Source organism: Tyto alba, unplaced genomic scaffold (genome assembly GCF_018691265.1).
Source record: "Tyto alba isolate M040663 unplaced genomic scaffold, T.alba_DEE_v4.0 Super-Scaffold_42, whole genome shotgun sequence".
Taxonomy (NCBI): Eukaryota; Metazoa; Chordata; class Aves; order Strigiformes; family Tytonidae; genus Tyto; species Tyto alba.
This window is the reverse complement of record NW_024881318.1, coordinates 37,443,060-37,515,148: the sequence shown is the minus strand read 5'-3', so window position 1 is coordinate 37,515,148 and position 72,089 is coordinate 37,443,060.

The following is a 72,089-nucleotide window of genomic DNA, read 5'->3' as shown; positions in this document are numbered from 1 at the left end:
ATTATTTTAACAGATGTGTGTCATCTGGTATTGTCTCCTGTCCTGGGTTTGAGTGAGTGGTAGGGTTTTTTGGTAACAGGTCAGGGGGCTAAAGGGGTAGCCCCCAGTGAGAAGCTTCTCAAAGCTCCCCCAGCTCCAAGTCAGCCTCACCTCTACACCAAAACTGAGTCAAATAGCTGTGCATCTGCAGTAAAATTTTTAAGAAGGGACATGGTGAGGAGGAGCTGCGGCAGCTACGTGAATACCAAGGTCAGTGGAGGAACGGAGGAAGAAAGGAGGGGGGAGGTGTGCCGGAACAGAGACCCCCCTGTATCCTGTGGTGAAACAACAGGGAGCCCCCCCCCCCGACACCCATGAAGATCTACGGTGGAGCAGACACTGATTTATGGCCTGTGTTTTTCACATGAATGATCAAGGTGCTGTGCCTGAAGAAGGCCGGAGTCTTGCGGGAAAAGGTAGCCCCGTTGTTGTAGTTCAGCGCTGGGAGGATTGCAGCATGCGGGGGAGTCCCACGCCGGAGCAGCTCGGGAAGGGCTGCAGCTGTGGGAGGGACTCATGTCAGAGAAAGTTTGTGGAGGACTGTCTCCTGTGAGAGGGGGACCATGATGGAATAGGAGGAGAAGTTCTAGAAGCTGCCCCCACTGAAAATGGAAGAAGCAGCAGCACTGACTGCATCCCCCATTCCCTGCCCCTGCGCCACTGGGTGTAGGAGGTAGAGATATCGGGAGAAGAACTGAGCCCGGGAAGAAGGTAGGGGTGGGGGGGGAAGGTGTTCTCTAGATGTGGCAATGTTTCTCACTGTCCTACTCTGTTAATTGTTAGTGTCTGTAATAAATGTATGTTATACTTTTCTTCCCCTAACAATTCTGCCTTTTGCTCACGGCCATAAAGGGTGATTTTCCCCTCTTGGTCCTATCTTGAACCCGAATCCTGGCTCTCTACCTTCTTATTGCCAGAAGTAAAGGGGGAAAGAGTGGCTGCATGGTGTTTGACTGCTGACCAGGCTCAAACCACTACAAGTGTGAAGCTCTGAAACACCTACAATACATAAACAACATCATTGTGTTGGGGAATACAGCAGAAGTTTCAGAGAAGGGAGAAAAAATAGTTTAAATTCTTTTGAGAGCTGGCTTAGCCATAAACCAAGTTAAAGTCAAGGACCCTGCACAGGAGATTCAGTTTTTAGGAATAAAATGGCAAGATAGACGTCGTCAGATTCTAATGGATGTGATTAATAAAATAACAGCTATGTCCCTACCAACTAGCAGAAAGGAAGCACAAACTTTCTTAGGTGTGGTAGGTTTCTGGAGAATGCATATTCCAAATTACAGTCAGACTGTAAGCTCTCTTTATCAAATGACCTGGAAGAAAATTGATTTTTTATGGGGCTCTAAGCAACAACAACATATTTTGAAAAAATTAAACATGAAATAGTTCATGCCAAAGCCCTTGGGCCAGTTCAGGCAGTACATGATGTTAAAAATGTGCTCTACATTGCAGCCAGGGAGAATGGCCCTACCTGGAGTCTTTGGCATAGAGCACTAGGGGAGACGCAGGATTGGCCCCTGGGATTCTGGAGTCAAGGACATAGAAGATACAAAGTTTGTTATACTCCAACTGAAAAAGAGATATTTGCAGCATACAAAGGAGTTCAAACTGCTTCAGATGTGATTGGTACAGTAGCACAGCTCCTCTTGGCACCCCCACTGCTTCTGGATGTTCAAAGGAAGAGGCCTCTCAACACATCATGCAACTGATGCTACATGGAGTAAGTGGGTCGTGCTCATCACACAGCGGGCTCAAACAGGGAACCCCAACCATCCAGGAATACTGGAAGTTATCACAAATATGACAGAAAACAATGATTTTGGAATGTCACCAGAGGAAGAGGTGACCCGATCTGAACAGGCACCGCCATATAATCAACTGCCAGATAATGAGAAGCGATATGCCCTATTGACTGACAGGTCCTGTCTCATTGTAGGGAAACATCAGAAGTGGAAGGCTGCCATATGGAGCCACACATAAGGGGTCGCAGAAGCTGCTGAAGGAGAAGACAAATCCAGTCAATCTGCAGATTGACCTTAGATATCGCAGAGCGAGAAAAGTGGCCAATGCTCTACCTCTACACTGACTCATGGATAGTGGCAAATGCCCTGTGGGGCTGGTTGTGGCAGTGGAAACAGAGTGGCTGGCAGCATAGAGGCAAACCCATCTGGGCTGCTGACTTATGGCAAGATATTGCTGTTCGAGTAGAGAACTTGGTTGTGAATGTACATCACGTAGATGCTCATGTACCCAAAAATCGAGTGATGGAATAACATCAAAACAACCGCCAGGTGGACCAAGCTGCTAAAATTAAGGTGGCTCAAGTAGATCTGGACTGACAACATAAGAGTAAAAAATTTATGACTCACTGGGCCCATGACTCCTCAGGCCATCAAGGAAGAGACTCAACGTATAGACGGGCTTGAGGCTGAGGGGTGGATTTAACCATGAACACTACCCCACAGGTTATCCGTGAATGTGAGACATGCACTGCGATCAGGCAAGCCAAGTGGTTAAAACCTCTTTGGTATGGAGGGAAATGGTTAAAGTATAGATATGAGGAGGCCTGGCAGATTGATTTCATCATGCTCCCACAAACTCAGAATGGCTAATGTTACGTGCTTACAACAGTGGAAGCAACTACCGGATGGATGGAAACATATGCCTTGCCCCATACCACTGCCCAGAACACTATTCTGGGCCTTGAAAAACAAGTCCTGTGGCAGCATGGCCGCCCAGAAAGAATTGAATCAGATAATGGCACTAATTTTCAAAATAATCTCATAAGCACCTGGGCAAAAGAACATGGCATTGAGTAGGTATATCACATCCCCTATCATGCACCAGCCTCTGGGAAAATTGGGCGGCACAATGGGCTACTAAAGACCATGCTGAGAGCAATGGGAGGCAGAACTTTTAAACACTGGGACACACATTTAGCAAAGGTCTCCTGGTTAGTCAATACCAACCAGGCTGGCCCTGCCCCATCAAACCTTCTGTGTACTGTAGATGGAGATAGAGTTCCAGTAGTGCACCTTAAAAACATGCTGGAGAAGACCATCTGGGTTATTCCTACTTCAGGTAAAGTTAAGCCTATATGTGGAATCACCTTTGCCCAAGGACCTGGGTGAAGTTGGTGGGTAATGCAGAAGGACGGGGAAGTCCGATATGTGCCTCAAGGTGACTAAAAGTTAGGTGAAAATAACCAATAAACTGTATTAGACTAATCACCACACAACCTATCAATGCTTTGCTGTGGTTGACACATATTAAGCTAATGGTATCATATTCATGAAGGAAAACATGAACTTGGATAAAGTCAGGACTGATTTCAGCAACAGATGCCCAGTGACTGCTGTAGACTGTAAATAAAGGCAGCGACAGGTACATCAGCCACCAGCTCCACCTGTAACAGGGATTGCATGCCATCCCTCCATGTCCAAGGTCACCTGCACCCTACGGACTGAGCATCGCTCCTCCTGCCTTAAGGGACTATTATGACAGATGGAACCTGAAGCTATGGGCCAAATGGACTCACAATACATTCTCCAGTGATGGCCTATGGACTGAGGGAATGATATCTATGTGCACATATCTATGAACAGGGAAGAGGATAGTAATTAATTAAAATGTATCAGAAATATGGAACCTGAGCATAAGGTAAATGATATGGAATATGGGGTGGATGCTGTCCTGGTTCAGGCTGGAATAGATTTAATGTTTGTTTTTGGTAGTTAGAAGAATGCTGATAGAACACTGAGATTTCAAGGACTCTCCACCTCCCCGTGTCCTGCCTGTGCGCAGGCACACAAGAAACAGGGAGGGAACACAAATGGAGCACTGGGCCTGAGTTGACTGATATTCCATGTCGTGTGACATTATGCTCACCATATAAAGGAAGGTTGGGTGGGAATAGGTGCGCTCTCACTTCCAGGACTGTGGTCGCGGCATCTTTGTGTTCCAGGATCACTAGCCAGGAACAGGCTGGGTGTCGTTTGGCAATTGCATTGTACATTACCCATTTTTACTGTCACCATATTATTGTATTACTATTATTAAACTGTTTCTATCTCAGCCCGTGAGTGTCCCTTTGCCCCTCCAATTCCTTTCCCATACCCAGGTAGGAGTGGGTGGGCGAGCGGCTCAGTGGTGTTTGGCTGCTGACCAGGCTCAAACCACAACAATCTGTATGGCCCTTGAGTAGGCCATAGGTATAGATCTTTAGGTTTAATTATAATTTTTTCTAGGGGATGACACTGTTCTGATGAGGAAACCTCAGAGCCAAATAATTTGAATGTCCTGGCAAATCTTGAATAGTTTGTATGACTCCAGCCTAAGCTTCATATCTTTTGAGCTCTTCGTAACACAAGTAACAACAGCACAGACAGCTCTTCTCTTAATATAATCCTGCTATGCTGTTGCAGCAGAAAAACAGAACCAGACAGTTTGCCCTTCATCCAAAGTACATCAAAAAGTGTGTTTTCTACAGATACTGGAAATGTTTCTTTCTCCTTCAAGTTGCTAGTGAAAGTGCAATTTATATATATATGGTAATTAATCTTAGCAGTCAAACTGTATATTTCAGAGTAACAAATTTGTCTAAGAACAAAAATATTCTTGTTCTTTTCTCATAGCTTAGATCCTAGAATAATCATAACAGATATACCATGATTGTTAAAAAGAAAACAGAAGTACAGAGAGAAAATGAATCTCTGTAGCTGGAGTTCATTTACTTGGGGTTTTTTATGTTTTGTTTTGGTTTTTAATTTATTTTTTAAAAGGAAAAAATAATAGCTTGACCAGATCATATTTACTAAAATGTAGTTGGTATCAGGTTAATTAGATTTAATGTTAAAGTTTTCTTAAGATCACTTTTTTGTTGTGATCCATTTAATCATCAGAAAATTGTAACTGTACTAGTTGCATTACTCTAGAAAGGTAGCTTAGAGCTCTACCAGATGTAAATGGTGGCCACAGAGGGAACTGGTAGAGCAGTTGCTGTCAGAAGAACACAGGAACTTTCATCATTAACCTAAGTCCAAATGTTCTAAATTCCACTTCATCTTGTAGACATCTTTAAAAACAAAACCCTACACTGACAGCAGTTAGGCCACACTGTTAAGTGCACTTAGAAACTGAGTTTAATATAGACTATGACAATCTGTTTGCTCAGAGAACAAGCATTTACCTGCACAGCATCTGAGTTGACTTTCATTGAAACTGGTTTATACTGTTAAATCCTCCCTTTTCTGGATTTGTCAGTAGATGGAATGTCATGTAAACTGGAACATCTTTAAGACAGCTTTTTTATGTGGACTTTTATTTTAATTGCTCTCTCTCTCTCTTTTTTTTTTTTTTTTTTTTTTTTTAGTGTCAAGAGATTATTGATTTCAGGTATGTTTCTACAGTTTTTTTAGAAGTATCTTGTACTTAGAATAAATGCCTTTTATTTTAATTACTATTATGATTGTTAATCAATCATTAAATTGAGATGACTTTCTAGGAAATTTGATTAACACAGACTTTACTTTTCTGGGTTTCTCTTAATCTTAATCTATCTCTGCTGAGTACTTTTGTGGTACATATCATAACACAATCTACTCACAGGAAAAATATACAGAAGTCTGTGAAGAAAACTATGTTTTAATTCTCTCTGTTCTGAAGTTATGTATCCTCTATTGTTATCCAAGCCTTCTCTTCCACAGATAATTATATTTTGGAAAAGTATGTTCTTACTAAATCTAAAAGTCATTCAATCTTACATATACTCACTTTTTTTTTTTTTTGCAAAGTCATTCAAGCTATTGACAACGCCAGAGATCTTGGTGAAGCATTGCTTGCTTGCAGAGTTGTAGGAGAAAACACATTATTTGATATTGATAGGAGTTAGGTCTACAAAAAGCCTTCAAAATTTGCAAAGTGTTGCATTGCATTACTTTTTTCTATATTCTAAATTGTCCCCCTAAATGGGACTGGAGTTACTCAGCATACATAGGTTATGTTAGAAATTATAGAAGTTGTTTTAATGGAAGTGACATTTTCTTTGGAAAACAGCCAATGAAAAATTTAAAAATCTTAAAATTTCTTTTAAAATACAGTTCTAGTAACTAATTCCCTCTAGTGCTGAGGACTGATGATCCGTACTAAGATGTTATACATCCTAGCAATTCTAAAGTAAGTGTCTGCTACTGGCTGAGAAGAAACACGTGAGTTGATCAATTCCATTTCTAATTACAATTGGGAAAAGGGATTATGGAGACAAATATACTCAGATGTTTTGTTCCCATGAGTTTAACATTAAATTAATCACTGAACAAATCTTTCCTGTGCTCTTACAGTATTGATCAATTCTAATCCTTTTCTAAGTCTGTGAAACCTAGTCCCAACATCAGGGTCCTTAAGAACAGAAAATGAAAGCATTAACTTCTTGAAACAATTTGTTCTCATACCCTCGAGGTACAGATTCAGCATACTACTGGATATATATGAGTGTCATAGTTATGTAAATTGGTATTTCATATTTCTCATTAATTTTACTAGTTTACATTTTATTTAAAAAGGAACACTAGAGACATTATTTTAAATATGAAACTATGTCAATTGTCAGTTCTTCTGTCTCACATACTATATTCTATCTTATAGTTATTTTAACCTTAATATGCTCTTTTTGAGAAGAAAGGAAGTGGATCTTTTTGTTTAAGAGAACACCTTCAGCTGTCCCATAACATCAAATAACTTGACATAAAGCTGACAAAAAAGATAAGTTTATATCCATCCACAGTAAAATGTATATACATTAGAACAAAAGCTTATATTATTACAGGGTTGACTCATACCTTTACTACTGTTCTTATTTTTCATTCATTCACAACCTTCTTTCATTCAACTAATGGGATGTTACCTTCTGTTTTTTTTTTTTTTTTGGCTTGGTAAGAGATACATGAGTATTACTTCCCAGATATCATGTTGTTTATAGAAATTGCAGAATTTAAATCTTAAAAAAAAATATTAAAAAAAAAAAAAAAGAAATCATCATGCAAACAAATATTTTAAATCAACAAAGTATAAATTATAAAGTAAAACAAATAGCAACATCTATTGGTTGCTCAAGTGGTGGTGTTCTACACTTACTTATGTCCTTGCCATATAAAAATTACTTGCCTTCTGCCCAAAATTAAGCCTCTCTTTTTGAGAGATCTCTTAGACAGATTGGATCCTTGGTGGGGATGCCTGGTTGACTCCAGACTCTGTGACACAATCCCCTTCAAAGTGAGATTTATTTGTCATTGATTTGCCCTACTTCTGGAAGTAGTTTTGACTGGCCTCACTTCTGGGAGCAATTTGATGATCATTATAAAGTTGTTACTTTAAATAATATATATATTTATACACATAAAACTAATTGAGTATAAGCATGTTTGCTGCTTTAATAGTGTTTTTTTCTTAGTAACCTTTAATATTTAAATATCTGCTTGCTGTTTCTACTGAAATATATCTACTTGCTTTTCTGGTAGTATCTTTGTAGTAACTTGATATATACTGACTTTATTAATCATAAGTGTACTTGATCTTTAACAATATTTTCTAATAATCTGTAATAAAGAAATTTAGGAAGTAAAATCTCTGTGTCCTTGTGCATTATGGAATCATACAAGCCCACCATTGTGTTATTTACATACTCACAGGCTCAGTGACCTTTAGGTCATGACATCTTCAGTGCTTTAAAATTATTGAATAGGGATCAATAATTTTTTTCCAAATCAGTGGATTAAGTTAAAATGTATATCTTGTTATTTCTCCAATAAAATTTATTGGAGAAATTTTATTGGCAAAAATTTATTTTCAACAGTATATGCATAGACTCTGAATTTACAAGTTTTTAGACACAATCTCTACCTCTCTATTATTTTTGTTAGATAGAAAGTTCCTAAAGCTTGAATTAAAATAAATCAATAAATAGTTCCAAGGGATAAGAAAAAAAGGTCAGAAGGAAAAAAGTTCACTTAAATATTTCAAATTTAAATATATATTAATTCAAGTTTCATAAAATATATCAAATTTAAATACATATTAGTTCAAGTTTCATAAAATATTTCATGTTGGAATTTGTGAAAAATAAATACATTAAGAATAATAGGTCAAAAAAAACCAGTCACAATGTCAGCCACTACAGTGACTATTCAGGTTGTATATAACACTTAGAAGCAAATTTTGAACAGATCTGAAGAAAATATTTTTGTTTACCTAAAAAAATTTTTGCAGGAATTGAAGGACTTTCAATCAGATGAGAACAACTTATAATCATCTATATTAGTTCTTCCCCATTGTTTGTCTGGACCAGGTCTTAAAGGATGTTTCTCCTCAATGTTTATACATGTGCTCTGGTTTATCCCTAGAGTATTTACATAATGGTGTGTAATTAGAGATAGGTATAGAATATAAACATGATAGAAGAAAAACATCTCAGCTATATTAGGGTGTCATGGGTTTGAGTGAGTCGTGGGGCTTTTTGGTAGCAGGGGAGGGGGCTATAGGGGTGGCCCCCTGTGAGAAGCTTCTTGAAGCTCCCCCAGCTCCAAGTCAGCTCCACCTCTGCACCAAAACTGAGCTAATCAGCTGCACCTCTGTGACAACGTATTTAAGAAGGTATGTGGTGAGAAGTCAGACTTGTGAGGAGGAGCTGTGACAGCTGCGTGAACACCAAGGTCAGTGGAGGAACGGAGGAAGAAAAGGGAGGGCAGGTGTGCTGGCAGAGACACCCTCCTCTATACTGTGGTGAGATGGCAGGGTGACCCCCCCCCATGCCATCCATGATGATCTACGGTGGAGCAGACAATGATTTATGGCCTGTGAGGGGTTTTGCATGGATGATCAAGGTGTTGAAGAAGACCAGGGTCTTGTGGGAAAAGGTGGTCCCCACTGTTGTAGTTCAGCATTGGGAGGATTGCAGCATGTGGGGGTGTCCCATGCTGGAGCAGCTCGGGAAGGGCTGCAGCCTGTGGGAGGGACTCCAGCTGCAGAAAGTTGGTGCCCCGCACAAGAGCAGTGTGGGGAACACTGTGGCCCGTGGGAGGGACTCAAGTCAGAGAGGGTTTGTGGAGGACTGTCTCCTGTGAGAGGGGGACCATGATGGAACAGGGGGAGAAGTTCTAGAAGCTGCCCCCACTGAAAATGGAAGAAGCGGCAGCACTGACTGCACTGCCCATTCCCTGCCCCTGCGCCACTGGGTATAGGAGGTAGAGATATTGGGAGCAGAACTGAGCCCGGGAAGAAGGTAGGGGTGGGGGGGGAAGATGTTCTCAAGATGTGACGGTGCTTCTCACTGTCCTACTCTGGTAAGTGTTGTTTTTGTCGGTGTCTGTAATGAATCTATGTTATTTTTTTTCTTCTCCTAACGAGTCTGCCTTTTGCCCGGGACCACAGTGGGTGATTTCCCGCTCCTGGCCCTAGCTCAAATCCCAAGCCTGGCTTATTTGTCCCTTCTCATCACTGGGAGGGAAGGGAGGAGTGAGCAGCTGTGTGGTGCTCAGTTGCCCTCTGAGCTCAAATCATGACACAGGGAAAAGAAATTGTATTTTTAATTTGTTTATTTAATCTTCAGTGCACACAGACCTATCAAAAAATTTAGACTACTGTGCTCATGAAAAAAAATATCCTGACAAATTTGAAAGAATAATTAATACTTCTTCCAAATATCCCTGTGGGAGAAGAGGCATTTATATAGAAGACAAGAAACTAATTTTATCTTCAGATGTACTTTAAAATCTTCTTATGTTTAGTGTGGATAAAACACTTTGTTGGATTGTACCATCATGGTCTTCATTAGGAGTAGAAATGTATAATCCTACTTTTACACAGAAAGTATCAATTTCAGAAAGAACCAAAGATTTATAACTTCTATACATCAAAGGTGTTTGGTGTTTGAATAGCTATCCAGTGTTTTTCTGTAAACTGCATACCACTATACTCCCCAATAACATGTCAAAAATACTCTCAATTTCTGTTGTAACGATACACACCATTGATTTTTCATCTGAATAGTACTTCCGTGCACAGAAGAAAAATAACATTTTTCATTCTGTTACTGAAGAAGTCTAAGCACTGATTTCCATTTGAAGGCTCCATTCTCATCTTTCCATAAAAGGCTGATATTCCCTTTCCTTCTGAATGACAGTTTACAGTATTTGCAATTATGAGGATAGCTTTATTACATTTCCTCTAGTTGACTGACTGTCTTTGGAAATTGTATGCATGCTGTTACAAATAGGAATATTTTTTTCTAAATCAAGCATTTCACATACTTACCCTGCTAGCAAGATCTACCTTCACTTTCAGAACTACTTTCATCATCAGTCTCAGTGGCTTAAACTTCTGTCCTATACCAGTCCTATAATTTCATCCATAAGTGGTAGAAATTACTGGTTGTGTTTGCTTTTCTTATTGACAGGATACTTGTCAAAGAAGAGATATTATTTTTGAAAGACAGGCTGAAAATACCTAGTTTGTTTATGCTCTCCCTGTTAGAAGCTTGTTTATTCCCTTCCTCAATCACTACTTTTGCTTGCAGGTAATAAATTTGGTTCCTTCCATGTTATGGCCATTCTGAAATCTACCACTATGCTATCTTTACCAAGAAAGAGGCACCTGTCCTGTATAAAGCAATAAGCCACATTTTCTTTCTGGAAAAGAAACAAATCACTTTGAAAAACATCTAAAATTACTAACTCTTATACCTGTGAGGGTCACTGAAATTCAAAAGTAATTGATACTCAGAAAGAACAAATTATATTATTCAATAGAAAAATATTCTATAGAGTCAGTAAAGGCAACCACCAATTATGAACTCAAGTACTTAAGTAGGACTTGGGATTATGTTCATAGGGTTTGTGACTAAACATTTATTCATCATATGTGATTAAAAAGGATGATACCTAGAAATAGCACATGCTAAACATTTTGTCTGAGTTTTTTGGTTGTTGATATTTTCAGCTAATGACTTCTGGAAGTTGTCAGAAAATACCTAAGAGATTTTGAATCCAAGCTACAGTGGTTAACACCAAAAATGTAGCATCAGTTACATTTTTTCAGAAGACACCATCAGGATTCTCCTTAGATGTTACCCTAATCTATAGATGTTCTATAGAATTTGCTGAAATAGCAAGGAAATTGATTTTCTCTGTCCTGCAGCTTGAAATTCTGAGTGTCATAAACCTGATGCTATGGTCTTTATTGCTGAGATGAGATACATGAATTCTTTCATATTTAAAGTCCAAGTTAGCAAACTGATAGCAGGGTCTCTGGCACACAAATCTGACACTTAATGTCAGGAAGTTTTCATTAGTGCATTTATGCTCCCTTATATCCAGGTATGATATTCAAAGACCTTTGAGGAATAATGTTTAATACCTGTTGTAAACAAAAATGACTCACTTTTGACTGGAGAGAAGGGAAGAGAGAAAGAAGACTGGAGTCTGTGGTATGAATGGACAAACTTCTGTTCTCCCCTCATTTGCCATTCTTTATTGCTTTACTCTCCCCATCCATCCACCCATGCCAGCACACAGACAATGCATTAGTTATGTCCCTTTGTTTGTTGTGATTAAGCATGTAGATCAGATAAGTCTTAAGAAATCTGTTTTATTTTTCTGAAATGTACTGTTTGGCTTTTGAACAATACTTGCATTTCTTCAGATTCACAAAATGTTTGTCACAAGAAATGTCTATTCCATTATATATTATATATTAAAACTATGTTTCTTTCAGCTTTAGAAAAAACAGCAAAAATAGGCAAAGTGAATTGCTATGAGACTATAAAATAAGAAAAATAATTGTACATACATTTAAAATGAGAACAACACAAATGAGTTTAATTACATGGTAACAGAGATTAGAAACAGCATTTCTTTGAAAAGTTGGGTCTTATGATGTCCATTTTTCAATTTCTGTGGTTTGTAGAATGCCAATGTGCAATCAAAGATAGTAGCAAAGAAGTATTGTGATATTCTGAACCACATAGACATTCTTGAAAACTCGTACTAGCTGAAAGGAAATATTTTATGTAAATCCTTAAGGAACAGCAGTGGAATTGAGCCCCACAAGACACTATTTATGGTCAAATGTGTTTTTTCTCTCTGTAGTTTTCCTGGGTTGAGTGAGTGGTGGGGTTATTTTTGGTGGCAGGGGAGGGGGATATAGGGGCAGCCCCCTGTGAGAAGCTTCTCAAAGCTCCCCCAGCTCCAAGCCAGCTCCACTTCTGTTTGGAAAATTGAGCCAATCAGCTGTGCCTCTGCGATAATGTATTTAAGAAGGGATGTGGTGAGGAGGAGTCGGACTTGTGAGGAGGAGTTGCTGCAGCTGCGTGAACACCAAGGTCAGTGGAGGAATGGAGGAAGAAAGGAGGGGGGAGGTGTGCCGGAGCAGAGACCCCCCTGTATCGTGTGGTGAGATGGCAGGGTGGCCCCCCCCCCTCCCCCACCACACATGAAGATCTACGGTGGAGCAGACATTGATTTATGGCCTGTGGCTTCTGCTCAGATGATCAAGGTTCTGTGCCTGAAGAAGGCTGGGGTCTCATGGGAAAAGGTAGCCCTGCTGCTGTAATTCAGCGCTGGGAGGATTGCAGCATGCGGGGGTGTCCCACGCCGGAGCAGCTTGGGAAGGGCTGCAGCTGTGGGAGGGAATCCAGTCGGAGGAAGTTAGTGACCCATGACAGAGCAGTGTGGGGAACGCTGCGGCCCATGGGAGGAAGTCATGTTGGAGAAAGTTTGTGGAGGACTGTCTCCTGTGAGAGGGGGAGCATGATGGAGCAGGAGGAACAAGTTTCGGACACTCCCCTCACCAAAGATGAAGGAAGTGGCAGCGCTGACTGCACCCCCCATTCCCTGCCCCTGTGCCACTGGGGGAGGAGGTAGAGATATCGGGAGCAGAACTGAGCCTGGAAAGAAGGGAAGGGTGGGGGGAAGGTGTTCTCAAGATGTGGCAATGCTTCTCACTGTGCTACTCTGTTAAGTGTTAGTGTCTGTAATAAATGTATGTTCTTTTTTTCTTCCCCTAACGAGTCTGCCTTTTGCTCCTGATCATAAAGGGGGAATTTTTCCCCATCCCAGTCCTATCTCGAACCCCAAACCTGGCTCTCTGTCCCTTCTCATTGCCGGAGGAGAAGGGAGAGAGAGGTGCTGCATTGTGGTTGGCTGCCAAACCACGACAGTAGTAAATATTACAGAGACAAAGCTGATAAAGCTTGGCACAAGTTCTTGGCAGACATTTCCTGATGCTTCAGAATCCATTTTCATTTTGGATCATATTTCATTTGAGCGTGTAGAGATACATTAATGTTCGGCTGCCTTTCCTTCTCCAGACTCTTTTTCAAATGACAGTGGCTACCATTTGATGACATGCTTTCTCAGGATTCACTCTGATTGGAAGAAGCTTAAGGAAAATATGATCAAGACTGGGGCATTTGAGAACTGCTTCATGGGAGCTATCCTTTACAAAGTCATCTTGTATAAGTTCCTGAAGAAAACATTGGTGTCACCCCACACACTCTCCTCCAATGTATTTTACTTACCTGTTTCTTGCTTTGTATGTCATGCAGCAGTGTTTACATTACCACCACTGCAAATACATTGCATTTATAAATATATGCAAAGTAATTACTCAAATATTACTATGGAATTAGTAAGTGCTTTATCATCTACAGGACACTCTTTTCCTTACTCCTGTGACAGTATTAATAGATATTGTAAAGAAACATATGAATGTATTTTACCACATAGCATATATTCTATACATAAAATAAAAGCTTGCATATGTAATTTATAACTTCACTTATATTAACAGACTCTGTGAGATTGAATCTATGGAACATATCAATTAGAAGATTTTTATAAACCAGCTCTTCTATTTCTTTCATTTTATATAAGGAATATTTATTGATAAAATAATGGATAATGGAAGAAATTCATTTCAGTGAAAATTGAAAGACATACTTGCATCTTCATGGTGCTGAAAATGACGTGATTGTTTTGTTGGTTTTGTTTTTATTTTCTGTACAGGGCTACTTTCTAATTCTTCTGAGCAAAACAAAATCTTAAAAATGGCCGCATGTACAGTGTTTCCTTAGATGAATGAAATACTTGCCTACTGACGTCATTAGTAGTTTTGCCTACATATTATTGAGCCCAGTCTCATATCATATTCCTTCCTTTCCTTGGTGAAGAAAGTTGATCCAGGTCCTTACTATCATCTTACTCAACCAAGAAGTCCATTAGTTCATTGTCAATCCTTCTACAGGTATAAAACCAACACAAGAAAAGAACAGCTTGTTCTGCTGGTTGTAGTTGAGGAATAACACCTCATGAAAAAGACACTCATTTCCTAACATGGTTATTACCTTAGATTCCTGCTGAGATATCCATAAAAATCTACACAGGTAGTGAAGGTATTTCTTTCTCGTAAACAAGCATAAATTGCCTAAGACCAGGGTATGATAAATGGAGACAGATGCTAAAAGAAAGGAATCTTAATGTCATGTATATTATTTGGAGACAGAAGCAACTGGATGGGTTGTGATAGTATGCTACTGGGGCTAATTAATTGGCAGAGAAGTGTTAGGAAGGAGAAGAAGGGAAGGGTATGATGTGTTATGAATTTGTGCCTGGGAGTGACATTTTTGGGCATGAAGAGGATGGAGAAATATTTGCATGTGACATATTTTCACAGAAGAACATAACATTATGTCCTGGGTTGAGTGAGTGGTGGAGTATTTTGGTGGCAGGGGAGGGGGCTATCGGGGCGGCCCCCTGTGAGAAGCTTCTCAAAGCTCCCCCAGCTCCACGTCAGCTCCACTTCTGTTTGGGAAATTGAGCCAATCGGCTGCGCCTCTGCGATAACGTATTTAAGAAGGGACGTGGTGACGGGCAGTCGGACTTGTGAGGAGGAGTTGCTGCAGCTGCATGAACACCAAGGTCAGTGGAGAAACGGAGGAAGAAAGGAGGGGGGAGGTGTGCCGGAGCAGAGACCCCCTGTATCCTGTGGTGAGATGGCAGGGCGGCCCCCCCCTGCCACCCATGAAGATCTATGGTGGAGCAGACATTGATTTACAGCCTGTTGTTCCTGCTCGGATGATCAAGGTTCTGTGCCCGAAGAAGGCCGGGGTCTCATGGGAAAAGGTAGCCCTGCTGCTGTAATTCAGTGCTGGGAGGATTGCAGCATGCGGGGGAGTCCCACGCCGGAGCAGCTCGGGAAGGGCTGCAGCTGTGGGAGAGAATCCAGTCGGAGGAAGTTAGTGACCCATGACGGAGCAGTGTGGGGAACGCTGCGGCCCATGGGAGGAATTCAAGTCAGAGAAAGTTTGTGGAGGACTGTCTCCTGTGAGAGGGGGACCACGATGGAGCAGGGGGTAACAAGTTTTGGACACTCCCCTCACCGAAGATGAAGGAAGTGGCAGCACTGACTGCACCCCCCATTCCCTGCCCCTGTGCCACTGGGGGAGGAGGTAGAGATATCGGGAGCAGAGCTGAGCCCGGGAAGAAGGGAGGGGTGGGGGGAAGGTGTTCTCAAGATGTGGCAATGCTTCTCACTGTCCTACTCTGTTATGTGTTGTTAGTGTCTGTAATAAATGTATGTTCTTTTTTTTCTTCCCCTAACGAGTCTGCCTTTTGCTCGTGATCATAAAAGGGGGATTTTTTCCTCATCCCAGTCCTATCTTGAACCCCAAGCCTGGCTCTCTGTCCCTTCTCATTGCCGGAGGGGAAGGGAGAGAGAGGTGCTGCATTGTGGTTGGCTGTCAATCAGGCCTAAACCACGACACATTAGCAATGCCATCATTAATATTCTAGATGATTTCATTTTGACAAGGATATGAAGGATTTTTTTATAGGTAATGCAAACATGAGAAAAAACAAACATCAATTATATCCATTAAACCTGACCTAGAATTACACATCTTCCTCCTGTATTGGCATACACTTGATTGCCACAAACAAGTCTTTAAATTGATCACATATATGTAACTGCTAAGTTTTTCCCCATATTTTCAACAAGTCTCTGTGGGGAAACTATGTCTGTGTTTTGCTTCATGCACTAGTTTACATATTCTGAGATATTACCCATTTTCCTCTCCCCTTCTTATTTAAAGCTCCCATCTCTAAATATGTGAAGATAATGTATTTGTAAGTGTTGTTACTATATACTCACATATCAGTTAAGATGGCACTCCTGTGCATCTAGGTTTTATGACAATTTATCAAAATCATTGAGACAGCTTATAGAATGGGATGCTCTCTAATAGAAGTGAAAGATAGGTGATTCTAATCAGGTATATACAAAACCTGAAATTAAGATATTATTCTCTCTATAGTCATTTCAGGAACACACTACTGTAAAAATATATATGCACTTGGTTTTTTTCTTGTGTTCTGTTTGCTTATAGGTAGCATCCAAGAAATCACTTGGCAAATAATCACCTCAATGTCTTTCTAATTTGTCACAGTGTTCCTGGATAACTGTTATAAAGACATCAGTTGCATTTTTTTTTTTCTTTAATGTGTGCACTCTGCAGACAGAGAGGTTATTTCTTTTTGCAATTATTGCATAGTCTGAGAGACAGACAGGAAAATCCCAGATGTCATGAACTACATTATCCTCAAAATATATGTGGAGAAGCTATGCTTTTCTGGGTCTTTTAGCTTGCTTTATTCTAGTTGAAGTCTATAAAACTGGTCAGCCACATAATACTTCACCAAAAATAGTTGCAGGTCTTCTCTTTATGGAATCTTTATAAAAAGGCTGTGTGAGAAGACATTTTTAGCACAGTCTCTACTCACAAGAGAAAGACAAGATAATATTTCTCCTTCCCTCAAAACCACCAATTTAAAAATCAGGAATGCAGACAGATATATTTCAAATCAAGATTGCATCAAGTGGCTGACACAAAGATTGCTGCAGTCACTGGAATGATTCCCACTGACTCCAGTGGTTTTCAGATTAGGGCCCAGATGCCTCCAATCCTATTTTGTTTAGCAAAACAGATTCACTCAAATAGCAAATTATTCATCTGGATTGTGTGTCCCCTGTGGAAGACTCAGGCCTTAACAGGAAAACTCAGAGTTTGAAGAGCACAGCAGTAAATCATGCTACCAGGAGTGAGACATTAGATGGTTATTAAACACTGGGTTTTTTTACACTGAACAGAAAGAAAGCACTTTCAGTGGCTTTCAAACTCAACTGTAACGCAACTTAACATGACACACCATACTTCTTGCAAACATTACTACAACATTTTACCACAAGAGTTTATCACAAATTCACACTTGTATGGTGTGATATGTTTGTGTTAACACATAAGAGTGTCTGAGGAAGCACCCAGGCTCCCGACTTGTAAAAGTTCAGCTTCATCTGCCTACTGGAGTTCATATAATGATTGCTGCATTGGTAGGTGAGGATTTGGATTTTACTTGGAAACACACTTTCAAAAGGGACAAAAGATTGCTAGAAATATATATCATCAGTCTGCCATTTGGCAGACTCGTTCTTTAACTCCTGCATCAATAAGTAAAAAGCAGCTTCCTGTTGCATTTCTAAAGTAGCCTGAAAAAAAAAAAAAGGTTGGGCAAAGATCCCTTCCCTTTTCTCCCCAGTAGATTTTAAAGCCAAGTCATTCATTGCATCCACCCATGTGTTACCAAAGAGTGTCTCACAACCTTGGGCTTGTGGTGAAACGCAAATGTTTTCTGGCTTTTAGCACAGCTGAATGTTCACTGAAGAATGCTTCTGTCAGGACTTCACCACTAATCACCTGATTATATAGCCAGGGAACAGAGAAACTCTGCCACAGGACTTCAGTGGAGGAAAACATGTTCTAAATTTCAAATCACAAGTTACTGAAGTCAGGGTCTCAGCAGCAATTCCTTAGCTCAGTACTGTTACCATTGGGTGTTTGATGTTTATTTAACAATTTGACAGATATTGATGAGGAATTAATAAGCCTGTTTACAGCACCCATGGGGATAGAAGGCTGCATTGCTGTGGTTAGCAGAGATAAACTTTTGATGCAAGAATTAGAGCAAGTGCTTAGACACATCCTCTTCCCAGCTGTGGCAGCACCAGGGTCTGACCTTGACTGCCTGAAAAGATCCTTATGCGAAGGACTTAACCTGGACCTACATGCTAAGAGGCAAATGGGGATATGTGGAAATTCAGTTTGCAGAAATGAGTAAACCTTGAATCTTTCTACCGCTTCTCACATCTACTTTTATTTAAAGCTAGGTAAATCCAGGGAACTGTATGATGAGGCTGGAAAACAGAAAGAATTCACACAATTAGTACTGTTAAGCAGTGGGAATTACTGAAGTACTGTTTCTTCTTTGCTATAGAAAATTTGATCCTTTCTACCTGCACATGAACCAAAATGGTTCAGCTGCAAAGAAAAAGACAGAAACGCAAAGATTTCAAGAAGCTGCTTTTTCTCACCAAAAATTTTCATCTGTTCGTTTTTTATGACACATCTGTTTATTTTTTGATTTCTGATTCTTTTAGGATGTGCAAGGTGAAGATTGAATAAGCTCGAAACTATAATAGAAAATGAAATCATATTAGGATCTTCATTGCTTGTTAAATCTTTAGCATCAAAAATTTCAAGATATTATATCTGATAGAAAAGTAAACTCTGGATATCAATGTTACTGAGGTGATAAAATATCTATCAGTTAGATTAAGGCAGAAATGGTTTGTCAGACGTTTTGGCCTCAAATTATGGACAATATTTTTTTTTTTAAGTTAACATAAAGAAAAAGCTAATTAGTCAATGAAATCAGGGTAAAACACCTATTTTGGAAATTTCCAACAGTTTTATTTCCTATTTCATGTATTTATCCCTGAAGACACATTTAATTATTTTTTTCATATAAATAGTTACTACTATTATAAAGTAAATCTTTCTCATTCTGCACATTTGAAACAATATTTTTAACAAATTTAAATACAAAGGGGTCTTTTTTTTTGTTTGTTTTGTTTGTTTTCATGTTTGTTTGTTTGTTTTTTCTAGAACAAATATTCTGTAAGCCACTTAAGCAATTCTAATAAAAATTTAAATGAACAAGAGTTTTAGGATATTCTCATTTAACACTTTAATTTTCTAACCTTTACTCATATTGATGGCTGCTGCAGAAAGAAAAAGGAGCTTAAGTTCTTGCCAATATATAGAGGCAACACTTTTAGTAGCTGTCCCATTTTCTTTCGCAATAGTTAAGTAAACTTTGGTCTTTAAGGTGTATCTATTGCACATGTCCAAATGCAGCACAAACTATATTTAATAAGAAGATATTGTCTTCCAATTTTATGAGCAGTGGCCAATGGCAGAGTGCAAAATTGCAAGCTATATTATTTGGGATTTGAAAATAGTGTTACAATTCCTAGTTCAGCTACCATCTTCAAATGAACGTCTTGATATCATACCAATGAAAGGACTAAATTTAAATGTGTATAATGTGGCATCTTTGGATGAGCGTACTGAATAATTTTATTGCAGTATGTCAGCATAATTACCGTACACTGAAGACAAAAATTAACCAGTGCATTGTGATAAAGATTGTTTAGAATGGAATTGACACTGTGTGTGCAACTAAGTAAGCTCATAAGAGTATTAAACATAGCTAAAGTGATAACATGCCATTAAATCTACCTCAAAATCCTCTGTGCAAGATTCTATTTTATTTAAATTTGTTATTCTATTTTAGGTTTCACATCTGAGACACCATCATCTTATCTTTATCAAGCCAGTTTGCTCTTTCTCACATTAACAATCAAGGATTCTTGATGGCTGAGTTTAGACATTATCTCAGGGGAGCGCAGCAATGCCTGTGAAAAACGTTATCTGGAAATAACAGAGTATTTAGTTTGCCTCTATCCCATTTGATCTCAGAATTTTGTTTTTAATGACTGTCATTGAACACCAGAGAACTAGCTTACACCGAGCTTTGTTTCATAAGTGCAACAAGAAAAAGTAATAATGAGGAAGTAGTTTACTAGAAATCAGGCTAGCAAACATCAAGCTACTTATTGTTTTAAAGTAAACACTGACTATATCCCTTTCTTCCAAGCTCCAAAATAAAATATAATGTGTTATTTGCCGGTTTTCCAAGAGAGCCATCCTAAGAACTCTGAAGCACGGAGACTGGCAATGGACAGTGTTTATTTAACAAGCCACAGGGAAGTAAGTACACAATGACCTAATAACATAACATGGTTGGACTCCAAGTAGATGAGATAAAACCATCAGCAGGGCAAGCTCATTCACCAGGCTAGTAGGAAGATTGTCACTGTTGTTTGCTATCTTTTCCTGCAACCACCTCAAGAGATAGCACTGATAGTGCAGAAATTAATAGAAAAGAAAAACGTTCCCTGTTTCCCCTGAAAATATATTTACAATACAGTAGTGGGAAAAAACTAGATAAAACAAAAAAGAATCAAAACAGTGATGGAGCATATACAGGAATAGTTAGTAAATGTATTTTGTAATTTTAAAAAATTGTAGCAGAGGGTGATATATTCAGGGAAAAGGAAAAAAGGAGTGAGGAAAGATATGGTAAAAGGCTTCTAAATTACCTGTGGAAGTAGCTAGAAAGAGAAGCATATCTGACAAATGAGTAAAATATTACTGGGAAAAAAGCAGAAGATGGAAAGAAAAATACCCATACTGCTTTGTTGGTAACCATTAAAATTTTAGCATCAGAAAACAGGTTGTTATGGAACATGGAAAGATATTAGGTGGTATTTGACTGAAAATAATAATTCCTTCTTACTGTCTTTGGATTCCTTTTTTCATTTATCTACACTGATCCACAAATGTCACATAGGGCTTATAAAATCAGCAATGTTTTGGTATATTGAAATCTCTGAAAAATTAAATAAGAAGTTTAAATGCTGACATCAGGCTATTCCATTCCACAGGCCCAGTTCAGCATTGGCTTTTATAGCTTGAGTAACTTTGAAACTGAACAAAGTCCCACAGTAGTCAATAAGAAAACACTGAATGCATAATTTGAACATTTACTTCACTGTTTTCCTGTTCAGAATCTGTATACAAATGCACAGAGGTAGAGTCACAAAAAGAACTCAGATGGTACAGTTCAGTAATTATGAATTGAGAATCAAACTAAAATAAAATATTCTGAAGAGGATTTTAGCCCCATCCTTTAGCCCTACGGTTGATAATACTGTACCCTAAATGATAGATTTAAATATTTCCTGACTGAGAAACAAAAAGCTATTTTTTAAAGTTTAAATACTAAGACATTCACCTAGACAAGAGATACCTATAATTCAGTCTCCTATCTAATTACTATTTAAGCATTTTAAGTTAAAGTACAAAGATGATCAAGGGACTGGGAAGCCTGCCATATGAGGAAGGGCTGAGAGAACTGTATTCCAGTATTTAAATGGTAGCTAAAAAGAAGATGGAGACTCCCTTTGTACAAGGAGTCACATGGAAAAGATGAGGGATAATGGGTAGAAGTTACTCCTGGGGAGATTCCAACTAGATACAAAAGGAAAAATTTTCACAATGAGAACAATCAGCCACTCGAATAGTCTTCCCAAGGCAGCAGTGGATTCCCCAACATCGGATACTTTTAAGATTTGGCCGGACAGGGTGCTGGGCCATCTTGTCTAGAACATGCTTTTGACAAGAAAGGTTGGACCAGATGATCCTTGAGGTCCCTTCCAACTTGATATTCTATGATTCTGTGATTAAAATATTAGGAAAACTTGTTCTTAAAGATCAGCTTCTTACCCACTAGTGATTATAGTACAATGTTAAGCTTCATTAACCCTTCACTTCTTACACTGAATGAGGGGTTGAATATAGATTCTTTAGACAAATCCTGTAGTCACTGGCCAACAGAATGGAAGAAGCTTCTGTGTTCTAATCAACAATCTTTTTTTTTAAATTATTGCCCTCTTCTTCTTTTTTTTTTTTTTTTTTTTTTAATAGGAACTTGAAGATTTTTTAAACTTCAAACTAGCAAAAATCAGTCCACTGTATCTCAGTATTATGTGTTTAATTCCCAAATATGCATAAAGGACAAGACACCATCCTGCATTGCTTTCCTGATGCTGTCTCTTGTTCAGCATGTTGACTTTCATTGTTCCTCATTACAGGAAAACTTCTGCATGGCATTAGTGCCCAATTTAGAGTCCATATATTAAATTCCTTAGGAAACTACCTATAAATTCGTTATGCTGACTAGTTGCTAACTAGTTTTATGACCATAAACCACAGAATAACTTGTTCAATTAAAAGGTTCGTTTAGGAATGTCCAAGATAAACTACATCATTTCCCCTCCATGACTCCCAAACCTGACTTAGATATACCACTCCGTTTTCCTGAAGGTTTTCAAATACTGTTATTTGTTAGATAGAAATTTTGTGTTGGAGCTTTAGCTTCCCCAAACAGTCACTGAAAATACATTTCAGATTTTAGAAATTATGTAAACTATCAAAGTTTATTTGATAATAAGCTTACAGATATTTAAGTATTGTTTTATTGTGATGATGTGACTAACAGCAGAAATCTTGACTGTGTTGCACAAACCAACAGGAAATGATCTGATATACAAGCTAAAATAAATGCAATTTATTCCTCTCACTGAAATTATGGGTGTTAATGAAATATACATCAATATTATTAAAAGAGGATTCTACCCTGTGCATTAGTTGGATTTTAATGATAATTTACGATGCAATTGCTAGATCAATGAAAAGAAATAGATATTGATGTCATAAAATGTTGATGCAGATAATACACCCATATGAATGAATGGGATGAAATAAAATATAAGCAGTCAAGATGTTGACAAATTAAAAACTTTATTGCACTCACTTTCAATCAAATTAAACTTTTTGACTCAGTCACATAGATCTTGTCAAAACAGAAATGCAGCAATTGCTTCAAAAAGTAAAAATCCATCCAGCACCCCACTGAAGGAAACTATCAATATTAAAGGCTCTGCAAAGGATATTCTCTTCTTCCTTAGGTTATGCATAGCAATATTGCTAGAAAAAAATGTGTTCAAATTTCAGCTGCATTATTTTTCTGTCAATTCTTTTCTTTTTTCCTTTTTTTTTTTTTTTTTTTTTAAATTTTAAATCCAGCCATGGTGAAAAGCATAATTCAAAAGCACCTCTATTTATCTTTTTTTTTTTTTTTTTTTCCAGTTCTTCAAGCAAACAGACAAACAAATCTATTTCCCCTTCTGTCTCCTGCAAAAGTTAATCACCAATCAGTCATCCAAAAATGACAGACATTAAATGGCATCAGTGGCTCTGTACTTATCAAGTATTTATTCTGTTAAGATTCTAATTAAGTCAAATTTCTCTTTTAAAATGGCTGCAATAAGGTGATACTCCCAGCTCACTTAATTCTACTTGAAAATGTCAGTCACATGAACTGTGGAGGTAATATATGTCAAAGGGTCGAAGTGGCTCAAGAAAGATAGAAATTGACAATTTGTGGAATCCAGATCCAGATGCAATCACTATAATAGCATATGGAAAATAGTCATTGTCACTGCTATCTTTGCTCAGACAAAATGGTTTATTATGAGCTTAAATTTACACTTCACAAAAAAATAATTTTGTTTTTATTTCAGATATCATTTTTGCTTTATTACATCTTTCTTTTTTCATTCAGACATTTCCTGATTGGCTTCTTGAATGAACACATTAACTATTCAAAATATCTTTGGAACTCTTTTTATGTGTGCAAACGTGAAAATACGATGATCACAGCAAGTTTGGATTTCGTGCTTGGATGACTAATATAGGCAGCAAACAAAATACAAAGTAATAATGAAACAACAATAACAGGCTACCATTTTTTTTCTTACTGGCTTGTGGTAGCTAATAAATAATGACAAATAAGGAATATGCACTATCTGTGTCCAGTCCCACAGTAGCACACATTCTTCCGCCCCTTTACTTTTTATATGAGCTTCTTGTGTCTCTGCCATTTCTTGCCCTCTTTCTTGTCATCTCCATGAATACCCCTGCATCTCTTCCTCTTCCTTAAGTTAATCCTTTATTTTCACAGTTTCCTGTCATTTTTTCTTCTGTATACTGACAACTGGATGGAAAATTGAGAATAGATGGAATTTAGGCTATTTATTATTTCAGCTGCCACAACAGCAATGTCTGTGGGAATAATTCTTGCAAGAAAGAGTAAATCTGACATGCTACAGTCATAATCCTGTAGCATGTTAGTTACTCTCCATTTACAAAGTGTGTAGGTGATCTGGATGACAGAATGAAGCAGCCTTAGGAGATTCAATCTTGAGAGAGTATGGTCTCTAAAAAGGAATGGGCTTCTATGCAGGCATATATTTATATGTTAAATTGGCTTAGTATCTCAAGGAATGGTCTAGATGTTTATTCATCATTTCTCAATGGCATTTCCTGTCCACCACATTAATTGGTGGATGACTCTTCAATCAGATTAAAGTTTTCAGTGAAAAGAGAGTAGATTTTATTAATGAAATGAGCATTAGAAGGTTTCAATGTCAGAAAAACTGTGTTCCTTCTAACTTCTTTATTGGATATGTATGCAACATCTTATTTAAACTGCTATGGAAAAAGAACAGTAGCAACTGCAACAGCAACTATTTTGAAAAATTTCCAACTAAATAGTTTAAGACTAAGAAATTAAATAAAGCCTTCTCAAATGAAATACTGGGTAATCCTAAATTATAACATACCTTGTGAACATACACAGTCCAAAGACATGAGGGTATAGTATGCAAAAATGTGCTCTGTGTAAAATGTGAATCTTCTGTTTTTCTCACTGTCATAAGCAGTGTCTGGTTTTGTTTCAGAGCAAATAAAGGCTCCTTTTTGAGACTCCCTATGGTGTACAGAAAATGATAACCAATAAAATGACTGGATAAAACAAGTACAGAGAGCATCTCTTTCAGTTTTATAAGATTTCTGGCTCTATGGGGCAGTTTTTCAAATCACCACTAAAGAAATGTTTTCATATACCCAGCTGCTTCTTATCATTACAGAGATGATAATGTTGTCAGCTTTTCTGACTGTTTGCAGCAAGCTGAATCCTCTGTCCTCTCACATTAATATGTTCTGCCTTGATAAACTTCTAAGACTTCTTCAGTTCTTTGCTGGCCCAGAAACCCAGCTGTATGCAAGCCCTGACACTCTCTCACTGTTGTTGTGAAACAGATATATAAAGTACTGCTCCTACATAAAACATTCCAGATTAAATCTGAAAAAGTTGTGGGTTTTGTTTGTTTTTGGTTTTATTTTTTTGTGTTTATGTTTTGTATTGTTCTGGTTTTGTGTTTTTGTTGTTGTTGTTGTTGTTTATTTTGTTCTGTTTTTGTTTTTCTCAAACCAAGCCTTTCTGTTATAAAACACTGAGACACTCACTCACACATGCACACACACACACACACACACACACTTGCATAGGAAAGAAGAAAGGACTTAGAAGTCATCAACACTAAAAAGTTTTTCTTTACTAACCTTAATGTTCCAATCCTTTCAGCTGAATACATAATTTACTTCACATTCCTCCCCTCTCTTTTCTCTCCATTCACTGCCAGTGACAGTGACTATAGGTTTGTTTTTATCTTCAGAAAGCTCCTCAGAGTCCAGCAGCAAAGAAAGACATGTTTTGTTTACAAATAAAAAAGTTCCCTCATCATTTCTATTCAGGCTTAGATCTAGATAAGGGCCAGATCTATATACTGAGCTGTAAAATCTAAACTCTGACCTTTATACTATAGCTTAGATGACAGATAGTATCCTTAAAATTATGAATGACAGCATGTGGAAGGTATGTTTTGCCATGCATGTATGGATTTACCAAAATAAAAAGCAAAGCACAGTAAGTGCAGGAGTATAAAATAAAACAAGAAATCTATTTATGTAGGAGGAATGAATTACAGAAGATCTAAGAAGCATCTCTTGCTAATCTTCTAGGCAGTACTTCAACAATGAATTCATCAAGTTTGCTTATAGAGGCTAAAAAAATAGATGAAAAATCTCACTCCTAGGTGATCATAACAATACATTTAACTAATAAAAAAAATGAGGACATTATTAATGCATCAAAGAGGTACAAGGCAAAAGAAGAAAAGCTCTTTCAAAGGAGCTACACTTATATCTTCCTAGAAAGTATGACTTCAGCTTCAATTTCAAACACTTAATTTAATTTTGAGCATTGTTATTTCTGTGTGCCCGAACTGAAACAATTCAACTTCAATTTTCTGAAAATTAAGCAAAGTACTAGCTGAAGTCAGTAGGAGGTCAAAGTAGTTGTGGCCATTGTGGTCATAATCAGATAGAGAAATCTGAATAGAATTAACAGTCAAGAAGTAATAAGAAAATCTTAGGGTCTCTTTAGATGCCAAAGCATATGCAACATATAGAGAAAAAGCTATAAATTTCCCACACTGATAATAGATGCCACAGAACCTATCTTTCACAAGACAAGCTTTACAGAAATATGGTCATTTCTTTGGTTCACCAGCTTGTATCCAGATAGACAATCTATCTTGATATTCAATACTGTTTTAATGAGTCTTTCTCTGTAGGTAAGTTTCTCTGTGAGACATAGATCTTGAGAAATTCAAGGCATAAGGGACAAAGTGAGAACCACGGGTTGGTCTTCATATGCATAAAATGTTTCTGATGCAGATACTGTCGATCTTGAGGAAACTTTTTTTATATCTTTATTTTCTTATTTTCATCCAGGATTTTGAACTGGGAACCACTTGCTTATATTCTACTATATTTGGAAGTTAGACAGTGCCATTGAGACATATCAAATAGCAGAGCATTTTATATATGCTCAAAGACAACATTTATTTTATATTTTTTGCAACTAGCTATCCAGCTTGAAGAGTTTCTCTAAATGACACATGATTGAGCATAATAATTTACATATTTACATGTGTAAAACTACTCATATGACACAACTCGGAATGATAAAGAATTATCAGCAAGCTTTTTGGTTTTGTTATTATTCCAATATTATTCCTTTCCAGGTTACTGGACAGTGTCAGAATCTCTGGAACAAGAAGCTTAAGCTAATGCCAATCTGAATGGATAAATCCATATTTTACACTACATTTTTTATCCAAATGCACACAAATCTGGAAAGAAATAGAGACCGTTTAACTCTGATTCAGATCTCTGCAGTCATCGCTAGACTGCTTCCTAGGAACATTGAAATGTGCTCACCCAACATTTTCTTCTAGGGGTGGGTTGCTTTAATATGCTGACAACCATGATGTCAACACAGACAGTGAGAAATCTACGTCTATATGGCATCACATTTAACCTTCATAGATAAAAAGGGTTTTCATCATGCATTTTATGGTAGTTTGCAATTCTTGTGTTATTAGTAATTGTTGCTAGCTTATTATTTACGTTTTGGTTGCAGAAATGTCATGATTGAAACAGGGTTTGGAACAATGCTCTGAATATCTTTGTGATGCAATACACTCCTCGTTTGGTTTTGCATATCTCTTCTGAACATAAAATCTTGGTCAAAAAATGTTTACTTTGGTATAAAGACTTGCAAGGGAAATATGAACATGTTTTAGGATTGCTAGAAAGATCAAAAAACCCACCTCTTTTCTGCATCAGTTCTTAGCTCTTGAAATATTAGATCTGCCAGCTGTTTATATATTAACTACCATTGACTTGTTCACATTTGTTTTTTTGAGATTTAGTGTGCTGAATACATATTCATAAATCCACATTCTCAAAACTATTTAATAGACAATTTCTGAAAGGCAACAGACCAAAGAAAATTACTAAATTAGTCATCTTACACTAGGAACATTGATATAAAATGAATTAAAAAAAAAAAAAACAACTTTACTGTAAGTGGTTTATAATTCCCATACATTAGTAACTGTCAGCACAGGTAATGGAACAGGAGATGTTTAAAAACACATTATATCAACAAAGCACATGATCATAAATACAAGCAAAGACAAAGAAAAGATAAAACCACCTTTCATTATACTACTTTATACAGAAATAAAGTACATATGTTGACAGCATAATGTTATTTTCTCCAGTGTCTGAAGAACGTTGTAGTATGAAAGGTATTCCAGCTACTGTAAATATTTGAAAGGAGATGCAACAGTTACCAAATAGCATTAAAGTGAGGGGAGGGATGGAAATTAAGGTTATGACCTCTTTAAGACCTCTGCTTTTGGCTACCAGACCTACAGATGGGCAAACCTCTGTCAGGAGCTTAGTGGGAGAATAACAGAGGAAGAAGCTTTCCCTTAAGATTCTAGGGATTACTGCATGCTCCCTCATCCATTTGAGATCTTTCTGCCATGGCTGAAGAAAACACTGCTGAACAAGTATTTTAAGGAAACTAGGAAGAAGAACACAGCTCTTTACAACAACTGTTTTTCATTGATAATTTCAATATGGGTAGTCAGGACTTCTTTTGCTCACTGGTGAGCAGAAAGTCTAAGGGATCCTAGTTATAGGTTGGAAAGAAACTGCAAGAAGGACACACTTGAGCTGTGGGTGATCATAGACATGGACTGAAAATGTAGAAATGGTGATCTGCAGAACCAGATTTATCATTTTCCTTTAACTTTTCTCTCTTCCCACTGAAGATGAAAAAAGTAGTTATCCAAAAAATAAAGATCAGATAATTCCTACCATTTGACTTTACTGCATGCTTTCTGCTGGAAAGCTGACTGACTATGCCAAAGGCATCTTTAAATGTCAGTTTGAAGAATGTGATCAAAGACTGAATTTAACTTCTTGTTCCAAAAGACTACAATAATAGGTATTTATTTTGTTTTAGCTTGCAGTGAAATTTAGATCTCTTGCCTAGAAGTAGAAGGGAAATAAAACGGGAAGTACTTCTTAAATCTAGCTTATAAACTCATATTTGTTCTTTCAGCATTTCCTAACATACTAACTCTTACATGGCATGTATCAAAAATTGATTACAGCTACTCAATAATGTTATTGGTAATAAACTTGGCATTCTATTTTAGCCTGTGGTATTATGAAACACCCTCTAGAGACACCGGTCTCTTCCACTGACAGAACCTAAAGCAAGCCTTTTCATGGCTCATTGTTTAGCTAGCTAAGATTAGGTTGCTAAAATGAGGGGGTTAATTTTAAAATCTTCAGAAGCAACTAGTGAATTGAAATATTTTTATTTCTCAATACATACCTTATGACACCTAAAAAAAGATTGGATTTACATAGGTGAAATGGCAGCATGTTTTTTAAAAAGCATTACTCTATTAATATATCTGAAATAAAACATTCAAGAACAGAGGTACTGTCAAATGACTAGTGACTTTAAAAGAAAAATCCTGATATATAACATCCTGTATGGGACAGTAACACTTTTGCTTTCCTTTACTTTTTTTAATGGCATCTGCAGCTGCCTTTGAAGTTCCCTTTCTCTTAGACCTTTGAGTTGGAGTCAGGGGTGTGCACATTCATAAAGTGTCAGTATTGAACAAAACACAGCACAACCATAATCTTTTTAGGATTCATAGATGTTACCAAGCATTGAAACAATTGTATTTTTCAACATCTAAATGTTGAAAATGAGCAGCTATGCACTTTCCTCTGTACTGTTCTGTCTCTGTAGACTGGCTGGTTTTGATGGGACATCTTCCATTTAGTTCACCTGTTGGTATTACTCTCTTTGTTCCTCTTAAGTGTTGGAGACAAGGTAGTCTTTTCTCTCCAGGCTTAATTTGGACAAGTCAGGCAGTACTTACTCCTTATGTTTTTGCCTTGAAGATGCTCAGGGCTGTCTCATTGCAGGTCAGGATTTAATCAACCAAAAGATGACTTCTGGGTATTAATATCCTGAACCATAGACTAATTTCTAATGCCAACCAATCAGCTATCCACTTGTTCTTTTTCTCTCTGCCAGCATTGTGTAAGTCAGTTGGTAGCACTTCAGAGTACTTAGGGTTTGAGAAATCTGGAAGTTCAGTTACAAGAACAATGTAACTTTAGTGACATGACCAAACTCAATTTAAACAAGGCTTTCATTCACTCTACTTTAGCTAGTCTGGTATGAAGCACTTGACAGTATTTGCATTCCCTCAGCTTTTGTAATTAAGAACTCAGTTCTCAAATCCAAGGTCAACTTTTTGGCATGAGACAAAGGACACAGCTTCATAAACACTAGACTTACATCAAGTTCTCATCAGTTCATACAGACATGTATGACTGTGTGTGCCTGTGGGTGTATGTTTACATTTTTGAAATCATAAGAGGGACTGTTTCCAGGCCAAGATGCCTTCCCATATTTTTTCAGAGTCTTTTTGCTGCATTTAAACCTGTTTTGCTTTCTGTTTGCTCCATAAACCCTCTCCACTTCCATCTGTTCGCACAAAAATCCCTGTGTTTTAAAAGATGTTTTATTATAGAAGACAGTGAACAACTATGATTATGCCTCCTGTTCATGATGGGTTAGCACCTGTCCTGTCTTTGTCACTGGATTCCTCATTGTAATATCTATATTTAGAGCTATGGCGTGAGATTTCTCTATTTTGATCATTTAAGTAGAAGCAGCATATTTTTAATGAACTAAAATAAAATTTCAAATCATGTATTTATTTGGCATTAAATATGTAGGTGGTCAGATCTGGAGTCTTGTCATCATTTAAGTCACTAAGTAACACAAAAGATTGCACATTGGGCTGAACCTGTGCATAGGGCTGTTTTAATTCTTTCAGCATACTTGCTATTTTTTCTTCCATAAAATATTTTATGGATTTTATAGGTAGGTTCAAAGATAAATATTTTATACTTTTTTTTGACCTTCTTTTGAATGATTTTGCTGGCCTCCTGCAAAAATACAGAGAGTAAGTGAAGACATTTCTTCAAAATGTTGACTGAGATGCAACAGCTTCTTTTTCCATGACAGGCAGCTTAACCCATATGGTAAAATAATTTCATAGTTCTTTGCTTAAGAAAGGAATCAAGTGATAATATACCTGTACTTCATACAGGTTCTTAAGTGATGGATTTCTTCATATTTGTATAATTCCCAGACATCATATAAATGTCTGAAATACATATATATTTGTGTGATTAGTTAGAGTAAATATTTAATCCTGCAAAGATAGACTCCACAGTCTGAAGTTTTTTAATGAAGCATGAGTTCTGTATTGAGGACTGGATTTGGCATTTTCTTTATTCAAAGTTTGTTTGTTTACATACAATGCTGATCTGTAGAATGGCTAAAGTTGTTCTTAAATTACTGATATAAAGTCAACTCTATACAAATTTCCAAATAAAGCTTGATTTCATTGATGCCACACTCTTCCATTAGTTCAAAATATACAACTGTTTAATTGTATATCTCTTGTCAAACAGTGCTTTAGATTAAAATGAAAATTGGTTTTGCAAATATGTTTATCACATGACTCTCAATACCTAACAGTAAAAGGTTATCAACACAATGAAAATCAAGATTCTTGTGGGCTCTACAGTTCCTTGTTAGAGGTACCTCTGCTGGAGAAAAGACATGTATAAGTGCCTACGTGCATGCACTGTCATTACCAAAGTAATCAGTTAAAAACTGTTTTTAATCTTTACACTCGTACTAATAATATAGCTGTGACACATTTTATTTTCCATTGCTCTCCAGAATATCAATGAAATAATGAGATTTCATGATAATAAGATCATGTTGAAGGCTACAGACAGACAAGTATGAATATTCACTTTCCTTTGACAAACATTTTAAAAATTTGAACAGTAGGATCCTCCATACACACATCAATTTAATTATAAATAAAACAGCAATTCCAGTGAGTGATAGTCCACATTTTGTCATACTCACCTGCACACCTGAGAGTTTGCTGAAGAGAAAAACTAATTTAAAAATAATAAGATAGAATTATCAACTGATTAATCATTAAATTCTGTCCTAAATACACCTCATTCTCATGTACACAGAAAGTCTTGAACTTCATTTTTGTGTTGGTTAGTTGATTTTTTTTTTTATTGTTTTTCTGCTTGTTTTTTATCAGGTTATGTATGTATACCTCTGTATTCCAAAGAATAATCACAGAATGTAGGCAATTACGTAATTATTTAGAGTCTGCTTGGGGGTTAGAAGGTGTATGAAGCTGTATAAGTAACTGGGGCAGACAATACACAATATATTTGTAGTTTACTGTTAGATTGGTGTGGTTTAATGCCAGCTGGCAACTAAGCCCCACACAGCCACTTTCTTGTTCCCCCCACAGTGGGATGGGGAAGAGAATCAGAAGTCTAAAAGTGAGAAAATTCATGGTTTGAGATAAAGACATTTTAGTTGGTAAAACAAAAGCTGCACATGAAAGTAAAGCAAAATAAGGAATTCATTCACATTGACAGGCATTCTCAGATAAGCAGGGCTCCATCATGCATAATAGTTACTTGGGAAGACAAACACCATAACTATAAATGTCTGTCCTTTCTCCATCTTCCTGCAGCTGTATATGCTGAGCATGACATCATATGGTATGGAATATCCCTTCAGCCAGTTGGGGTCAGCTGTCCCAGCTGTGTCCCCTCCCAACTTCTTGTGCACCCCAGCCTATTTGCTGATGGGGTGGTGTGAGAAGCAGAAAAGCCCTTGGCTCTTTGTGAGCGCTTCTCAGCAATAACAAAAACATCTCTGTATTACCATCACTGTATTCAGCACAAATCCAGAGCATAGCCCCATACCAGCTACTATGAAGAAAATTAACTATATCCCAGCCAAAATCAGCACAATCAGCAATTGGAAAACAAGTTAACATCCAGCGTTACATCAGGAAGATATCAAAGATTATTCAGGAATATGTGTTAACAATAGATAACCATCATGTTAACTGTCAACTTTATTGTGGGACACAAAATTAAACCATAGTATTCTGTGAAGGACATACAGTGAAAATACAAGAAGTTGTTCTGTTGATGAATTTTCTGTAAAATATATAACGCATCACCAACACTGAGAAATAGATACTAGCAGTTCAGAGACTGTTTAGCCATATTATAAATTGTCTGAGAAGTTAATTTTTTTTTACTATCTGACAGACATCAGTTATTACTCAGGTAGTATCATGGAGAAAATGGAGTTACCAAAGTAAACAAAGATAAAATCTGAACAGCTCTCAGAACAAATATTCCATGTATCTGTATGCTATATATACTTAGTTAAGTCATTCCATGTCATTTTATTCTTCCTTTATATTACTATTGTGTCTCTAGTTTTAAAGGCTTCTGCCACGTATCTTTGCTTTTAAGGACTATTGGCACTACAAGACGACTTGACTCATAATGTCTGTTGCTTTATCTCCACATCATTCGCATGCAAGTGGGGGTAGCAGTTCAGAAATGGATGACCTTTCTCAGGGATTACGAAGTGTCTTTAAAAAATTTAAGCTGTGTCCTTTCTTGAATACAAACTACTCTCACAAGAAACGGTGTTTGTGGCTGAAATGACAGGTCTACACTCTGGTACAAACCTCTAGAGGTGAGAAATAAAGTTATACCCATAACAATACTTTTAAAGAGTTTTCTTCCTCACCTGTTATGTTCTGGTTTCTCTCTCCATTTAGTTATCCAACCCTTCCATATATATATGTAGTCATATCTCTATGTATATTGGGCAGACATCTTTGAAGTGCATGCAACACCAGTGAATAATACACTGTTCACATCTTATTAGAAAACAAAAACAACAACAAAAAAAAAAAAACCAAAAAAACAAAACCAACCAACCAAACAAAAAACCACAAACACAAACTTGCAACCAAAACTCCCAAACCACTGTCAGTAATATTAGGAAAATTATACTGCTTAACAGTAGTATACAAATAAACATTTAATTACTCTTTAACTTCATTTAAGCCACTAGCTGTGTAAAGGAAAAACATTACAAATGCCTTGAAATTGTAGACTAACTACATGTTGTTTTCTTTCTTCTTCTTCTAACTCTCTGACTAAGTTTTTCAATGTTTGAAATTGTATGATAATTACCTTAAACCATCAACAACATTAAGCACAACTGCTTGGTAAGCAGATCACACAATTTCAACTGAAACTCTCTGTACAGGGGTTTATTCAAACCTCTAATCCCACTGACTTTCACAGATTTTTGAAACATGTGCTTGCTGCATATGAACTATTGAATAGATGGTGTTGTATATAATAACTGATGTGGTCCAGGTGACTGAATGGTACTTGTGCAGTCTGGATGTGTGTCACAGACAAAATGTTATTTGGATTACTTAGGAGTGCTGTATTCTTCCTGAAAGTGCAGTCTAACTTCTTCACCCTTGAAAATATGTTACAAAGTAAAAGTGAAGAAGCTGTCATTGTTCTGAGAGCAAATGATTAAATCCTTTTAATTTTTTGTCCAGGTGAAACAAAATATCTCCTTTTATCTTTCCTTGCACTCTGGTTGCAAAAATGTTATCTATTAAATTATTTTTGGCTTATAGAGACATAGTCATGATTAAATTACTAAAGGCTTACATCTGTGTAACTTACATAATACAAAGACAGAGGAATATAGAGGTGAATTATATTATATAATTAAGTGAAGTCTTGTGTTTTAACACAAAAAGAGAATAGAAAATTTTATTCATGGTCAAAAATAAAATTAGTTTTCATTATTCATTTCTAAGCTTATTTTAGATGCTACCAGTTTATTAAAAGTCCTTTATTACTCAAATGCCCTATGATATTAATATTGATGAAAAAATTACCGTGTGCTTTGACAAAATAGAAATTCATCTTTAGAAAATGCTATCAGCTACTTGTCTTTCCATCCCTGGTGATACCAAATGGAATAGGAAAAAAGATTTGCCATACTCAGACAAAAAATTTTTATGCATTACTATGTCTATATCTGATTATATGATATCAGGAAGTCTGTTTTATGTCTGTGCAGTACTCTACTATAAACTGATTGAAGAGGTATACTTCAATTATTTTATGCCTGAAGTACTGAGATTAATGATGATTGCACATATTTTATTCAGTACCTTAAGATCCAGGGAAAATAACTTTTCTGAATCAGATAGCACTTACAACATATATCAAATGTCAAATTACAATTTATGGTGACTCTAAATTGTGGAAATAACTGCCTCTACAAATAGGACTTTAAGAGCTTAATATGTTTTTTGTTTAAAGTGTCGTATTGGCTCTATCATGTCAGAAAAGTAAAGAAATAATTAAAATTCCATTTTCAAAGTTCTTTTGGGTATGCTTTTTAAGTATGAAAAAGTGCAGTTTAAAAGAATTCTTTAACAAATTTAAAGTAAATGTGAAAAAATATGCAAGACAAAAAAAGCCCTGTGAAATATTGTGCTTCACAATGATGGCTATGTTTATTCAATTCTAAAGCAGTAACTTAATTGTGATTGCTGTTAGCATAGTGAGATATTATAAGATTTTTGCCACTGCCCTACTATAGTTCAACTCAAGCCTATTGGTTGTAAATATGTCATCTACGTAACTAGTTTAACAATATTATGGATTAGCAAATGAGAAAAATAATGGTTTTCCTTAGTGTTCCTTTATTTCTTCATGTTATGACCCATTATTTTCAAGCAAGCACACTGAAAAACATTCCAGAAACAGACCGGTTATTTGACAGATTTACATGCAAAGTCAAAAAGACGAACACGAACCAAGCAGACACTGGAATCCTGCACATCTATTCTGCCTTTTCATCACTTAATTTTTTTTATTGCAGATACATGAGGGAATGGCAAATCACTATTAATGATGTTTATAAATGACTCAAGGATAGACAGGAAAAAAGAGGGAAATTAAGAAGTCGAGCCAATCTACAAACATGTCAAGTATAGCTAACTGCAAGATCTACAGGTAGAACTGAAGAACATAGGCCACTCTTTTAAAGTGGGGGATTCCAGCTTGGGAAGCAGTAACTCTTAAAGGTTAAGAGGTAAGTAATTAAAAGCTGACCATAAATACCCACTATACCCAAAAATCTATTGTAACTCTTGCCTGTATAAGCAACAGTCTTGCTAGACATAGGTTGATTCTCTTATCTGTTTTGAAATGGTGGTATTGTTCTTGAATATATAAGTTCTAGGTGTGATGGCCATAAATAGTGGAGAAAATTCATAAAGACTCAGGAGAAATATTAAAGGGTTAGAAAACAGATATGAATAGATCCCCCGAATGTGTAAGAAGCACATAAAGTGACAAAATGGAGGTGAGCAAATTCTATAACTACTTATATGAAAAGAAATATAATATTACAGAATTCGTCAACCTAGTAAACTGAATTTAAGCTAAATTTACACGTCTACTCCATCAGTAGAACACAATCTAATTAGCAATGTTATACAACAGAACTTGCATGTTTTGCAATGAAATGTCCATGAGTAATTTTTAAACCAAGACAAAGTACTTATCTAAAAGCAAAACTCCAGTTCAAATAAGAATTGAGGTGAAGAACACCTAAAGCATGTGTTACACAAAAGGTCAAACTACATGAAACCAGTGTTCTGACCTTATAACTTATACAACTGGTAAATTACTTCGGAGAACATCTTGTATCTAATAATAAATTTTCTATCTGTGCAACAAAGTAAGAAAAGTATGCTTCAATCATGAGCCATGGGACCTTGACAGGCTTGAGAGAGACCTTGTCAAGATTGATAAGTGAGCCCATGTGAACCTCATGAAGTTCAACAAGGCCAAGTAGAAGGTATTGAATCTGGGTCAGGGAAGTCATAGAACCATAGAATGTTTTGAGTTGAAAGGAACCTTTAAAGATCATATAGTCCAGCCTCTTTTTCACTAGATTAGATTGCTCAAAGCTCCCTCCAAACTGACCTTGAACACTTCAAGGGCTGAGTCATCCATAACTTCATTGGGCAACCTATGGGGCATCCCCCAATATCAGTAAAGAGTCAGTAATGAAATGGTTGAGAGCAGCCCTGCTGAGAAATGCTTGGGGATACTGGTGTATGAAAAATCAGATATGATCTGGCAATGTGTACTTGAAGACTAGTAAGCCAATCATTTCCTGGAATTCATCAAAAGAAGTGTGGTCAACAGGTCAAGGGAGGTGATTCTCCCTCTCTACTCTGCTCTCATGAGACCCCACCTGGAGTACTGCATTCACTTCTGGATGTCTCCAATACAGGAAAGACATGGAGACCTCTCAGAACGGGTCCAGAGAAGGGAAACAAAAATGATCAAAGGACTGGAACACCTCTCCTATGAGAACAGACTGAGTGACTTGAAGTTAGTCGGGAGAAGAGAAGGCTCTGGGGAGACCTTATTGTGGCCTAGCAATATATAAAGGGGATTTATAAAAAAGATGGAGGAAGGTTTTTTACCAAGGCCTATAGTGACAGTAAAAAGGGTGAAGGTTTTTAGCTGAAGGAGGGTAGATTTAGTCTGGATATAAGGAAGATATTTTTTATGATGAGAGTGTTGAGGCACTGGAACAGGTTGCCCAGAGTCATGGCTGCCCCACCATTGGAAGTTCAAGGTCAGATTAGGTGGAACTTTGAGCAATCTGGTCAAGTGAAAGATGTCCCTGCACATGGCAGGGCGGGTTGGACTAGATGATTTTTAAGGGTCCCTTCCAACCCAAACCATTCTATGAACATATGATTCTAATAATGCAATGGGACATGATTGTTGTTCACAGTGACAGAACACCTCATTTGCACATATAAGCAATTTTCTTATACTAATTACTAATTACTACTGAAAGTATAACCTTTCTAAAAATAATAGCATTTAGAACATAAAAAAGTATTTGACTATGTGACTACTTAAGATATCTAAAAATAATATGACTTTTCTGCTGAAAAATTTCAATACTTCATGGAGGTCCTCTTCAGAGTACATTCTACTAGAAAGAAAAAAAGAATGACTTGATGACTTGACATTATTATCTCCATATGCTTATGTCTTAATGCAAGACTATTGGTAGTTTTTTACTAAATGAAATAGCAGCGATAAGTAAAGCCTTAACTTGAAATCAATACTATCGATTTGAAGGCTTATAGAGAGATTAATCTTTGCAATCATTTTAAACTGTGCCTTGTTTTTACAGCAGTACTATGATTAAAGGCTTTAGAAACACTTCCTGAGTTTGATAACATGAATCATATACTGGTCTAAGCTGATTATTGGAAACTAAAAAGTAAAATAAATTAAGATACTGACAAGAAACTTCTGCTATATAATAAATTACTTGTTAAGGAAAAAAAAAAAACAAACAAACAAACAAGAACTATAGAACAATTTAGGACTGTTACACACCAGAAGAAATTATGTGGAACTGTTAGACCAGTTTATAATCAAAACTATAATAAAAATATAAATATTTTCTGGATACTAATAAACAACTAATGAAAAAGTCACTGGAATCCTAAATCCATGCATCATTCTGCACATGTTTTATATGTGTTTTATTCAGCCATTATTTAGAGTATTCTGTGAGGTTTTTCCTAGAATTGCTTACATTTTATGTTAAATTAATTGGAAGATAAAAATTATCTAGGCTTATGTTGTAATTAGTTGAAAGTTAGAAAAGAAGCAATGAAATATGGGTATGGTGGTTTATTTTTCTAGTGGTTAACCTCATTAGCCTTAATCTTCCTCTCTGAAATTATTGGATACTATTTACCAGAAGCCTGGTTCTGTAAAATTATGGATTTTCAAATGAGTGAATTTTCTTTCCTTAAGTTTTGACTGAACAGTTAGACAGCAGAATGAGGAGAGAGGTATTTGTTAGACTGAGTCATGGTATCCAAGAAGAGATATGGTCCAAATACTATTCTTTTCGCTATCAGTTTGCATGGTACTGTCAAGCCACAGTACAAAAAGAAACAGATAGCAAGTCAAACTCATCTTGGCAAATATATATTTCTGCTTATAAAGAAAATCACCAGGGTAATTTAAGAAATATTTGGAGTCCTGGTATAGTGTCTAAAGCATTTTATTTCAGCAAGCAGGCTGCTTATACACGTTTCAAAAGTTACAGTACTTTTCCATCAGCTAAACAGCACTAACGTTTAGCAAACTTACATGGAGTGTTCACACACTGATCATGCAGTCCTTGCATTCTTCTTGTTTTCTTCTTATCAGTCCTTTCATACCTCTTTCTTCCTCCTTATCTTAGATCATCCTGCTCATCTTGCCTGTGTCTGGGGCCCACTCTCTCTCCTTATCCTGTTTACTTCTCCCAAGGTCGACTTGGAAGGAGCTTCTCAGTGCTTGTGTTCTGGCTGAGGGTCCTGCTCCAGGGCCTAGCTTTCATTTCCATGCTATCTATCCTGATATCCTGGAATGGAACTAAGAAAGAAATAAGAGCTACAGATAGGAAGCTCTGAAGAACTTCCCTGTTCATTTCTATGTTCATATATTTCCCAATTACACCAGATCTGCAATTGTATTTGAAATTGTCATAAGTATTTTAAAAAGTCATCAGTTAAGTATTTTGGAAAGATGAGCTTTCTGTGTTTAAGCTGATTACAAACCAGTAATGTCTCAGAATCGGAACAGCAGAGGCTGGAAGAAACAACTGGGAATCTCTAGTCTAGTCCCCTGAATAAAGCAGGGCCAACTAGACCAGGTTACTCAGGACTGTGGCCTGAGTAACAGTTGGGTTCTGTAGATCTGTACTCTTTGTCATCAGCAAAAAAAGCTCTTTCCTATGTTATCATCGACCAAAAAATCTCCATCAGTTTTGAATCTCCCTCTGCTCAGATATCTCTTTGCTCTAGCCATGTTTGGCTGTCTCTTTTCTTTGCCTCTGCTCAGCTGTCTATTTGCTCTAGTTCCTACTCAGGTGTATTGTTGGTCTAGTCCTTCTCAGGAATCTTTGCTCTAGTCCTTGCTTGAACCTCTTTGCTTCTGACTGCTTGGGCTGTTCCTCCTGCCTTGCTCCAAAGACTCTTCCTCTTCAGTCTTTCTTTTTTTTTTTTCCACTTGACATCTCTTTTCTTCTGCATCTCTCTCCTGATATGTTGTCCCTCCTACCCTGTCATCTCTCTTATTTTCCCCTTATGTCCCCACTCAGATGTGTCTCCTGACTTGGTGTTGTCTATTACATCTTCTCTAGAGATTGCTGTTCTTCCTTACATATATTTTTGCAGAGGCACCATATGATCCTCTGAAGGGTACAGTTGGGTGTGCAGTGGGGTATTTTTGTCCATAGAAGGGCTATCTGGTTGTGACTGGCTCAGGTCAGTCCCAGAACTCCTTCTGCACAGGTCACCACTGCAGTCCCTCACCTACTACCAAAACCTGCTGCTTATGCTTTGTATATGTTTAAATGGAATTTCTTTAATTTCAGTTTGGGTCCATTGACTTTTAGTCTGTCACTTTGCCTCCCCAGCCTTGTAAATCCAACTGCTTGGTGGATGAGAAGTCTAAGAGGAATTTAGAGAAGAAAGTGGTCAGATTACTGGTAAAGCAGATGGACATATGAACACATTCTTTCAAACTGGTGATTCATGATTTACCATATGGGTCTTATGTAATACATGGATAATCAGATATTCCTTATCATGTATACCTTATGAAGCTTCTGTCAAGACAAATGAAGACATGGATGTGGCTTGATGAGCTCTCCAGAAGGACTGAGGGATAATCTATCTTGTTAACTGAAACTGGCTTGTGTCTGAGATGTTCCAAGCCCAATGCTTCCTATTGATTTTCAACTGTGAGGATCTTAGAATCATTGAATGGTTTGTGTTGAAAGGAACCTTAAATATCTTCTAGTTGCAACCCCCTGCTACAGGCAGGGACACCTTCCACTAGATCAGGTTGCTCAAAGTCCCATCCACCCTGGCCTTGAACTCTTCCAGGGAGAGGGCAGTCACAATTTCTCTGAGCAACCTGTTCCAATGCCTCAACACCCTCACAGGAAAGAATTTCTTCCTAATATGTAATTTAAATCTGCCCTCTTTCAATTTAAAACAATTACCCCTCATCCTATCACTACACCCCCTGATAAAGAGTCCCTCACCACCTTTCCTGTATTCCCCTGTAAGTACTAGAAGGCTGCTACAAGGTCTCCCCAGAGTCTTCTTTTCTCCAGGCTGAACAATCCCAAGTCTCTCAGCTTTCCTCATAGGGGAGGTCCTCCAGCCCCCTGGTCACCTTCATGGCCTCCTCTGGACCGCTTGAGAATGTCCATGTCCTTCTTACGTTGGGGGACCCAGAGCTGAACACAGTACTGCAGGTGGGGTCTCACAAGGGCAAAGCAGAGGGGATCTTCTTCCTGTTTTCATTTATCATCTTTGTTTCAGCATAATCATATAACTTTGGTGTTCCTTAAGAATTTGCTTCCTTAAACATTATTTTATATACAACCAAAATCTCACAAAAGACATTTAAGAAAATTTGATAAATACATATTGCTCCTTGAGATGAATTTATTGTACATTATACAACTGCTATAGAACTCCTTTCCCTCTTTTTTTCACCTAGTTATGTGGTGTGCTTACCTGTACATTGTTAGCAATATACTTTTCTTGAGGTGCAGAAACTTGTAAATAAATTTCCAGTCTTGGAGGTTTTTTCTATATGTAGTGGTCTTAAAGACTGTTTTCCTCTATCCTTTAAGGGACATGGCATGCTCTTATGATTAGATCAAATGAATGAATCAGAAAACCACATAAATGTTCAATTTTGTAGCTTATGAAGATTTAAGTTAGAATTATATACTTTTGTGTTAATTATCACTTAATCTGTTATAACTACTATACAATAGCAACAAAAATCTAACTACTCTGCTTATTATTTGCAGTGATGTTTTCATATCCATGTCTCATTCTTCCAGCATTTGGGCTCCATGGAAACAGAGCTATTAACCCAGAAAGTTTGACTCATCCATTTTATCCTCCCAGAATTTTTTTGAACAAAGACTTTATCTACTGTTTGCAGACACTAAATAGCTTACAGGGAAGGCATCTGTGGTCCTTTTCATGTGATATTTGTGGTAGGTCCTGTATAAATACAGGCATAAATTCAGACCTGCTGGCTTTACAGATTTCTCTGTCTATTGTTTTCAGACTTCTGCATGTGTCTCCAGGGAAAGGGCAGCAATCCTGAAAACTAAACTACTCCTTTCCCTTCAGATTGGTTGCCCTTTCCTTTTATTCTTCCTCATAATAACTGAGGGCTGCCAATCATTATTATTATATGTAACAAGGGACTTGTTCTCCTCCTGAATGTAAGGACATCATGATTCCTCTTCAACTTCATCTCTCAGCAAAAGGTTAAGAACCCTGATGAAGTGAGGGCAAAGGGTTTCATAAGGCTTACAAGTGTCAAGCATAATACCTAATGCCTTTGCATCTCCCTGATCTTGTTCCCTCTTCATCTCTTCATCTTCAACCTGAGTGCATATAAAGTTCTCTTATATGTGATCTTCACAGGCTTGTGAGAAGTAAAAAGAAGGTTCATCTCCAGCATGTGCTGAAAGTCAGGAAGGTAGCCTAAAAAGGATTAGATGAGGATACAAGAGGACTTCTGGACTGCTAATGGACAAGATTTATGGGCTGTGAAGAGAAGCTGAGGGCCAGCATTCCTGGACTGTGATGACAACAAACTATACCCTGATTCAGGAAGGAAAAAAGGAAAATTTGCAGATTAAAAGTGTGGGTAATTTGTGGAGACATCACGTATGTGAAACAAGGAGATTTAGAATCATGGATTAAATTCATGCAGGGCTAGAATAGATATTTAATAACTTGAGAGAGCATAGAATTAGATGGTGTTTCTTTTTTGAAATAAACTTAAAGCCTTACTATCAATCACCGATTAGCATGTTGTATACATACTTTTCTTTTTAAGTGAATTTTTAGCATATAAAAATTTTCCTAGGTTGGTGTTGATATCACCTAGTAGAGTACAAAATAAGCACTGGTGGCAATTTTTTTGAGCTTATGAATCTGCTTCCAAGGAATATTCATGTACAAAGAGTCATTTAGTTCCCAAGAGATCTGAATAGGGCTTTAATTCATCTAGGAGTAGGTGCAGAATATGTATATATATGCCTAACAGATACATAGTTTTTTAGCCCTTTGCAGCAGTTGTTTATTGCCAGTGAACTTGGTCATTTCTTTTCACCAAAGGCATATCATTGTTTTTAGCTGGCACTGAGTGAGTCTGGAGTTACTTATAGAAGATAAATGGCACCATTAATTTTCAAGCTACCAAATTATGTTCACACTATAAACAATTCAATGGTGCTCAGAAAACCAAGACTTCATATACAGGGCTTTTTTTTTTTGTTTTATATTTGTAAGTGGGTGACTCTGCACATATGTGACTTCATTACTACTTTAAATTTGAACATATTAGAGGCTTAGATATGTCAAAGTATAAGAAATAAAAATCTCTCCTTGAATGACAAACTCAATAAAACTACCCTTGTATGTCATTCATCTCTTTAATTTTTGCACTCCACCTGAAAACTCCTTCTATCTGGCAGCACTTACCAAAGTTGTTCACATTCAAAGTAATATATTTTAATTTGTTATCAGGCAGGCTTACCATAAGGGGTTTATTTTATGTTGTTTATAGAGTTGTCCATTTTGATATATAGAAGACAGTCATAAACAAACACAGAGCAGTTGTGATGACAGATATTTTAAATTCTCTTGTGAGGACTCACAAAATTAAAGAATAAAAGTTCTTATCTTATTCCTAATACAGAGTAGACCATGTATGCTGCATATTTTAAATGTAGATCTAAACGACCTTTTATTAACAGTCCAGCCTCAACTGATATATCACTCCTCTGAACTGGCAGAAAGCAACAGCACTCTCAGAGTGCTACTGGTGCCTCTCACTTGCCTGTGCAAGCCAAATAACACAAGGTCATTCAATCACAATTCCTCCCCCATTTTTTCCTAGAGGCTGCTATTCTTTACATTATTATTTACTGTTTGAGTCAGAAGTACATTTTCATGATTTATTTATATAGCACATCAAGCTTTAAATAAAACATGCATCCAAATTTAAAGTTCTGTCTCTAATGTGCCAGTTATGTGACTAATTCATTAGGTTTGTCACTGAGTTATGAATTATACAAATGACTTTTAAACCATGAAGCTGATTTGGATCCATATTTCATAGTCTAGAATATAAATATCTGTTTTATTAATAGCACTTTGTTTATAAAGAATGAGCTTAAAAGTTAATGTACAGACATCATTGAAAGTACAGTTTGCCCCCAGCAAACTATTCAAATAAAGAGTTACCTGTAAAGATTTATATCAATATTCCCATTTTAAACAACAGATGTTCTTCCACCTTACTTAGATGGAATCTGCCCTTTTCCTTTCTTGGATATGTGAGAGGATAGCAATGGGGAGATACTAATTCTTGAGGTTCACCTTGTCATCAAGAGAGTCTATGCTGTCTTTTTCTGTTACTTCTCCTAAATCTGTCTGCACAATAACAAAGCATATCAGTCAGCAATTTGGATCTCTAGAGCTGACATGTCATATCTCAATTACATCGTCACTTCAACCATGTGGGAACAACTACATGGAGTCAGGAATAAACCTGTCATGTAAGGATGATAGAAGACAAGTGCTTAAAGCACACAGGAGACAAAATGATCTTTATTTTTTGTTCTATGAACATTAGAACCAACTAAGTCTGCTTTTCAATAGGTTCACACCTTTTGCCCTCTGATCCCCCAGATAGGATAAACCAGATGCCTTTTCACCTTCTGGCACTAGGCAGGGACAGCACTTTGTGTGGATAGTTAATCAGGAAGTGGCTGCTGCCTGGCCATTTCACTGCTGCCACAAAGAACCTGTAATCTGAATTCACCTATCAGCTGGTGAGTTCTCTCTTACTCCCACTCTCTCTAGAAGAGATATGCCACCAAACTTTTCCCAAATTGGCATTAATGTAAATGATTTCTAAGAGAAATAAGCAAAATTTTTTTCAGGTTTGTTTGAAGTTGCTAAATAGGATTCAAGCCTAATTAGACATGAGAGAAACACAAACCTGAGTGCATAAGTCACATTTCCATAACGAAAGTTCTTGAAAATGACATGGTCATTAAAGAGAATTAATATCTGTTTTCAGGTTATCAGGATTTCTCTTTTATGGATGGGAACATTCATAATACAGCAGCTTCACTAATTCTAGGAAGTTTTGTCTAAGCAACTGGTGAACAAACCCCTTCTCTGGAAAAGTTACTTAAGATTAATGCACATTTGAATGCATCACCTTCTATACACAGTTTATTGTGCCTAGTGATGGTTAATGTGTGTCCATAAAAAAAGAACAAAGCTTGCTTTTAAGAACTCCAGCAATAGGATCCCATAGATCTGGAAGCAACTCATACTGTAGTGAGTTAATGAGAATTTACAGATTTGACAAGCCTAGGAATGGTCAAACCAAGGGTAAATCCATGGAAAACTATGGTGAAGCTACCGTGTAGAAGCATATAGTAGGATCTTGTAGTTTATCTGACTGAGGTAGGTTGCCACAAGGTGGTTTATTAAAAGTACCTTCTTTACATCGGGGTAATGCATCTAACCTGGAAATTTGCACCATAACCATTACATTATAGACAAGATCTAACCATTTGATCACAGGGCATGAACAAAATAGGTTGTCTTGAGGGACATCAATGAATGATTAAAGGAGCTAAGGGACAAGAAAAAGGATTGTAGACCAGTGATGCCTCGAGGAAATATGATGTTGAAAGGTAGAGTTCTCTACGTTTTGGAAGGTGAGGATTTGCATTTAAATTTTCATGTTATCTGTATATGCTGAGGAAAAGTAGAGGTATCTGGTAACAGTGGTTTATTTCATACCAAGTGTAAGAAAAAAATGAAATATATCTAGCTTTCAAACTCTATAAATCTTTTCTTTCTTTCCTCCATTAATATAATGAGGTTGCCATATACTGTTATTCCATACTACCTCTAGATTTCTCAATAAAGCAAAGAAAAAACTAAAAGTAAAAATTCCCCTGAAATTGTAAAAGGTTCACTTTTTCCACTTCTTCTGAACTAATTTTCTGGATTACTGGTTATATTTTTCAACCACTGTCTTTTATTATGGAATGTGATCCAGACATATGAAACTAGCTTTTTATTATATGTTTTTCCAAAAATACAACTGATTTTTTTTAAAGAGATTAAAAATTCCTATATCAAGATACTGATATTTTGATATTTGTTCAAGAGCTTTGTGACTGCCTCTCTGAAAAAGCCATCCTGTCAAATTCCAGGTCTGTTGTTTTTATGTTAAGCAGCACATTATTTTGCAAACTACTCAGAATATCACATGAGAATAAAGGTAACAAAATCGAGTTCCAAGACATATGATATTAATACACATATATATATACATACATCACCCAGTTGAGCTATAGTATTGTATATAATACTGATCCAGCCAGGACAAGGTTGCTGCTTATTGTCTCTCTTTTCCTTTATGTAATCCATATTTTAAATGCCACAGACAATGAGGGGAAAAAAGAACATCAGACAAACTGTGCTAAGATCAGTTTATTAAGTGGACCAAGTGATGGACAAGCTGTCTGAGGGAAAGCTTTACACAGACACCCAGACACACAGACACCAAGACACACACAAACTTACTGTTAACTGACTGCCAGCGAGTTGACTCAGTTGAACCTGGAGGAAACATGACACTTTCTCCAGCTGCTCCCCAGTGGGCTCTCTGAACAGGGGCTTGGCACCAATATGTTAATGATTGCACTTTGGCTCTTCTAGATGGTGTCAGCCAGTATTTCCCCAATACGTATTACTGGAGGGGTTTATAGCCAGATGTTGTCTCAAGTCATCAGCCAGATCAATGCACAATGATATCACACTGTGTGTTTCCAGCAGTTTCAGGTGTTCTCCTGGCACTTGTTGATCCATGATCTGTATGACCCATGTTCAGTTCTTGTTTGCAATGTCCTCTTGGCCGTGGCTTATTATGCTCTGTTACTAACTCTTGATCAGGGCAAAGTCATGGTGCTCCTATGACACATTAAATGTCAGAGAGTCTTTTAAATCAAAGGACTAGGTCATAATTTCACTGTTCTTTACTATTTTGAAAATGTTGCATTCTCAGTGGATCAAGTTATATTCTTGGTTATGAAACTGTGTGGCATTTGGCCTCTTATCCAGGGGCAGCTATTCCTGATTTACACTAGTGTGGAAGGCTCTGTGAATTTGGCTGGATTTACACCTTTTCACCCAGGAAAACCTTTGTTCCAGTGACTGAGACCCACTTTCAATGCCTAGGTAGCAGAGTAGGTCATCCAGTATAAATTAAAGGACTTCTGAGTCATACTCTATCAATGATTTAGGGAGATATAAAATTTGTGTAGCCTTTTCTTGCTAGTGCTTTTCCCAAAGAGTTACCATTTCCTTTATTAAACATACAAGAGATGCAATAAAATCTATTTACTTGAATTTTAGATTCTAGCCTTTTAAAGCTTTTAAATCATTCAGCCAAAAGTTATTTCCTTCTGCATGCATGAAGCTTTTCTCCCTAGAATTATTTTTCTGGAGATACAAAATTCTGTGCCTGACTTGACCTTGATTTGCTTATGTCTTCAGCAAAATTCCTTCAGAAATAAATTTATTAGGCCAACAAGGCACAGAAGTTGATGTCCCTTTACCCTGTTCCTGCCCCTCTTCCTGTCATTGTTACCAACCTCAAATTCCAAACAGAAATTCGAATTTAAACAGTTGTATGGATTGATTGGCACATACTACAGCTTACAGCCTCATTGTCTCAAGCTCTGATCTCATTAGTTCTTCTAATAAAAATTATTAGGTGTTGTGATATTCTAATGGGAGAACTAAAGGGAAAACAAAAGTGTTTTGCGAAAAGGTACAGATAAGTTATTAGGGATTTCTTATTTTGAATCAAACTACTGAATCAATGTCATAATATGATGCCACTGAACTTGATGAACAGCATAGACACAATAATTTTTTTACAATCAGCTGCTTAATTACTTAAGTATCCTGAAAGTCTTTGAATATGGAAAAGGAGCTATTGGTGTGTATACATTCACAGTGACTACTGTAATACAATTGTCCCTAAGAGTAGATGAAGTGGGTGACAGTGAAAGAAACAGAACACATTTTAGAGTAGATGATAAAGCACAATTTACATTACTTAGACTGCAAAAAGGAATCTAATTTAATGGATTAATCTGTAGAATTTGTCCAGATTACTTTGTGTGGGAGTCTCAGCTGTCATAAAATGCTGTCAGATCTTTAGACAAAGGAATGGAAATTTCCTCAAACCTCATTTGTAATACTTCTGGCCAGGCTGAAGTTAGGGAGCTCAAAAGGACCAGAGTGTTTATTGACAAGGTTTAAAATACAGAACCAGAAAAAAAGCTTCCTCCTTGGGCAGAAAATTTTCCTTCTAATTTTCATTTAAATTTACTAATAGAATTGTATAAGCTTTCTTAGTTGAAACAGAAGTAACCTTGAAAATTTTATCTTGTACTTCAAACGAACTTGAGCTATGTGTGTGTTTTATGATTGCCTGTGTGAGAATATGCAGTGAGAATAAACAGTGAGATGATGGAGCACAGGTGAATGAGTATTCAAGAAAAGATTTTGAAAATAATTTATCTAAGGAATACTTGAATATTCTCTGGCCTCTTCTGAAACTTTGTAGCAGGCAAGTAGGACAGAATCAGCTCCTTTAAAGTTCATCTGCTTGTGAGTCAATAACATTTTGCAAGTGGCTAACATTAAAGGGGAAATACTGTGTTTCTAACAGAGGTGCTGCAGAACTTGTGAAGCATCAAGACTGCTTTCAATTCTGGATACATGCAAGAACCTAAAGTAATTTAAAATGAAACTACTGGTTTTAAATTTTTGCTTTTGCATTTACCTACAATGTACATTCTCTTATGTATTATGAAGGCTAAATTCAAACATAATATAAAGTTTCTTGTGAGGTGATGTTTTAATGTAGTGTACCATATGTGGGGCAATGCTCTTAAATTATTCCTCTATTTTTAGAAACAACAGCTTTAAAATAATTTATTACAGCAATGGCTGGTTTCATAATAAAGTTTACAAGAGAAATAAGCCCACAGTGCAAGACTTAATAGTTTGTCTAAGATTTTGCTAATAAAATTTCCTGAAGCCTAAGATCCTACTTTTTTAAATGCTAGAGAACTCTTTAGAATTCTCTAGTGCAGGATATGTCAGTAGCTGTCAGCAGTGAGCAGTGCCTATCACCTTTGTCTTCACCCACATCAAGCCATTTTTGGAAATCTGTATTCACTCCTAGAAAAAAAAAAAAAAAAAAAGACCAGGCAAATTTTATTCAAATTTTTCAACTAGACAGATGGGAATTTTTTTTTTTTCCTTTATTTTATGTGATGAGGTTACTACACCACTGGAAATCCAGATCTGTTCACGTTATATGCATAGGCTAGGTGTAAAGCTTAAACAGAACAAGTATTCTGTCTGGAGCAGTCTGTGGTGCACAGTTTATGTGATAATGACCAGTAAACAGATGGACAAGGCTCAAAAGCATTGCACTGAGTGTAAAGGTGAAAAGCCAAAAGTACAACACTTGGCAATTAGATCTGATGATTCTGAGTGGTAAATACCTGGAGAGATGTGAGTTAGCCCATTCTTTATAGAAGTTATGGACTTTGACTCAAGCACTTAAAAGTTAGCTGTTAGTATGTCACTGATTCCACTATAGCAAATTAAATGTTCATTTTTCCTAGAGGCCTGTAAGTACACATACAATATTGTTTGAATTCTACCATTGTCCCAGTTTTCTACCTGACTGTGATACTGTTGTAGATATACTCAGGGAATTACATTTTCTTAGGAATGGCTTGAAAATATATTAAGCATAAAAACTTTTGATTTCTTTTTCTCTGCAGGTGAAGAATTTTTTTTTTTTTTTTTTTTTTTTTTTTTTTTTTTTGTTCACATTAGTAAGGCTACAGTAACAGAAGTCTTATCAACTTGAATGGGAACAGAATCTGATTTCTCATTTAATAGCACCTGTTAGACTCTTTTTTGGTTAAGGAAAAAACACTAACATTTAACTCATGATTTTTCATATTTTCCTACATCATTTACTTAACATAAATTTTAGAGCAGGACACACTAAAATATTTGACTAGCATCTGAAGAAATTCTGAGGTGTGAATTTATTAGTTTCCTTGTTAGTGCTCTGCTATTTATTAATCTTAAACTCACCAAAAATTTGAAAGTTTGTTTTTACTGCATAGAAATTATAGCATTGTTTGGGAAATTATGCTTAGAAACATTTCACGCTCTTTACAGTGGGTATTTCCCCTTCTCTCTCTTCTCAGCCAAGGTGGTACTAGCACTGAGAATGAGAAAGAGGTATAGTGGAAGTGTGCAGATTAATATAATAATTTTAATCATTCTTAGCACCATGTTGTAAGGTATCCAACATTTATGACAAACTATTCTACAAATCTCTGATGAGACACTTCAGGAACAGGACTTATTTATGTATAGGCTGCTTCATTAATCAGAGGAGGATCTGCAGAGCTACTGAAATAACAACTCACAAAAAAGCCAATGTACCACACTACAGTATCCTTCCCATGGTGGGGACTGTGGGGGGGACCCAGCATCCACAGGACTAATAATTTAACACAGTAAATTACTATACCTGACTGTGAAACCCTGCAGGTAGAATACCATTCCTCAGCAGCAACTTTCTCACTGTAAATAAGCAGTTTACATCATAAAAAAAGAATGTCTCTACAATATAATATATTGCTCCTTTTTTCTTTCTTTTTTTTTTTTTTTTTTTTTTTTTTTGTGGTCTCTGTTATCCATCTTGTTTATTCAAATGTGTTCTGAGCTTTGATTTTTCTTTGTCTTCATTAGGGTTTTTCAGTCTCACAGTGATGACTTTACAATCCTTTTAGTGTAACCTAGAGAAACAAACACATTCCAAAATTTTCCTAAACAATTGAAATGTTTCAGCCAATGTACTGTATTTAGTGTGTCAACATGCTATGGTATCATCTGTGTGTGCCAGAGTACTAAAGAGCATCTGCAGGACTAATAATTTAGTACAGTAAATTAGAACACCTGGCTCTGAAACCCTGCAAGAAAGAGTGTTCTTATGATACACAAGCACTTTCCATCACTAAGTTCCACTAAAGTTAAACTGATGACTGTTGCAATACCAGTGAGAGGTGAAGCATGTATTTTTCTATTTGATGGAACGACTGGTTCTTATAAGGTGAATTGTAACAAAGTTTAGAGTAGATCAAGAAACAGCTATTTGAATATCCTGGTGCCAGTTGAGATAACTTATCAGCAAAAACTTGAGTCCAATAGATCTCCATGACATCCACCAAAGGAGCAATACATAACTGTGAATAACATGATCTTCTTTTGCTAGGATTCTGTAGGTGCTGTTTCTGCTAATGCTTTTTGAAACTTAGAAGGCCAAGAACTACTAATAATGTCTTTCTGTTAACACCAAAATACTGATAAAACTGTGATCTGCAAGAATTGTTTTTCTCCATGCCTTAACAATTATCTCTCTCTTAATTTCCTCCTCTACTTAGGGAAAAAAAAAAAAAAAATAATGGGTGGACTGAGAAGAAATGTAAAAGGTTAATAGATTTCCAGACTACAGTCATCATTTGCTATGAAACTCATCTACACTCACCGAGTGCAAGAAGGAATCTCTATTCGGTCAGCTTTGTACACTATACAAACTCACTCTCACCCAAAAAAACCCCTGTAAATTGTTGTAAGACCTGTAATTATCTAGAGAAAAGTATAAGTAGTGCTTTAAGGAGTTATCAGAGATTTGAAGTAGAGAGAAAATTGGCTGCAGAATGGAATAAAAAATTCAATGAGTACAAAAACTGATGGATTTTTTTGCTGTACAAAATGTCTTATTTTTTTCTGTGCTATAAGAGCCTACCATTAGGTGGGAAGGAATCAAATAGTCTTTCTAGAATTGACGAAGCTGTTTCAGATGTTAGACTGCATTGCCTTAATCTTCCTCTAACCTGATGGTGGTGATCAAGATCATCCAAAGTTACTACTTTTTTCAAAGAGAAGAATAAGAAAGATGATATATGTATTTACATTAAATGCTTGCTCAGGCAGTTGTACCAAACATGGATGCATTTTTTTCCTCAACTCTGTGATACTACAAATTGTTTCCTTCCTGTGGTCTCCAAACTCCTTTGAAAAATAATATAATTTGGGAAGCACATTGTTAAAAATAGAATTTTTACAGCCTTATTCATGAGAGTTCAACTCTATAAGACTTCTACATCTTAAGAGTTTCAAAGTTATTTCCTGAATTATGAAGACATAGAATTATTGGCAGAAATTTGGCTTAAAACACACGGTAAGTATATAACTGAAGATATACAATGAAAGAAAAAAAATATTACAGTGCTAAAAAAGATAAATTTGAGGTGTTGAATTATATAAAAAACTACCTAAAAAGTTAAATTCACTTTATAGACAAAATTAAGAGAAAAGGTAAAGTATAAAGGTATTGTGAATTTATCCTATAATTTTGTTGCCTAGCACTATAAAAGTACAACAAATGCCACAGTTCTTATGGGAAGAAAGTTGAAGAAAACATGTTTTTCTATTTAGAGACAAACTTAACTCTTCCTAAAATCATATGAAAAATCCCAGTTGGGCATGAAACTATGACAGTTAATAGACACAGAAAAATAGTGACATAGATTTCAGTTTGGCCAGATACAAACTATACCCAGCTGGATTTTTCACAAGGGGTAACAGATGTTCAGGGTGTCTGCAGTACACCTGGATTCCTGAAAAGAAGAATGTGTGGCGTGAACTCTCAAGTGAATGCTTAATATCAGGTTAAGTCTTTTTTTCTCTAAGAAGCATGTTGAAGAAGTACAGACCATCCTAAGTATACTGACTTGCTTAAGCACCTCTAGAAGACTGAAGGCACAGTGCATTACCATAGCTAAAACTGCAGTTAATATCGCTTCAGTTGTATTATTGGACTTTTAGGTTTATGGAGTCATATAATCTGACAGATGGTCCTCTTTTTATCTGGACTTTGCTACACAACTATCACTGGTGGGACAGAGCAGGTAAGACTGATGACCCAGAGCACAAGGCAATAAAATGATATTAAAACCAGAATTTATAAAGAAAAGAAGTGTAGCTTTCAGTTTCCACAAGTTTAAGTTATATCAAGGCACTGAAATCTTTATTTTTATTTGCTAGTTTTTGTTGTAATTACTGTTAACACAAACATAAGTATTTTCAGCTTATTCCTGCATAGAAAAATATACTATGGGGTTTTCTTTATCATAACTGACTTCTGTGTAACATGCTCTTTATTGTTTAATGCTGTACCTGTAGCACCTAAAATTAATCACGGTTGAACTGGTTGGAAACTAAAGCCAGAAAGCAGCTGACATTCAATCTTTGTCACTGGGGTACAGCTAGAAAGGAAGTGATTTGAGTGTTGTCAGCTCTTGGAATATTTGGCATTTTCTAGGAAAACAAACAAACAAACACGCAAACAAAAACCAACCAACAAACAACAAACACATACTGCTAGTTGAGCACTGAGATTGTTTAGAAGTCTTTCATTTAAAATGAAAATAAATTTGACAAGCTGTTACTTATACAGAGAAAATATCACTCACAATTTCAACAGCTAGTGGGGTTTACCCTCTCCTTAATGCCTTTTTTTTTTTTTTTTGAATAATAACGGTTTATAGAATTTACCCTGCCATTTCTGAACCTTTCAGTTAAACCACATTATATCCAGTATTTTGCTCCCCACCCCATTTTATGCAATAATCTGAAACCTGAATTAAACTGAAACAAAGACATCCAGTTCCTAGAAGTCTTCTAGATTAATGTATTTTCTAAATTAATGTAATTTCTTCTCAAAGACAAGTTTTCCTCCTCCTCCCTCTCCTAACCATAACTGACCCTCAGGAACTGCTGAACTGTTCATAGAAACTGTGAAAGGATAGGTCATTCCTCATGGTATAAATTCCAAGATAGGGGAGGGTGGGGGGAGTAAATCAGAGTAATTTAGCATCAGATTTGGTTTAGTTGTAGCCCATATGTGATGTCTCTTTGATATGCTAAGAGTAAACTCTAGTATTGCATATACATTTTACAGCTTGTTTTATTTTCTAGGGTTTACAGTGAATCACATAATTATTCAGTAAGAACCCTGAACAGGATATAGAAAAAAAAATTTTCTCTTCTGATGATGGGAATTCATGGGAATACCGAACACTGTGGTGAAAGGAAATGAAATGTACAAAGGTACATAAAGCTAAATATCTTTCAAGTGTCATAAGTATCACTTTAGCCTGTGAGTGCTATGGGAGTGTAAATTCAAGGGTGCTGACAGGACTACAGTGTAATGTTCTGAGGCAATTAGCAATACCCGGGTTCTGTTTCAGGTAACTCTTAGAAATTAGCTCAAGTTAAATTAAAAACATAATGTTTTGCTAAAATGCAAAGATAACTCTTCTCGAGAAGGAAAATGTGCACTAATTCTCCATTGTCTTTTGAGGAAGCTATGGGATGAAGTGACAAGTGATTGGAAGAGTAATTTAGGCATTATAATGTCATTGTTAAGACAATGCAATGATGTGGTTTGAGATATGAAACTCAACAGACACAAGGAAGTAAAGGATGGGTGGAACAGCAGCATATGGGAGCAAGTGGGAGGAAACACTGTAGTGTATTGGGAACATCTGAGAGGCATATGTTCTTTTACATTATTTCTCTGCTTGCCTTATTTTTTTAAATATTGCTTGCTCTGGAATATCACACACATGGTTTTATGTGTTTCACTTATTTATCTTACTCCATATGAGAATCTGAGTTGGATGGGAGGAAGAAAGACTGAGAGAGCAACAGTGCAATACGAGACGCTGATAATTCATGAGCTAGGAGACATGAGGGTTTTCTGGATTATGTTTTGGTGACAACTCTCAATGACAAATTCACTGCCCATGCCTGTAATCATAGCCAGTGTTTACGTCTGGAAACCACTAAATGTTTTGTGCTGAATACACATCTTGGCTTCATGTACTTGCTTTGTCTGCAATGTTGAAAGGCAGGTGGCCCTCAGAGTATCTTGTACTACAGACTGCTCTTTAACATGTCAGCCACATGTAGACATGCTCTGTATTCTAAAGAGCTAAAGGAATATACCCAAGAGAGCAACAAGGGCACTAATTTTAACAAAACACATGCATAGTTAGCAATTGGCTTGAGATAATAATTTTCGAGGAGTTGGGCCAGTATGAATATCTCAGGTGGACATACATTTCTCAAACTGTACCTAAAATCTGTATACATTTATCAAAGATACTCTGTTTTTGTTTGTTTGCTTGGTTGGTTGGTTGGTTGGTTTTTTTTTGTTTTTTTTTTTTTTTTGTTTGTTTGTTTGTTTTGTTTTGTTTTGTTTTGTTTGTTTGTTTTGTTTTGTTTTTTTAATTATTTTTTCTGTGTGAATGAAAGAAAAATAAGTAAAAAATTCCCAGGAATAACTTGACATGTATTAACAAGACAGTATGACCTTCCAGAGTATTTTAACCACAGCATTCAAGAACCTGAACTGTAATATTTTACATGTATAGTTAGATTTTGGTCAGGCCTGAGAAACATCTAAACTTCAGTTAACTTATCCCAGGCAAACCTGCCAAATATTTAGAACTCATCCCTTTCTGGGTGTGATTGATGAAGTAATGAATGCCTGGTATGTAAAACAAAGGAATTTGAGATGTAGTGTCATTGAAGTATAAATAATGTGAAAAGAAAGCCATTTCTCTTTTTCCTTAAGGTTAGGTAGCAAATCTGGTAATGAATCATCTTCAAGAGTGACATGCAAAAAGAAAGTCTCAAAAGGAAAATGAAAAGGAAAGGCAATCAATGGGAATTTGCTGATTTTTTAATTAACTAATAACCTGTGTCAGCATAAACCCTCCCAGAACTTACTTAGAATAGCTATAAGCAGTAATATAAGCAGTAGTTCCTGGAGTCTGCAGACTGAAATTCTGATTTCAGACAAACCTTGAAAAGTAGAACTGTGGGATTCAGCTTTCTCTGTCCAGCAAATAATGAGACTTTGGGGAGGATTTCTCTGCTAATCCCTTTCGGCAAGCTCAGCTGGTTACTATGTTGAAAGTAACAACAAGGTTTCCTGTCTGAAGGAGCATGGTCTCCAAAGAGAATCCAGGCTTGACTCCAGCAGAATGATAATGGCTCTTAGGAATCCAGAGGACTGATGCAAAATTAGAAGACAGCAGGCAGCAAAGATAGGTGAATTGGTACAGACACTTTAGAAAATAACAATGAAGTTGTTGATCACAGAGCTTTAATTAATGTTAAGTACATGTTCTATTCTGTGCTATGAGTGTTGTTATTTTTTCCCAGCAATTTCTCTGATAGCAGCTTTTCTTGAGGTTTTATGGTTGGGTGGTTGTTTTGTTTTGTTTTGTTGTTGCTGTTGGGTTTGGGTTTTTTTTTGTTTGTTTTTTTTTTTTTTTTTGTTTGTTTTTGGTTTTGTTTTTGTTTTTGTTTTTTTTTTTTTTTTTTTGTGTATTTGTTTAAGTTGACAAAATCAGAGAAGTACTGTTTGTTGTAAGAACATTGGTTCCACAGTTTTGCTGATTGTCATCATGGTTCTACTAAAAACTGAGAAGGTCAGCACAAATTGTTATCTTAATTCTGTTTCATTCAAAACCTCAATGCTTTATAAAAATTAAAACTCTTATCTTTTATACGTAATTCATGAAGTTGTAAATCCGTATAAATAAAGAAATAATAATATCAAATTTAAATGGTTTTATGGCTTACATTAGTTTTATATTCTTTGTTTTAGCAGTGAATAGGCTTGTGTCAGTTTAAAAATAACATATTTACTGGCTAAATATTCTGTTTGACTATTAAAAGTTTGAGGATTAAGATTTATTCTGATCCATATTCTGACTGAGATTTTCTTAAATTCTCTTTTTACCATAGCAACAATCTTCAACAATGGGCTATAAATAGCTCAAGGAATTATTTTAATCTAGAAAGCAGAACAATTTTAACTGTAGGTTGCTTTCGTGGTTTTTTTTGTTGTTGTTTTTTGTTTGTTTGTTTGTTTGTTTGTTTGTTTGTTTGTTTGTTTGTTTTGTTTTTTTTTTTTTTTTGGGGGGGGGGAGAGGGAGGAGAAGAATTTAACTTTATTTAAAAACTTTTTTGTCTGAATTTTAGTTGGGAAAGCAACAAAGTTTCTTTATCTTCACCTCTCCAATGGATTTCATCATGGGCTATATAGATATAAAGGGCTAGCAGTAGCAGCTACTTTTCATTATGTTAGGATGTATGAAAGCATACTAAAAGTGGGGCAAGATTAGATATTTCAGGACTGACTGGGCAGGGAGGTGAGAACCTATGATGAAGTCACACTACAGGTGATGGTTATGCCTTGTGGCTGTGCCTAAGGCTATAGTGCTTGGAACAGAGTTTAAAGGGTCAGTGCTCAAATTAAACTGCAAAAAAATAGGTCATTCAAATCCAGATTTAACCTGTCTCAGTCTTATTTTTAAACTCTGTCAAAACCCAAAGTGCAGGATTTTTTTACTGAACCAATGGTTTATTTCTCCCTCTCTCTTCTTTTGTAATGCATTTTTAGAAATCAGCCCATCTGCAGCTGAGTTTCTGGAACAGTAAATAATATTAGCTTAGACCAGACAATTGTTATTGTGAATGACATGTCTCTCTCTCCCTCTCTTTCACTAATTTTTGTAAATACACCAGTTTATGATTTTATTGCTGGAAGTACATTTTATTTATTTTACAAAACTCATGGCTGTTTGTTGTCTGTTTTATTTGTTTGGTTTTTTTTAAACCATACATTCAAACCGAGACAGTATGAAAAGGATATGATAAGCACTAAAAACTTTAGTATTTTAACTACCAACTACCTCCAGTTCTCACAGCAGGATTTTGCAAGTATTTTGTTTATTATAACTGTGGAGCTACAAAGTATCAGGAAAAGGTAAAGAAGAGAGTTTGCAAGTCAAAGATGTTCACTGCAGGGTATCCATAAAAGTAAAGACAAGTTTCTGTTTTCAACCCCTTATGCAACATGGTGTGGACAGATCTTAAAGCTACATCAGTGTTGCTTCTACCTGCCCACATCCTGAAGACGACTTGGGTGGTTGAAATTAACTTGAATATGCCAAAAGGGAAGCTGTGTTTCAACCACTGGCTTTTCGCAATTATTTACCCAGTACACATAGCACAGGTCAGTGTAATTTGTGTTGGATACAGCGTTTTTAACCTTCAAGAATGAGTACAGTTCTGTAAAGACCCTTATGACCACTGGTATGATAAATTTTGGAATTATCACCCACATTTATTCCTAACACATCAAAAGCAGCAGAACAGAAGAAAAAAACACAGCTAAAAAGTTGATAATGAAAGAAATCTGACCAATAAAGTGCAAGAATTAGAATGACTCTGCAGCATATAAAACTAAATATAAAACAAATACTGAAAAAATGATGGAACACTTACCATGATGGATAACAAGACATCAGGTGGATAAAAAGCAGTGACATAAATGAAAATGGAACTTAAATGATATTTCCACTGGGAAAGATTCAATAAATGGCATCTTAGAGATAACGCCAGAACAATTAGAGCTCACAATTTCAGTAGCTTTTTTTTCCTTTTTCTCTTTCTTTCTTTTTTTTTTTTTTTTTTTTTTTTTTTTTTTTTTTTTTTTTTTACATGACAAAGAAATAAGTAGCACTAGGTACTGTGTGATTATGGGACATTCCACTTTCTCAAAGAGTGGCAGAAAATTTAGTGCTGATAGAATTTGGGTCCTGCTTTCCTATTTTGTCTACTCTCCAATTTCTCTACTAATTAAACTATTCACTAGAAGTGTAGTTCTGGAGACTATGTGTCCCTCAGTGTTAAAAGTTAATTTTTAACAGAGTTATGCAGTCTTAGTAAGTAGGTTTATATGTGGGCCCTTCTGTGCATCTGTTCTCTAGTTATCAGAAACTGTAAAAGTCTCAAGTCAGTGACCTAATTGGCTTTTTCCAATCTTACGTAGAAATGAAAACTATACAGAAATTTCCCATTTGTTCAGATCTATGATGAACTTCCATACTGGGAAAGATAGATATAATCTGGGGAGACAAGAAAAGCTAGACTATCTTGAAGAAAATGATGCAAATCTGTCAGTAGCTCAGAGATACAGGACACAATTCATTGAGAAGGCTCCGGGTGCACAAAAATTAGTTCAGTATTTTATATTTGCAAAATATACTTCTCCTTTGAGTACTTGGATACCTTCAGAGGTGGTCTTGTGATTCTTGAAAACTGAAGATCAACGTTAAGGTCTGAGACTCATGAAAGTTTTGGTAAAAAATCTATTTCCTCAGTAATCCCAATTCTGAAAAACAGCAAAGTAATTTAAAAAACTGAGTTCCCACTGGGCTAAATATAATAAGAGGATGTTAGGAATTCTGTAATGATATCCATCTTCCCTTTTTCTCTCCTTCCCACTGAGGTCCACAATAGTACTATTTGTACATTCACTGTCAATCTGAGCAATATGAAAACAACCCATTTGCTTCCGAAATAACAAGACATATTATTAGCTAATCCATATGGGAGAAGGGTGCAGTGCTGCTTAGTGTACTAAATCTGTTTCAGATTTTACAATGATCTATTATATTTTGTAGGCTGTATTTTCTTCTTAAAAAAAAAAAAAAAAAAAAAAAAAGAAAAATAGGTTGTGCTTCTGTGTGTTTTGCCCAGGCTTGTTTTGCTACTTCACATCAGATTCTGTTTGTCTAAGAAATTTGCAGAGGAGGGGACTGAGAAAAATAAAAAGTTATCTTTACAGTATATACTGCTGTCTATTAGCCTATGAAGCAGAGTAAGTTTGACACTGACATCAGAAAAAAGGATCTCTGCACTACCCTTCACTACTTCAAAGTATTACTTTGAACATAAACTGCACTCCCATGGAAGTACTCATATGGCATTGGTAATCTCTGAATTAACAATTAAATCAAGTAATATCAGTTGTATCTGTGGAAAAAAAAAAAAAAAAAGAAAAGAAAAAGAAAATGTAAAAAGATCTATTTTGTGTTAGAGAGCCTTTCACTGAACTGGGATTGAGTCACTATTTGCTTTTGTATATGCCCTGTGAAACTTTCCTGACTACTGACCAGTAGGAAGCAGTATCATGTTAGGTACTGGGCAAACTAAATGCACTTTGGCCATCCTTCAGTAATAATCAGTGGGAGTGCTCAGCACTCATTGACTGTAAGAAGTAACAACATCATTTTTAGAGCAGATATACGAGTATAAGGACTGTTTGCGTTACTCAATTAAAAAAAAAAATCCATTATTCCATTATTTTAATTATTTATTACTATTTAACATTTTTAGATAGCTTCTTGTACCTTACTTAAAAAAATGTATCATATGCATACAACATGTTGCTATAGTGCATTTATTGCAACACATTAGTACAGTGGATTCATTGCAGAAATAGCTAATCAGTTAATCAATATGAAGAGGAACGTGTCTGAATGGCTGTACCAGCAAGTAGTTTGTCTTCCACTCAGGAAAGCCCAGTGGTCTTGCACCACCGTAGTCTCCTTTTGGACAACCGTTACAAATATTCAGTTTGCAACACAAAAAGCCACTGGGTTTACAGCTCTTGAGGGGAGAACTGCTGTGCATAGCAGATCTAATAATAAACTGCAAACCATGCCTAGAAAAAGCACACAGATGCTCAGAAGAGAATTTGAAAATCCAACTGCAATAGATCATCACAAAAGCTAAATCAGATTTTCAGAGTAAGCAGCATTCTTTACTTTTCCCATAGGATTTATCCAATGTTATGTCTGGTTATTTTCAAAGCAAACAGGATGTTTTCTGTCTGTTTTTCAGATCAGTTGTGAATGTATAAATGCTGCTATTATGGAGTAGAATAGTAAAGAGAAGAAAATATGGACAAGATAAGCTTGGAAACTGGAAAGTACCACTTTTTTAACATAGGACATGTAATTGTTGACAAACATAATCGGAATTTTTTTAGTAGATATGTAGTTTCCATCTTGTTTCTCTGATACAACTTGCTACTGGTACCTCATGAGAAAGATAGTCCAAATGGAAAGCTAAGCTCAAACTGGGAAAAGAGAAGGAATGTGATGCTAAAACTAAAACTTCCAGGATATGCCATAAACAGAGCTTATTTGGAACAGAAATCTTGTGGTTTCTCAATTTGATTGAGCTCAAGAGCCTAAATGCCACATTATCAGTTACCCTGATAAATGACTGTAACATTCTATTAATTTTTCAAATTAAAATCAAAATGAATCCACATGAAACATTGCACTGAATCCATATGAAATATTTCAATTTTCCTCTCAAAATTTCCCAGAAATTTAAATCTAAGAAAAATCCTATTATTCTCATTTATATGTTTATATACTTATTTTGGTCTTGGTGCAGGATAAAATCGAATTTCAAGCTACTCAAATAACACACATTGATAAGATCAAGCCATTAGGAATCAGTAAACTGTGTATCTAGGAGCCACGTCTTGGAGAGTTGTCTTATGTGAGCAAGGATGCAGTCTATTTTTAGAAGGTCAATTTATTACAGTGAAATTAGTACTCCTGCCATAGTCTCTCTCACTCACTGATTTATTTCCTAGGTTGTAAGTTACTGATTAGAGGGTCATAGTTGTATGGTCAAACAGAGATATTGTGTACTGTTAAAACTTAACAGTCACTAAATCTCTGCTATATCATTGAATTTGTAAAGTATTAACTTAGCTGCAGTATAGAAAATGTCTTAGATATAAATGAAATTGCCTTTTTCTCCTATTTTGTTCTCAGAGTGGCAAGGGTTAGAGATAGAATGTGACTTAACTGTCAGAAGAAACTAGTCATGAAGAGTTAAGAAAATGCTGTCTGTCATGTCATCAGATATGCACATATCAAAATGCCAGATGTAATGTCATTGTTCTAAGGAAAGAGAATGAGATATATTTGTTCCTTTAATTCTTGTGTATCAGTAGTTGCTTGGACTGAATACTTAAAGGAATAAGAGTATTTAGTGCTTTCTTTGTATGCCCAGAAATATGTGTACCTCATAAAAGGAAGTCCTGTAAAATATCCAGAGCTGCTCTTGCTTTACCTGTCGCCTCTCTCCTACAGCTCATGCTCTGCGCATCATGGTTCCTGCCTGGCTGTACTGCAGGGATGATGATAGTGGAAACCTTGTTAAAGACATTCAACCACTGAACCAAATTTGATTCAGCCTGCAGCACTTTTGTATTCAAGAACTAAAATTAGACAGTGCTGGAGCACAGTTCTTTTCTGAAAGGTGAATTGACAGTCGTGCTGGCAGGTGTGTTTTTTTTTTTGGTTTTTTTTTTTTTTTTGGTTTTTTTTTGTTTTTTTTTTGTTTTTTTTTGTTTTTTTTTTTTCCCTATCAAAAGCTTTCCTTTAGGATTCAAAAGAACAAAGGGACCTCTCAAACCGTGGCTTGTTCTGGTGTGTTGTTCCAACAGTATGTATTTTATTTCCTGAACATGGCAAAAGAAATCGATTTTAATTTTTTGTGCAGAAATCTTTCTCCCATTTGATACATTTCAGTGTCCAAACGCACTGCTTATATAAAAGCAGAAAACAGAAAACAGAAATGAGGAATTTTAATCATCAGGGCGAGTCTTTAAATACTATTTCCAGGCGACTTCCACGTGGAGAAAAAGAATGACGTAATGCTACCGTGAGACAAACAGAAAAGGAAGAGAGAAAGCAAAACAAAACAGAGCAAAAACCGAACTCGCCACGGGAAGCGCTGGTCGCCCTCGAGAGGCAGCAGGCGACCGACCTTTCTCTAACGGCCAGCTGCAACGGCTGCGACAGCCGCGGGCGCGGCGGGCCCAGGGCGGCGGGTGGGCGGCAGCCGCGGCCCCGCCGGCCTTGCGCCCTCGGACCGCCAGGTGGCGCTCCCGCCCCGGCGATGGCGCTGGGAGGGCCCTCGCGGCACCCCGCCCCTCCGCCGCGGCCCTTCCGCCCCCCCTCCACGGCCCTTTCGCCCCCCGCCCGCGCCACGCCGCGCCCCACCGCGGCCTCCCACTTCGCGCCGCCAGCCCGGCGCGCTCCCGCGGGTAAATCCCCTGCGCGCTCCCGGCGCCGCAGCTCTGACTGCCGGGCGTTCCCGGTGCCCCCGGCCCCGTCTTCCCCTGCCCCTTGTGAAGTCCGCGGTTCAGCTGTTGTTTAAAATTAAGTGGACTGCTGATTCTATAAATTCAGACTTTCTGTGAGTCCGAGTTTATAATAACTGTGCATGACCTCAGGGAATCCTAGCTCTCCACAGCTCTTCAGGATATTTTCTCTGCGTGGAGACATTAAGTTGTAGGGCAGTACAGAAACTTACACTGGTGGCTAACATGAGGCAAGAAGTAGTATTAAAATAGCCAAAATAGCTACAAGGCTGTCTATCAGTTTTATGTTAGCTCCTATAGCTTCTAGCTAAGATAGTGCTCTGACTGTGTGTGACCAGCAGGTCGAGGGAGGTGATTCTGCCCCTTTGTGCTGCTCTGGTGAGATGCAACCCCAATATTACTGTGTCCAGCTCTGGAGCCCTCAGCACAGGGAAGGCATGGGCCTGTACAGAGGTGGCCACAAAAATGGTCAGAGGGATGGAACACCTCTCCCATGAAGAAAGGCTGAGAGAGTTGGGGTGGTTCAACCTGGAGAAGAGAAGGCTCCAGGGAGAAATTATTGCAGCTTTTCAATACTTAAAGGGGGTCTACATGAAAGATGGGTACAGACTTTTTAGCAAGACCTGTAGTGGTAAGACAAGGGGTAGTGGTTTTGAACTAAAAGAGGGTATATTCAGGCTAGATATAAGAAATAAGTTTTTTCCGATGAAGGTGGTGAAACACTGGAACAGGTTGCTTAGAGGGGTGGTAGATACCCCATCACTGGAAACATTCAAGGTCAGGTTGTTCAGAGCTCTGACCAACCTGATCTAGTTAAAAATGTCCCTGCTAGTTGTAGGGGGGGATTGGACCTTTAGAAGTCCGTTCCAACTCAAACCATTCTATGGTTCAGTGATGCCATGACTGTGTCATCACTTGACATGAACCTGACAAGTAACTTACTACTCTGCTTTACACAGGGTATCTAGTAATGTGTATTTTCAGAAACTGTAGCTGTCAGCTAAAGGAAGCTGTTAAAGTCAGTTATGGTAGTTACTAGTATAAAACAAATTCTAGATAACATTTCTAGCTGCAGAAAATTCCAGATAATGTTATAACAGCAGGTTACTATTATCATGACATTATTCAAAGACCTTTACTTTTGTGAGATCTTTCCAATAGACTGTCTTTACCAGGAAAAAATTACCTACTACATCTGTGACTATTTAAATAGATTTTTTTTTTTTTTTTTCTTTTCACAGACCGGCTAAGATTTTTTTTTTTTTTTCTTTCCCTGGACTGGTTAACGAAACTCTACCAACAGGGTCACTGAAGAACTTTCCATACACTTTTCTAAGCATGCTATACTATCATAATAGTGTAAATTAAAAAGAGGAGAAACAAAGCATTGATGCAGAATAAGCAGAGGAAATAGAGAGGTCTGAGCTAATTTGCTTGCTGTAAGCATGCCATTCTGGCATGTTTCAGTCTCCTAAAATAAGTGAGTTGTTGACAATATTTTTGATTTAGATAAAGGAGGGACTTATATTCATTCTCTTTAAAAAAAAAAAAAAAAAGTATCGCATTTGTGCAGATATCTAGAGTATTTTATCTACACTCTCAAGAATTTTTTACTGTTAATGCCTATTGCACATTCTCTGATTTGTTTTGTTAAATATAAGTGCATAAGAACTGAATATAAACATACACAGAATGAACCCTCCACACCAGGAAAAAGAAAAAAAGGTTAACCCTCAATTAAAAATAGCCATAAAAGCAACACTAAAGCAAGATTAAACTTTTCAAACCTGAATATTTTATTAAATGCAAGTGAAAATAGGTAATAATGACATATAACAGGAACACGTAGTGAGCATGCAAAATGTTTATAATATTATTTACAACTTTTGTTTATGGTACAGAGGTATGAATATGTGTTTCAGTATTATGAGCTCTGTGGATGTTGTTAGTGGACATCTTATGTGGAGTGTGTGTGATCATAGGGCACAAAATTCTTCAGCTCTGGGACTTCTATTTACTTCCTTCCATCCCGTAGTGTTATTTAGGCTCCAGTTAGCATGAGGAGTGCTGGGTGGTGTAAGAGCTGATTAAAGGGCACTTGTGACATGAATTTAGTAACCTGAATGATCAATTTCCATTCATGCTTATCCTGCCTGCTACAGCAACCTGATTGAACTATATTCCTCCTGCAAAACTTCTTCTCTGTTGTTTTAAGAATATTCTTTGCGACGTTGATTTGTATCTTTAATTTTCTTCTCTTCCTTGTATTTGCTTCTTGCTCATTTTTTCTTCTGGCTTCTTCCTTTTTCTCTGCAGTCTTTTCTGCTTTTTCACGTTCACCCACATCATCTTCAGCTCTCTGACATTTCAGTCTGTTGATGCACACAAACATTCTGCCACAACAGGTTAGCTAGAAATAGTGCATCTTTAGTGACTGCTCCATTTTCAGCACTACATTGTACCACCTCTGATTGACAGGGGTCATGCTGTCAAGCCTAGTAGTTCCTAAGTGGTGATTAGCTGGACTAGTGATATCTAGATAGGGCTTGATGGACACCTAACTTTCCAGTGCACTAATCTCTCCTAGATACATATCCTTTGCTCTTTGAGGAATGACACACTGGATAATTTACTATGATTTACTAATTATTGTGGGTTTTTGCCTGTTGTTGTTTTGCATCTACTCACCTCACTTTTGAGCTCTGCAGCATCTCACCCTCAGGAAATATGAAATACAAGAGCTGTGTGAAGGTAAGAGGAATGGAAGAAAAATATCTTCTGAACAGCATCTCCCAGAAATGTCATTCTTTGTCTTAACATTATGAAATTGCAACTCGAGTTATGGAGCTCAGAAAATAAGTGCTGTACCTGTGTTCCAAGAACACATGAGGATTTCTCAGAATGCTAATGTCCTGGACAATCTCTTTACATCATAATTTTATATTTCCTCTCCGAAACTTTTTCTGCTTCTCCCTACCATACTTTAATTATCTAGGCCACAATAATTCAAACTCTAATAATACACCTCCTTTCTTTGTCTATTTCTGTCTGTATATTCCAAAAAGTAAAATAATAGTTTTGAACATCTAATTAGTCCTTTTTCTGTGTTCATAAATCATTATAAAACTTCCTTTATATTTGGGTTCATTGTATTTATTTTGTCTGCAGGTTCATTTGTTCCCATAAAAAAATTATTAATGACTTAAACAGAATTGTGTATTCCAGGATGACAGGTAGCATACAAAGCCATTGTGTAACAGCAGAGTACCTGAACATGCTACATGCCTAGATTATGCAATAAAGGAGAATCTGGAGCTGGCATATGTTCTCACTCAAAAAGAATCTATGAGCCTTGGGAAAATGCTTTCACTGTGAAGTCTCTAGAACGAAACTCAGAAGATGTAATGAAGATTAAATTTATTGCACTGCAATAGACTGGTGGCACACAACCACTTTGGGTATGTTTGCGGTACAGTTTTGGTTAAGATCAGGTGTGTACTCTTGAAACAGCAGTTGGTATCCTATGGTTTACGTTGTGGAGCAGTTTTTTCCTAACAATGCACAAAATGAATAGTTCTTGGATGTATTTGAAATTTTTAGGTGAAATGGAGTTGGGCAGGGACTTCAAGAGTGCACATAATTCAGTTCAACCTGTAATTGGTGTCAGTCCCTGGTACTCTGAGACATCTCAACCACCTTAGTTTTATTTTTTGATAGTCTGCTCTTCACCAGCTATAGGTAGTCATTCCCATGAGGGGATGACTATCCATTAACTGACTAGTGTACAAGAATATTTCAATATGGAGCAGAAGCAGGAAAGAAAAGACTGAGGTAAAGGTTGCACTTAGTGGGTCATCTAACAGAAAAGTAGAGCAAGAAGTGTATTAAATGAAAAGCTAGAAACATGTCCTCAGGAATACAATTCACTAGACTTGCCTAAAAGCCCATAAAATTCTATTGTTTTTGAAATGTATGTATCGTACTAGCATCATTCCATGACATTTTCTTCACCTAGCAATGGTTCCAGGAATTCACTTAGTGCCAATGCCAGATATTCTTCACCAGCCATTTTGGTCACTTGTCTCATGCTGTACTACTTATAAATGTAGACATAGCCTTTAATGACTGTCATGTTTCAGTTCCTTATCTGTAAGCTAATGATAATTCTTCTCTTATAGAAAGAGTTTTGTAAGGTCATTGACATTTGTGACACGCACAAGGACTATGCAGTTAGTGCTTTCAAAAAGCCTATAAATACAATACTCCATTATGCCTTCAGGAATGCTGCAGGTTTGCTTTTTTAAAAAAAAAAAAAAAACAAAACAAAACAAAACAAACCACTTCAAGTATAGTAATATTTGGTAATATTACCATTTACATGACATAAAATTTCAAGGGCAAAACACTATATCCTGTTTTTCTATTTTAATGGTGGATTACTGCAGTAAAATAGCAAATGTTATGATTTATTTGAAATCTTGAATTTAGCTCCTTAATGTTTATTGGAAATCTTCAGTATTCATTGTTCAAGTTGCACCACCAAGAATATAACATGAAGACTCCAAGGAGTGGTTTTCATCAGCAGAAATACGCATAGAAAATTAGAACAACTGGAAGACATCTGAATTGTTCATATCCAGTGCATGATTTCTGGAAAATGCATAATCAGAAAATACTGGGGAAAAAAAAAAAAAAAAAAAAAAAGAAGAGATGGCAGAAATAGCTCAAAGGTCTTCCATATATTTACCAGTAAAGTAGTTAAGACATTTAAGGGAAAATGCCTTTGTGAATGAAATCTGTAAATATAACAGGTTTCGATTTCATCACATTTTGGCTGAATACATAGGCCATTATATTTTATTCTTATTAGGTCATGGAGGAGGTTTGTTATAATAGCCATACTAGTTCAGAAATCTGCCTTCTTCACATACTAAGTGACTTGTCAGTCTTCCAAGCTTACTCAGAAGTGCTTGTCATGTTCTTTTCATATAAGATGGTCTCAGTGTTCTTTTCAGTAGAAAGGTATTTATAACCTGTCTTCAGTGGCTGATGTAGATCAGTTGTAGGCTAGAAGACTGTGAATTAAGGAGTATTTTAAATAAAAAATTCCATGCTAGGTGTATGTCTGCAAAAGTTAAACACTTAATATAATTGTGCAACTATTCTCTGAAGATGGTGTGAAGTGTGCAGTTTCATAACACTTGAGATAAAGACATGCCTCAAAGACATTCTTTGCCATTTTTCTTTTAGTATTTTGTACCAAGAAGTATAAGGTGCTCTTAGGGATTACCCCAATCAAAACAAGAAACCTACAGAATTACATTGGCTACTGGAATTACATTGACAGTTACCATAAACTGCTATAGTACACTTAAAAAAGGAGTGCAATTGCTCCTCTGCTAATGCACTACCACTGCTGTTCATCTAAGTCATGTCGATTTATCTCATAGGAATTTGTTGATTTGTTTTATAGGCAATCTGTTGCTTAGTGTGATAGCCAGATGAATTAGGAACTTTCTGGTTCTGTTACTCCCACAGTTTCTGTTTTAAAATGTTTTGTCACTTACCTAAAAATCCAATAAATATAATTAGAATAAAGTAGAAAACAGTATTGTACAGGCTATGAAAGCAAAATTCGCTGTCGGCAAGCAGAATGTGCAAGCAGAGTGATTAGCATTGCCCACCTAAACAGATCAGGAAGCTCAAAGCATAAAATTTGTGCATGAGAATTTTCAATCTATTCTCATGTTGTTTTGAAAGAGAAGCTGAACAGCATTCTGGATACTTTTTAAGATTAGTGGTCTCACTACTGGATACATTGTATGTAGTGTTCATATCTGAACTACTACTAGTGTATCCAGCAGACCTAGAGATTCATCTATGAGTTGCTGGTGTTTCTTTGTGTTGCATCAGATGCATTTCTACTTAAACACAGATTTCTGTTTTGTTTTGTTTTCAAAGCATTTGATTCTGGACTGTGCAGCTGAAAAAATGAACTTTAGGTCATCCTAGTGCTCTTGGTTTTTCTTTTTAGATTTTCAGCACTTTAGAGGAAGGATTTAGGTCATTTATTGCCTTAACTGTTTGACTGCAGTTCACATCTCATGGTTTGACAGTGCTATGCTGGTAAAACAGTTCTTCCACCTCCTTAGCCACATCTCCAGCCCACAGCAAAGTAAATAAATTAATTGAAGTATGCCTTAATAAAGAAGATGCTATATGACCGTTATTTATATCCTAATGTGAGTTGTATATACATTGTTGACCTCTGACACTTTGCTTGCCCAAAACCAGAAATGGAAGGCCTGAAGAAATGTTCCTTCACAGACTTCAGAAATGGGATTTTTTAAATGAATTCCATGATCCAATCTGTATAGATGATAAAGACAAGTGGAGGTCAGATGCATTCTCACCCTGTTTAAGTACTACTGAAATACTGCAATTACCTCCTATCCTTTTAAAATGACCATTGATTTGATTTATTTCCCCAAGCCTCATAGCAACATGGAATGCTTAGTTGTAGGACAGCGTAAAACAAAAATTGTAGTAATTTGTTTGTTTGTTTGTTGTTGTTTTGTTTTGTTTTGTTTTGTTTTTTAATTTACCAGGTGAATTCACATGGGTATAATGAGAGTTATACTGTCTGACAGTGTATGCCAGCAGTCAGTGCATGGATCCTTCTTTCAAGGAGGAATCCTTCAAGGGAGGGACTAGGGAATGAAGAAAGAAGGGAAGAATCTGAGTAATTTCCACATGACCATATATATCATCACTGGAGATCAAGCATACATCTGCGAAGTTGAAGGGGCTTTAAGAGAATTTATTTTTGAAAGGCCCTGTTTTTAAATCCTGGACATTATATATTGGAGATAAAATTATCAATAAAAACTGTCATTTGAAAACTCAAGATTTCAGGGAAAAGCTTCCTGGTTTTGCACTGATAAAAAGGTAAAAGTTTCTTCCATCTCTGCTCAAGGCTGAAATTTTTAGTCACATTTGCAGTCTGCTATTATGTCTTACAAGTAATTTTGTCTGTTTGTTTGTTATGTTTTTCAAAGCTGGGATATAGTTTTATTTCATGTCACTCTTTCCATTAGAAACTGTATCAGATGAACTGTCGTTAAAATCTCAACTAAAATGAATTTGAAAAATTAGATTTGAGTCATGATTTTTTTTTTTTTTTTTTTTTAATTGCTATGGAGAAATTTATGGCTTGTTTGTCAGCATCCTTCACTGTATTGAAACTTTTTCTTCAGTATAAATCTATTCGTAGTCATGCCTAAGAAAATCAAATGTAGCACACACTGCTACCACTGTTGCTAGCTGCTTGAAACATTATTGGTCTGGACTGTAACTGTCAGCAGAGGCTATCAATAGACAAATGGCAAAACCTAAGACATCCTAATGACAGGGAAAATGCCTGGAGTCAGAAGAACCTCATACAGTAACTTTCTACAGTGTGTCATTTTGTTAACAGTGACAGAGAACAGAATAATTTAAACTGAACGCTGGTTAATTCAGCTTTGTTTGAGGCCTGATACTGCTATGTTATCCTCTTCTCCTGTAAAACAAAACATAACAAAACAACAGACCAAACCAAACCAAACCAAACCAAACCAAACCAAACCAAACCAAAACACAACAAACAAAATCAAAACACCCAAAACCAACTAAACAAAACAAAAACAGAAATGGAAGCAAACAAACAAACAAACAAACAAAAAAAAACAAAGCAAAAAGCTAATTATATTCTCTGTTTGTAGAGCATATTACTGTGAGAATAGTATTTAAAAACCTGGTTTGAAACATAGTGCAATGTAATACTTAATATACCAGCTCCTTTCAGAGGGGTAGGTGAGTGAATGATTGATTGATTGATTATAAATATTTTTCATGTTTCCATTACTGAGCAAGACTTTTTACCTTGCAACCCATGTTCATGTATTATATCTCCAAATTTGCAAAATTTTACACAGCACTTTAGACATGTATATTACTGTGTGGGATCATAACAAACTTTATATTACAGGGAGACCATAAGTGTTAAAGTCATGTTGTACATACTCATTTAAGACAAAAACTAACAAACAAACAAAAAATTCCTGAAGTCTAATATTTCTGCTTATGTCACATGTCACCATTCAAGTATTTTTCATAAGTTATAGTAAATCCCTTTCACAAGTGTTGAGGATGGCTGTGAGTCTTACAATGGGGTTGGGGATGGAAATAAGATAAATAGAGATCATCAATTTAGAACAGTTGAATTTTCTCAAGAAAATAGTGGAAAGTGGAGAGAATGTGTGACTAGTGCAGTTTTTTAGCACTATCCCGGTGTTTTAACAGGACAGTAAAAAATTACAAATTAAACCTGTGATCTGAAGCAGTCAGTGATATAATCCTTGACGGATCACTGAGTCCTGCAATTATAAAAGCAGCACGTTCACTGGAAAGGAAAATATCTAACATGGAATATTTAAAAGGTATTTCTACAAGGCACAATTCTGACACTACATAAAGATAAACTAAGTAGCATTGCTTGGTTTGTGTTAGAGAAAGAAAATCTGCAAAATTATATAGTTTGACTTTACCTTTATAATAAGAAAAATTATATAATTCTTAAAAAATTGTATGGGGACTAGGTGCCTTTAGCCTGTGTGTCATTCTGTACACCCCGGCCTAATTCATGCCTGCCTGTGCGCTAGAAGTTGCCTGTGCTCAGTGTGGCACACAGGATGAT